The sequence below is a fragment of the Nannobrachium achirus genome, assembly GCF_963921795.1.
Source record: "Nannobrachium achirus genome assembly, chromosome: 3".
NCBI lineage: Eukaryota > Metazoa > Chordata > Actinopteri > Myctophiformes > Myctophidae > Nannobrachium > Nannobrachium achirus.
The window spans coordinates 30,068,129-30,140,217 of NC_137812.1; positions in this window are offsets into that span (position 1 = coordinate 30,068,129).

A 72,089-nucleotide genomic window follows, 5' to 3' on the forward strand; every position below is an offset into this window, starting at 1 on the left:
AGAGAGAGATGAAAGGGATAAAGAAGAAAATACTAAATTGGCTCAGAAGAGTCATGGAAATCCGATAGGGACGTCTGTGAGTCCCTGGGCCAGCCAAGCACAGCTTATCAGCTGCAACATAACAAACACAGGATTATCCCTTCGGTGTGTGTGTGTGTGTGTGTGTGTGTGTGTGTGTGTGTGTGTGTGTGTGTGTGTGTGTGTGTGTGTGTGTGTGTGTGTGTGTGTGTGTGTGTGTGTGTGTGTGTGTGTGTGTGTGTGCGTGCGTGCGTGCGTGCGTCCTATAACTGGACAGGCTCATTGGCTGGCATGGCTGTCACAGGCTTGGCTTGTTCAACACATTGTGTTGCTGCAGAGAGAGAGAGAGAGAGCGGGGGAGAGAGAGAGAGGGAGAGAGGAGGAATCACAAAGACCTGTTGTTGAAGTTCCATCAGCGTGTTCTCTTGGCCTCGCTGTACCTCATCTTCTTGTACTTTCCCAGTGCTTTCTGTCAGGTTTCATCACGAGGCCTGGGCCCTGCTGGGTCTCATTGCTTCCAGATTACACCACTCCCCAAAGACCTCCCCTCTCTCTCTCCCTCTCTCTCTCTCTCTCTCTCTCTCGTCCTCATGGTGTGTTTACGGCCCTCTCTCTCCCTCCACCTCCCCCGTGGCACCAGAAACTTCTCCTCTTATGTCTCTTTCATCAGCATCTCTCCTGCTTCCATGCAGGTCTTCCATGTTCCTCTGAAGACTCTGAGCAGAAACATGGTTACACCGCCGTTCCTACGGCAACTATAAGACATGTACATCTGCCATCCCTCCCTCCCTTCTCTCTCTCACTCGCAGTCCTCCACTTTCTAGATTTGAACGTTCTTTTCGTTTTGGTTTCCATATAGGTGCTTCTCTTCTCTTCTCTTCTCTTCTCTTCTCTTCTCTTCTCTTCTCTTCTCTTCTCTTCTCTTCTAATAAATAGATAAAAAGACAGAGAGAGAGAGAGAGATTCCATTTGGTGTTTAATTTCTTACATTTTATGCTGGCTCAGCCCTCGTTAAGAACGTGTATTACTGTAATGGAGGGCTCCACACGCACGCACGCACGCACACACGCACGCACGCACGCACGCACACACACACACACACACACACACACACACACGCGTTTCACAGAGGAATATAATTATTACCCTCTCCAATTCAATGTCTCGGCCTGCTCCAGTGGTGATAAAATAGAGATTATCAACGATATACTGTAATCTCTCATACTGCTCGTTTACAGACGTATACAGCATGCAGATGACATTATGTGTATGATTGTGTGTGTGTGTGTGCATGTGTGCTTGTGCGTGCGTGGGTGCGTGCGTGCGTGCGTGCGTGCGTGCGTGCGTGTGCATGCGCAAGTGCGTGTCGTGTGTGTTAGGGCTATTTAATGATTAATATGATATAGGCCTATGCATATAACTTTGAATCATACGAGAGTGTGCTGTGCATGCGTTACTGTGTGTGTGTGTGTGTGTGTGTGTGTGTGTGTGTGTGTGTGTGTGTGTGTGTGTGTGTGTGTGTGTGTGTGTGTGTGTGTGTGTGTGTGTGTGTGTGTGTGTGTGTGTGTGTGTGTGTGTGTGTTGGCACGTGCTTACAGTACGTGCACATCCACCCGCTGCTTCTTAGAAGGGAAGGCTTCCTCTGTTCCTCTCCTTTTTAATGGGGACCACAGGGAACCAAGCACAGCGAGAGGGAGAGGGAGGAGGAGGGAACCAGGGGTAGGAAGAAGGGATTCTGGGTGCAGCCTGATGGAAGAGAGAGATGTGAAGAGAGAGAGAGAGAGAGAGAGAGAGAGAGAGAGAGAGAGAGAGAGAGAGAGAGAGGGGGGGGGGGGGTTCAGGAGAGCTAGGAGGGGGAATTAAACGCTTGTGTGTGTGTGTGTGTGGGGGGGGGGGGGGGGGGGGGTCCTGAGAGAAGAAGAAAGGAGATAAACAAGTTGAAAGGGAGAGAAAGGAGAGACTATATAATCAGGTGGAGAGAGAGAAAGAGAGAGAAAAAAGACATTGTCGCCAAGAGGATGAGCGGGAGAAGGAGAGAGAGAGAGAGAGAGAGAGAGAGAGAGAGAGAGAGAGAGAGAGAGAGAGAGAGAGAGAGAGAGAGAGAGAGAGAGAGAGGTGAACTAAACCAGTGAAAGAGGAGTTGGTGAGTCATGAAGTGACATTTTGGTAGCACCGCGGAGCACGGTGCGCACAGCATGGGTGAGAGAGAGAGGAGAGAGAGAGAGAGAGAGAGAGAGTGAGGGGTGGATGGATGGAGGCAAAAAAGTGAGTGAGAGGGCAGGAGTGAGGGAGGGAGATATAGTGAGAGAGAGAAAGAAATGAAAGGGTTAGACACACTGAGACCTTGATAATTAGCCTGGGAGGCACAGGAGCCTTCTCTTAATTCACTGTACTTTGGCTTATTAGCTCAGTATGGTCGCCCTCAGCTCCCGCCCTTTCTCTCTCTCACCCAGGCACGTAGCCTCGCTGTCGGCAGGAAAACCTTGTACTGATATGGCCATAAAATGTAGTTGTCTTCTTGGACTTCCATAGTGGGGTTCCCGCAACTTGTGTTGACTTTGGGCTATTGACCTGGCATCGGTTGCCTTCCTGGGGTGACGGTCGGCAGCATATGTTTGACTGTGCTTCAGTTTATGACAGGACACACACAGAGGGGTCCCGCCTGAGACAACGGCTCTTGTATGCATATGACACCCTCCTTCTCTTCCCCCCCTCCCTCTCTCCCTCTCCCCCCTCTCTGACACACACACACACACACACACACACACACACACACACACACACACACACACACACACACACACACACACACACACACACACACACACACACACACACACACACACACACACACACACACACACACACACCACCTCCCTACCCCCTATTCTCCTCCCATCTCTCTCCCTCTGTCTCTATCCAATCTGTATCTGTCTATATGTAAGGAATGTACTGTATGCCTTATTATGAGTTCCATCATATACCATTCTATAATGTATTGTATTGTTTCTATATGATGATTGACAAATGAATCAATATACTGTATGTATATATACTGTATGACAATTGCCAGCTAATGTATGCCAAAACTGTTTGTATGTTACCTCCCACTATCTGTCCTCCTGGAGGGAGGAGCTCACTTATGCAATATATACGATGTCATGACTGAGATTCTGGGCCCTCCACCTCTGCTGACAGTCACGTGCTGTTGGTAGACGATGAGCCCGGACACATATGCTTTCTCTCCTTGACAGACTTTGTCAGTGAGACAGAGTATCCATTTGACTGTGTTCGTGACTAATAAATATGCCAGAAAGCCAGACCCAGTTGCGTCTTATTCAAACATTCTCAACACCGTTGGCCTCCGAGATATAACATAAGTATGTCCAGAAAACCAGCCCTATCAGATGGTGTCAAGAAGTGGGACCAGCGTCTTCGTATTCCTGGGAGGGGAGGAAACGCGCCGCGCCTTAAGTCGACAAAGGAGCCACGGGGCGTTCTCTCCTCCTGGAACGAAATGCCTGGTTTTCAACGAACTCAAGGGCAACGTATACAAACGGTGAGATTTTTTATTTCCATACCCTAATAGAAAAATCCTGACAATTAAGAACAAATAAGACTGTGAAAGAAATTGATAGAAGCGGAGTAAAAAAAAAAAACCCTATTAAAATAGACCATATTAGCCAATTAGCCGAGCTGTCTTTGTAGTTTTCGCCCATGTATTTCTGGGAGTTGGGAGATTTGAGATTTGAGATTTGGAGATTCGCCTGTGTGGGAGTTGGGAGATTTGAGATTTGATTTGAGATTTGAGATTTGAGATTTGGAGATTCGCCTGTGTGGGAGTTGGGAGATTTGAGATTTGATTTGAGATTTGAGATTTGAGATTTGGAGATTCGCCTGTGTGGGAGTTGGGAGATTTGAGATTTGATTTGAGATTTGAGATTCGCCTGTGTGGGAGTTGGGAGATTTGAGATTTGATTTGAGATTTGAGATTTGAGATTTGGAGATTCGCCTGTGTGGGAGTTGGGAGATTTGAGATTTGATTTGAGATTTGAGATTTGGAGATTCGCCTGTGTGGGAGTTGGGAGATTTGAGATTTGATTTGAGATTTGAGATTTGCCTGTGTGGGAGTTGGGAGATTTGAGATTTGATTTGAGATTTGAGATTTGCCTATGTGGGAGTTGGGAGAGATTTGAGTATTTGAGATTTGCCTATGTGGGAGTTGGGAGAGATTTGAGTAGATTTGAGATTTGATTTGAGATTTGAGATTTGATTTGAGATTTGAGATTTGCCTATGTGGGAGTTGGGAGAGATTTGAGTAGATTTGAGATTTGATTTGAGATTTGAGTAATTTGAGTTACTGTACACCTAAGTACAGGTAAGGAAAGATGGGCGAAAATAAAAGTAATATATAATATATATCAGGTCAAACTAAATATGAATCAAATTTGGGAAAATTTAGGAATAAGATATGAATGAGTATGGAAATAAAACTGGGTTGACTTTCTGGTGTAAAAAAAAAAAAAAAAGATGGATTCTCTCCTATTGTCTCTCTCTCTCTCTCTCTCTTTCTGGGGGGAGAGAGGGGGAGGGCAGGACAGGAGAGGTGACGAAAAGCTATTTTTAGCCTACCTAAAGCCTGACCAGATCTCCTGTGGAGATGGGAGAAACTAGGAAAGATGTTTTTCTTTGAAACCTTTTTATAGCCTATAAATATGAAAAACTACCGGACATTGTTCTGTACTGACTAAAGTTAAGAGTGCCCATATTAAGAAAATTTTCCTTCATTTTCTTCCTTTCTGTGCGAAAGTTGTGAGAAGTTAAGTCACAGTAGGTCTGTATGTAAATGAGTGTGTGGGTGAAGACAATTGGCCCCAATGCAAATGAGTGTGTGTGAGTAGGCCTGCAGGGGACATACTGTGAGTGACTGCTGATCTGAGCGTGTGTGTGTGACTATCTCTCTTTGTTATTTCTCTACTTTTATCACTTTCGTAAACAAGACACAATAATCTGAAACAAACTGGAATTAAAATGACCCCATTAGTTAAACGTATGAAATTATACTTTAAAAAGTAAAAGTGTGTGGAGTGATAGTTCTGTTCAACAACAAGTGTGTGCACTGGAATAATATGTATAGCAGGTATAGCGACACAATGTTTGCTGTTATCTTAACTATTTCGGTAATATACTCTGGGGAACATAGAATAAAATTAAATTTAAATTTAAATGATAGGGGAAGATAATTTCAAAATGTGTTGTGTGTTTCACGAGTGGAGTTTCTGGAGCATTAGGAATGGACAAAACTGCAGATTGTTCATTCATGATGTGTATAGAACCTAGAACATGTGCACATACTTTATAGTTGACTTTGTACGTTTTCAGTAATATTTTAAGTATTGCATGGAACGAATACAATTAAGTACTTGAGTAATATACTTAGTTGTTTTACTCAACTGTCTACATAGTTCCCAAACATTTTAGCCCAAGAGAGAAAAACAAATGTTTTAGAAATGTTTAAACATAAGTGTGGAGAAACTAGAAGAAAAGTTGTGAAAATCTACATTAAAATGGAAAAAATACAATTAGAAAGGAAACCAATGATTTAGATATGTTTAACACAAGTGTGGGGAAATTAGAGGAAAAGTGTGGAGTATTGTTGAATACTGTTTGGAGACTGTGTTAAGCTTAAGCATATGCGCAGTGCTTGCTTGCCATCGGCCTCAGACATGTAGTTAACAGTTTTGTTTTCACAAATATGCATAATGGTTGAGTACACTGCTTGAAGATTTGTGAAGGCCAACTTGTGCACAAAGTTGGCGTATCATTCTCTTCAAGCATGCATTCAAGCAATGTAGTTTTGTTTGAGAGATAATGAATATGATGTACATTTATAAAAAAAAAAAAAAAAAAAAAAAAAGGGGAGATTATAGATGACTTATGAAAATATATGTCAATATGCAGAAATGATGAGAACATATGCAAGTAACCAGGTGTCTATTTTTATTAATTCCTCTGCAGGCACGTCTGTCCTGTGCTGTTCTCGGATACCCCACCTCAACTCACCCCCGCCTGCCGTCCGCACCCGAAGCAAAAAAAAGCTCAGCCCAGCAACCAGAAAATGCTTCAACATCACCATGCCTGTCCCAGATGGCGACTACAACAGACAATGAGCCTTATCTGCATCTCAAGCTACAACATGCAGCAGAAGCCCCGCTGTGCCTTGAGCAAGGGCCCACCAAAGCACTACCTGCATGCGTTGCAGACAAGAAGGGGGGCTGGGAGCAGTGGCCACAAAGAAACTGAAATGGTAACCACAGAGACTTTGACCATTGGTGGTTGCCTATGAAACTGAAAAACACTGACATTTTGAGAAAACTAAGCAACATAAAGAAGAAAAGACATTTTGAGAAGAACACTGACAATGCAACTCTTATGAACATTGTTGGCCCAGCTGTCAATAAGTTATCGCAAAACGATTGAATCATTGCAAGAAGAATAAAGCGCACCGCGTTACGAGGAGAATGAGGATAGCAAGCGAGGACTGGCGCAGGGTGGTGAGGAGAGTTCCGGGACCTGCACAGGCGGCGTCCTCCAGATGAATTCAACAAGCAGGTTGTATAATGCATTCAAACACGCACTATACATCATGAGATATGACATTATGATAAGAAAGAAAACGACAAACGTGTTAGATTTTGTTAGCTACTCTGTCAAAGTTAATCCTAAATGATGGAAAACATTTCAGTCCACCACAGCCAAGGATGATCCTTGGATATGTGTATGTTGACACCTGAAGACGCTATTTTAGCATCCAGTGATAACATACCAAGTAACAGCAGAACAAAGTACTCACTTTTAGATTAAGACCCTCGCTAAAACACATACTGTAGTGTAAACTGATGCGCAAAGCAATTACACTGTTCTGAATAAAGTAAATCAAGGTGTGACAATGCTATGTTTTGTGTTGAATTTAAGAAAATATTAGGGTAGCTACATTATAACCTAGAATTACATTTATTGTCGTAATTTATTGTTTTAATTAAGCAATTTAAATTGTTTTAATTAACAAAAGGAAGGATATGATATGGCCATAAAATGTAGTTGTCTTCTTGGACTTCCATAGTGGGGTTCCCGCAACTTGTGTTGACTTTGGGCTATTGACCTGGCATCGGTTGCCTTCCTGGGGTGACGGTCGGCAGCATATGTTTGACTGTGCTTCAGTTTATGACAGGACACACACAGAGGGGTCCCGCCTGAGACAACGGCTCTTGTATGCATATGACACCCTCCTTCTCTTCCCCCCCTCCCTCTCTCCCTCTCCCCCCTCTCTGACACACACACACACACACACACACACACACACACACACACACACACACACACACACACACACACACACACACACACACACACACACACACACACACACACACACACACACACACACACACCACCTCCCTACCCCCTATTCTCCTCCCATCTCTCTCCCTCTGTCTCTATCCAATCTGTATCTGTCTATATGTAAGGAATGTACTGTATGCCTTATTATGAGTTCCATCATATACCATTCTATAATGTATTGTATTGTTTCTATATGATGATTGACAAATGAATCAATATACTGTATGTATATATACTGTATGACAATTGCCAGCTAATGTATGCCAAAACTGTTTGTATGTTACCTCCCACTATCTGTCCTCCTGGAGGGAGGAGCTCACTTATGCAATATATACGATGTCATGACTGAGATTCTGGGCCCTCCACCTCTGCTGACAGTCACGTGCTGTTGGTAGACGATGAGCCCGGACACATATGCTTTCTCTCCTTGACAGACTTTGTCAGTGAGACAGAGTATCCATTTGACTGTGTTCGTGACTAATAAATATGCCAGAAAGCCAGACCCAGTTGCGTCTTATTCAAACATTCTCAACACCGTTGGCCTCCGAGATATAACATAAGTATGTCCAGAAAACCAGCCCTATCAGTACGTCCAAAAACGGTATACTTTAAAGAAAATGGAGATAAGCAGTGGTGGAAAAAAGTACTCACATTTTTTACTTAATATATCAATACTGCAGTGTAGAAATACTCTCTGTTACAAAATTCGCTTGAGTAAAAGTACAAAAGTATTGGCATCAAAATGCACTTAAGGTACCAAAAGTAGAAAGTGCTCATTATTATTATTTGCTCATTATTTAAGTTTTCAAATGTAGGCCTATGGATTGGAATGTATAAAAAACCTTTGAAAATAGGATCTACAAGCTCACAATGTGACACATCGCGACGCATTGTGAGATTGTACTGAATATAGGCTATTTTCAAATGGCTGAAACGTCTATAGGGCTGATGTAGTTGTGTTTTGTAATGATAATCAAAATCTACAAACTAGTAGCCTAACAAAAATTGTCAAATAACTATTGTGGAATAAAAGTACAATATTTGTCTTTGAATTGGAGTAGTGGAGTAGAAGTAAAAGTACTGACAATTGGAAATACTCCAGTAAAGTATCGCAAATATACCTCAAAATTGTACTTAAAGACCCAATGAAATGACTATTTTGGGTATTTTATTTTGAAGTTTCAGTCTGAAAAGGAAGCCTGTGTGTTTCTGAACCAATGAAAAGGGACCAGCCCTTCAGGCAATGGGATGTAAAATCTGAGTAATGGGAGTAATGGGAGCCAGCAATGGGAAATAAACAGGTGAATGTAATCAAAGGTTCATTTATATTCAAAAACTCTATCTATGTCATCACTTTTTGAATTTCTGTTCACAGGAAGTAATTAAGAATGGCCTATTTAGGGACCTTTGATATAAATATACACAAAGAGTGTTTCTTTTAAATTTTTTTGGCATCTAGTGTTAGGAATGTCCATATGATTACCACGGATAAGCTCTAAAAGTGTGAAAAACGTATTTTTCATTTCACTGGGTCTTTAAGTGCAATACTTGAGTAAATGCACTTAGATACTTTACACCACCGGAAATAAGAATGTTCCAATGTCTCTATCTCTAATGTAGTTATTATTTAGTCACCATCTCTTGTGACCTTTCATAGGTTCAGTATTAAAAAAAAAATATATATATATAGCGTTTTCAAGGCTAGCGAAAGTAGCAGATCTACAAGCGCTGAGCTTATAGTTCGGCCATTTCTTTTGCTATACCTTTGTCTAATACTGTATAGTTATGATTTAATTTATGGAGAACCCCCCCCCCCCCCAAAAAAAAAACATAAAAGGTTGAAATACGGAGATACAAGGTTTCTAAGATATCTTACAGCGTGTGGAATTTAAAATTCCTCTCTTCCTCTCCCACAGTTTCTGTGCAGCCAGGCGAGGAAGGCTATAGAAAAGGAAACGGCATGGAAAATGAACGTGACAATTTCCAACTCTCCAAAAGTTTTGTTATCCGATGCTGTGTGCATGCTTAGTTTCAAAAGGAGAGGAATTTATATCTGTCCCAGCTGCACGTCAGGGATCAATTACTATATGACTAATTGAATGGTGAATGCTTCTAAGCGCTTGTGAATACAAGCACTAAAAAAAAGGGTGCATAAAATGCCATGTTCTTGCGTTTATTATTCCGTTCACTCATGTTTTATTTGAATTAAATATGCGCCGGTGTCGTGCACCGAAACAAGCCTGCAAGATCATAGCAGTTTAAGCATTCAACACTCATCCAAAGCAGAAATAGTTAATCATAATACATTTATGTTCTTATTACGTTCTTATTTCATAATAACCATACATTCTTACAGTATGTTATTGGACTAAAGCTGATTAGGCTGATTTACTGTGATGGTGGAACGTGTGTGATCTAGGGATGCTGAGATGAATCGATACGGATCGTAATTGCGATACAAACATGCACGATACAAGTGAATCGGTTCATTCAGTGTGTATCGGTACAATTGACAGCTGAAATTGTGATGTATCGTATTGTGATGTGTCGTATCGTGATGTATCATTCGCTGCATGTCTGAATCAGTTTTTCGTGTAGTATTTCATTCTATCCAGTGTTTCCGCGGCAGTAATTCTTATTTTGTTTTAATCTTTTTATAGGTTCATTTGATTCCATTTGTACTACTCTGAGTTATGATGGTCCTTAAAATGTAAAAGTTAGAGAATCACTGGTATTATTGTATATCAATAAATCGCAATAAAATCTGGAAAAGGGGTGTATCGCATTGTATCGGGAACAGGGGTGAATCGTTTTGCATCGTATCAGGGTCAGGGATGAATCGCAATGCATCGTATCGGAAGGATTTCAATGTATCGCAAATATATCGTATCGCTGGCAGTGTATTGAGATGCGTATTGAATCGCCACAGTGGTGGAGATCAGCACTAGTGTTATCTAATGTTTTGTCTTTCAAAAAAACAAATGATCACAATTGCCATTATTTCCGTACAATGTAAAATTATGTTAGTTTGTGCCATTACAAAAACGTACCATCAGAGTTTAGAGGAATGATTGATCCAGGATCAACTTGATTGATGCAAAGGAAAACTGGTGGAGGTGATCCTCTCGGGTAATTTCTATGACAATCATTTTACCAATGCATTCATCCATGATGGACATCTTATCCTAACTCTGACCTCCTCCTCGGGCTCACATGCTTGCTTATTTTGTGGGCCTTGATCTTTTTCTTTTGCTCATCACACCTAGTTTCATGTCGAACTATTTTCTTTTAACCTGTTGCATATACCGTCCGTACAGTTTCTTCCCCTGGCCTCTACTCAAAAAGACCTACTGTATAATGTAGGTTGTCCAATCCAAAAGGTTTTTCCCCCTGGCTGGATTCCTTAATCATGCTGGGGCATGATTAAGGAATCCAGCACATAGGCCACGCCCACATAGGCCACGCCCATTTCCATCTGACAAGATTCTCCCCCATTTAGCATTTTCTTCAAAACACACCTTTTGCTACTATTCCTACAAATATTGTCTCAAAGTCTCACAAATTGGTAACACATTCCACCTGGAGCCTTGTGATCAAGATACATCAGTCAGACTTTTCAGATTCCATTCTGATTGTCTATGACTGACTTCCAAACTTTGCGGGCCCCTTTGTAGGCTACCCGGCTTGGCAGAGATCTGTGCTTTCCTAGATTGCCTCTTGTCTGCCATCTCTTAATAGGCAACAAAGGAATTCCAAGCTCCCTATTATTTCAAGGGCATTGCAAATTCTGTGAAACTGCTTCTCATTTATGATTGATTTGTTTTTATCAGCAGTCAACACGCACAGTGATAGGAAAAAATGTGGTGTGGTGTCTAGCATGTTTGATGAATGCAGAATGTGTTAGTTCATCTAAGGTGATGCATACATTTACACAGTTTTGTGAAAATACTGACTGCCCACTGACTGCACACATCAAAGTGACAACTCTTTGTTAATGTAATCAATCTGGTCTCAAATGATTTGGGAAAACTGTTCTAATTGGAAAATGTTTATGGACCCTGGAATCCATGTCTGTTGTTGTCATTAACGCAATTTGTTTTAATCTCCAAAAGTTGGCCACAGTCGTCCTATGCCATCGGAAATAATGATTGGAATTAATTCCCCTGGATATGAAAAATAAGTTATTCAGTCCTACCTTCATGTAAACAGTCATGAACAGCTGCTGAAGCTAATTAAATTGATAGTGGGGTGCATTCGGTGTACCACTAAACGTTGTCACGAGCCGAAAATACGTCACAAGTTGTCACAACTTATCGGTAATGCAATGCACTGCAATCTGCTCTTTTTTTCTTTTCTTATTTTTGCACGACATTGTCATACGCCAGGGGTCTTCAACATTTTCATGCCAACGACCCTTTAGTCGAGAGCGAGATGATGAAGCTGGGACCTTTCATAGATTCCATATAGTTTCATTGCTTGACAGCACAATCATCAGTGTATTTTGGATTCATGTCAATTTGTGTTTTCAGATATTTAACCACTTCAACTTTAACCGTAATAAACTTGACCTTTCACTATGTACTGTTAGTCTGCACTTTTCCCCCTCTACACCAAAACTCTTTGCCAAAAATAGACGATCTGCGAGGCGTTGTGAGCTTGTAGATCTGTTATTTTTGGCTACAGTTCTCAGAATATGGATGCTAGGGTTCAGGTGGAATGTTTCTATCACACAAAGATTTGGAGGACCCCCTGCAGTAACTCTGAGGACCCCCTAGGGGCCCTGGACCCCCTGCTGAAGACCCCTGTCATACGCAATGACAACTACTGACTATAGGGCTGTCACGATTATGACATTTTACATGACGATCTGTAATTGTCACTCAGATAATTGCGATTAGACGATTATGTAATAATTGTGACAGGCCTGCTACTTGACTTTGTCTTTGTCTGTGGCATGCCAACCACACAGACTCATTGTCAACCACTTTCAACCTGGCGTCACCATTATAGGCAAACATTCTAACATTAAAACAAGTAGATTCACAGATTTTCAACTACAAGCTCACTACGTTGTGTGGAAATGGTTCATTACCAAGCTTGTCTTTTTAAGTCCAGGCAGCGATGACCACCACAACAAATTGCAAAGAGGTTTCAGTGTCATTCTGGGCTTATTCTGTGTCAAAACATTCCCTTTACTTTAGTATTCCTCTTTATGTCCTTTTGTTCAAAGCTACGCTTCCAGCGTGACAGGCTCTGAAATAATGTTGTGCAACCGGGCTCTCTGTGTGTGTGTGTGAGTGAGTGAGTGAGTGAGTGAGTGAGTGAGTGAGTGTGTGTGTGTGTGTGTGTGTGTGTGTGTGTGTGTGTGTGTGTGTGTGTGTGTGTGTGTGTGTGTGTGTGTGTGTGTGTGTGTGTGTGTGTGTGTGTGTGTGTGTGTGTGTGTGTGTGTGTGTGTTGTGCGCGCGCACGTACAGTACTGTAGGTGGGTGGGTGGATGTGAGAACTATTCGTAGAACCACGTTGACATGTTTAATCAGGTAGCTGAATCAAACAAAAGGTTATGTGCTGACAAAAAATGTGATTTTTAAACCGTGGCTTTATTCCAGCACAGATGAAGTGTAACTTTGTGCATGAATATTTTATTGACAGATAGATAGATGGTGGCAGTCAAATCTAATTTTGAGGCTCCTCACTGTTGTGCTTGCAATACTGTCGAACAAGTTAAATCGCATTTGCAGAATCCTTCGAAATAGGGCTGCAACTTCCAGACGTTGGCTGTAAATGTCATGCCTTAACAAAGATGCTAAAAGTTTATAAATGTTATTTCTCACGTGATAACATGGGTCTATGTAACTTTCATGCTTTCATGAGTTGGTTTACTCCAACAGCACTCAGTGGAGTGATGCAAAGTCATTCGGGATATAAAGAGCCGACAGTGACGTTGAGTGATGCTAGCGCCGTCTATGATATCAGCTTAAGCCAGACTGCTTCACAGCAGACATCAATACGAGCTTTCACTTTGACTTGACCAGGTTCATTGTCAAAACGATCGTCACGGATGAGCAGCCGATCTCCCGTGTGGAAAATGAGGGCCTTGCAAAAGCACAATGGCTTATTATTGAAAGAGCATTTTTGTATGTTCAGGATTGTGATATATGGCTTAGTTGCATTGAACCATGTTTTCCGGCTTGTGATGCTGCCGAACCGAGAAACAGTATAACCACAGAACTGACCAGCTGTATTGTGGGAATGCAGCGAACCAATGCACTGTGGTTCCGCCTCCACAAGTGTTGTTCAAGTGTCGAGTTGGCATAGTAGTAACAGTGGTGTAAAGTACATTTACTTAAGTACTGCACTGTACTTGAGTTTTTCCAATTTCCAATACTTTACATTTATTTGAACACTTTAGTTACTAGTTACTTTGTTTTATTTTGATTATTATTACAAAACACTTAAGCCCTATATACATTTCGGCCATGTAGCCGATCTACAAGCTCACAATGCGTTGCGTTGTGAGCTTGCAGATCTGTTATTTTCAAAAGATTTTTATATATTTGAAAACTTGAAATGGGACATTCTGCATAATGAGTACTTTTACTTTTGATACTTTAAGTACATTTTCATACCAATACTTTTGTACTTCAAGTAAATGTTTAATTCCGGACTAACAGCATATTTCTACATTGCAGTGTTGATACTTAAACATTTGAGCACTTTTTCCACCACTGGTTGATCAGGTGCCCAGTTGGCATTAGTAGGTAAGCAGACGCTATGCACTGGCCAGCTCCCAGGATATGAATGTTTGTACTTGTATAACTGAGTGTGAAGTGACAACAAGGACAGTGCAACTCGGTTAATCAAGGACGTGTGTGACTTGCTTATCAGGCTCACGGTTCTGAGGTCTGCACTGTGTCAATGGTTCTCAACGTGGGGCCCGGGGACCCCCAGGAGTCTTTGAGCGGGTTTCCAGGGGGTCCCCAGTTAAATTAAATGGATCTTTTAGACTGCGAGAACTGTGCATGCCAATGCCGTGAAATGTATTACAGGAGGTGATACTAACCTTAATTCTGGGAACCCAGAGCTTATACTCAATCTTTTTCCTATACCCAAAGTACATATATGTGCTGTTTCAAGTCAAATTTCCAGAAAATGTCCTGCAAATGCATTTTTCCACAGGTTTCTTTCCCTGTTTTACCTTTCAAATTTGTATGGAGAATGGAGCATATTATAGCAGAAACCTGCAAATGGCAAAAGAATGTGAACCACTCCATTCCCATTGAACAGCAGATTTCACCTTCATAGGTAGATTTAAACTATAAAGTCAGGGAAGGTCATGAAAATGGCAAAATAGCTGATCTACAAGATCAATGTTCTGTCAATCCTTTGGTAATCTACTGCCTTGCCAATGGCAGGACATGTGAAGTTTTTACACATCTGTAGCAGATCGTCTACTTTCACTTTGTGAAACACTGACCAATTGGGTTTGTTTGTGGTTGTGGTTATGATAGAAACACAAACAAAGAAACACCACAGAACTTCACAGGTTGTGGAGGGTTTCGGGTGGTGGGAGGCTGTGGGTCACCCATTGTAGTGGAAAACAGCAACACCACAAACTGGAGGTCTTTGAAATTCAAAACAAAATTAAAAAAAGTTTGTGAACCGCTGCTGTAAGTGAAAGCTGACACTAAAGCAGAACTTACACCAGAGGCACGTCGTCACCACGGTAACTATGTTCCCCTGCTGTAGTTCAAAGACTGTTTGAACTGATGCCCACAACAAGGTGACACACTTGCATGCACACACACGCATGCACACACACGCGCATGCACACACACGCGCATGCACACACACACACACACACACACACACACACACACACACACACACACACACACACACACACACACACACACACACACACACACACACACACAAACACGCATACACAGGAGAGTTGCACCCGTCAATAACTTTGTGCCTGCCAAACTTCAGAGGGTCCTCCTGTATGAGTCATACAGACAGGACCCATATGGGAGGTTGATGACGTGCAGAGGGAGGGAGGGAGAGAGAGAGAGAGAGAGAGAGAGAGAGAGAGAGAGAGAGAGAGAGAGAGAGAGAGAGAGAGAGAGAGAGAGAGAGAGAGAGAGAGAGAGACCATTCTGTTAAGGCAAATTTAAGCTTCAAAATGCAAAGTCTGCAATGTAGGTCTTTGACAATCTAATAATAGTCTTTTTACAATATGATTAAACATGTAATCCCTATTGTACAACAAATAGTGAAAATAGATTGGACAAATGTGTTGTTTTTAAAATGTGCAAATAAACAATAAATCAACTTTTCTTTTTAATAATTCGCCCTATGGACTGTTCATTACTTTAATACTAACATAATAATTAACCTTTTTTGTTGTAAATAGACATGAGCGCCTCACGTCCTCATCTATTAACCCATTTAGAACGGGTACACATTTTGTTTCATTATTTTATGCTTTAACTATTGAAAAATAGCAGATATACAAGCTCACAGCGCGGCACCGAGTGCCGCGCTGCGAGCTTGTAGATCTGCAATTTTTAAAAAATCGTGAAAATTTGAATTTTGACCCGATTCTATAAGTGTCTTTTGAATCCTTCCAAGATTTTTTGAAAAACCCGATGTTTCTATGTCAGCAATCTGGCCAGCCATCGTCAAAGAAAAGCTCCTTTTCACTTAACTGGAGCTCAGTTAGTCTGTTCTTGAGAGACTACTATGTCAGTGGTGCTCAAACCTTTTCATGTGAAGGACCCCCAAAATGATATGTATTTGACCACGGACCCCTATCTCAAAATATTTAGTTCCAAGGACCACCCAGAAGCAAAATTTGAGTTACAAACGTTCGCTTTGAAAATACATATATTCAAAGATTTTCACACATTTTCACAACTTTTTTTCAAAAATAGCAGATCTACAAGCTTGCAGCGTGGCACTCGGTGCCGCGCTGTGAGCTTGTATATCTGCTATTTTTCACTGGTTAAAGCATTCATTAATTTTAGGCCTAAATGGGTTAAACACCATAACAGGTTTGAATTGGAATGTGTGAATAATGTTGAAACTGTTTTCACGCACAGCCACACACTGTGAAATTGACACGTTGAACTGACTCCACAGAGATAGCAGATCATGTTCTCTTCCTCTGTAGTTAAGTTATTCTCTTCCTTCCAGAGAATAAATGGCTTATTTTGTTTGAATAGAAGATAGTATAAAGCATTGAAAAATGGACACATGCTTCAGGTAAAGTGGAAGTATCTCATGATCAGGCCTGGACCTTTTAGTGGCAAGGCCACTTGGCCTTTGGTGTTGTCCATTTATTTGATTGCACAAAAGCCAAATGTCGGGGCACAAAGGCAATAAGATAAAACATTTTAGTCGATTGAAATAGTTAATTGAAGGGTCAATTATGAGCTAAAATGTAACATGTATGTGTCTGCAGTAAATAATGGTATTTACAATTTGATCCATGCTCAGCCCTGCGCCAATCAAAGTCATTGGATTGGTTTACTCCGGGGAGTTGAGAATTCAGAATCTCAAGAAAAGACACTGGTGTCTACATGACAAGAAAGAGACACTGGTGACACTGGTGTCTACATGACAAGAAAGAGACACTGGTGTCTACATGACAAGAAAGTAACACTGGTGTCTACATGACAAGAAAGAGACACTGGTGTCTACATGACAAGAAAGTAACACTGGTGTCTACATGACAAGAAAGAGACACTGGTGTCTACATGACAAGAAAGAGACACTGGTGTCTACATGACAAGAAAGAGACACTAGTGTCTACATGACAAGAAAGAGACTGGTGTCTACATGACAAGAAAGAGACACTGGTGTCTACATGACAAGAAAGAGACACTGGTGTCTAGAGCAGTGGTTCTCAACCTGTGGGTCGGGACCCCCAGGGAGGACCCCAAATTATTTTAGGGGGGTCCCCAGATGATTAACTTAATGTGCAACATTGTTTTCAGTAAACAAGCCAACATACAGTTTAAGTGTATAGAGGGTATCTGCACATTTCTAAAGTGACAATTTAAGGACTTTTTTTATACCTCTAAAATTACAAATTAAACATTGGCTAAATTGTCAAATATTAGAGGCAGCTATACTGAAAAAAGCCGATCTACATGCTCGCATTGCGAGGCGTTGTGAGCATGTAGATCGGATATTTTCACAATAGAACCGTGTTATACGAAATGTAATGCCTCAACTCTTAGTGCTCGTCAGGGTGGCTGGGTCCCCAGTTGATATATGATTATTTATTTTGGGGGTCGCGGCCTGAAAAGGTTGAGAACCACTGGTCTACATGACAAGAAAGAGACGAGGAGGAGATAGTGGTACAGTCAGCATTAACTTACAGTAAGGCCTCTGTGGCCTCTAGCTGGGCATCTAATTCTTTGAGGGGCACAAGGCCAAACTGAGGGGCAACGACGGCCATGGCCTTCGTGGCCCCCCTGAAATCCTTGCCCTGCTCATGATGTTACTTACAGTACAGTGCTTGAGTAAATGTACTTAGTTCCACCACTGTCTACAAGAGGCCCAAGAGCATCGGAAACGGACATGTTGTTGTCACCCCACTGGAATCTGTGAGTCACACACACACACACACACACACACACACACACACACACACACACACACACACACACACACACACACACACACACACACACACACACACACACACACACACACACACACACAGTGTCAGACAGCGTCTGGAGATGTCAATTTGTCCGTCTGATAGAGATGGAATGCAGCGTGCAGAGAGACAGATGGTGAAGCCCAGCATGAGGCCAGCAAACATGACACAGCGATTCTAATGAATGGAGGCAAGGTTTATCTTTTACACATTAGTTGCTGTTGCGTTGCGTTTGTGCATGTGTACTTTACCATAGTGTGTGTGCACGCGCGTGTGTGTGTGTGTGTGTGTGTGTGTGTGTGTGTGTGTGTGTGTGTGTGTGTGTGTGTGTGTGTGTGTGTGTGTGTGTGTGTGTGTGTGTGTGTGTGTGTGTGTGTGTGTGTGCGCGTGCGTGTTTGGGTGTGCGTGCGTGCGCGTGTGTGTGTGCGCTCGCCTTAAGGCCTTAGTTTGAATTTAACTGCGAATGGAACCGAATGCCCTTAACAGGGTCCATTCGGCTCCATTTCTCCATACACTCTGGAGTTGAATTCGCACAGAGGATTTGACTGTGTACCAGTCCTCTGGTGCTGTGCTTGTGCTACGCCTGATTATGTTTCCATCTCCTTGTACAGCAGCGTGACGCACACAAAATTTCCGAAATGAACCAGGCATTCGCGCACACACACACCGCGCGCACACACACAGGCATACCCATTTACATCGTTCCCCTTCACTGCTCTCGCAGTGTATTGCTCTCTCCACCTCCTACTTGACACCTTGAGCCTCCCTCCCTCTCTCTCTCTCTCTCTCTCCTCTCTCTCTCCCTCTCTCTCTCCCTCTCTCTCTCTCTCTCTCTCTCTCTCTCTCTCCCCATTTTCCTCTCATCTGTTGCATTCGACGAGTGAATGAATCATGATGTATACTATGTAATTTATCCTCTTAAAGAGGATTTCTTTAAGAGGATTGGGGCATGACATGTACAAAATTAATCTTTCGGTGTGGTGCATGCGTTCCAGTGTGTGTCTGTGTCTTCCTGTCCCAGTAGTCTTGCCAGCTTCTCACCCAACCGTTCACTTTAATCTATCCCAATCTCGCCGCGGCTCTCTGTCAGACAGTCGTTGGCGTTGTGACTGGCGCAGCGAGGCCTTTTTTCACCCTGCAGCATGTTTTAATGAAGCCCACCCCGTCAGGGCGGTGCCGTCTCTCCCTGTGTCAGGTGTGAATTGAAAGTGCATCCCTTCCAGAAACCTCTAGCACCAACAGTCTCACACCTGCAGTTTAAATCTGCCTGCTGTGTATTGCTTTGTCAATTATATGTGAAGAACACTATACAGAGAAAACAGTTTGACACTTTTCTGGCCAGAACACTTTCTATTCAGATTGAAATGAAGGGGATATTTTACCTTTAATTCCATGTTGCGGTATGAGCTTTTTCCTAAATTAATTAGCGTGTTTGATGTGAATTTATGCCCCTTAATGTAATTTTGTGCAATCAAGAAATGTAGTAAGTGACTGAATAAGTGAGAGCCATTCTCAATAATCATAGCAGCACGACTACTTAGACATGGAAATCTCGAAAACATAATTGTGTGTGCCCATAATTTTGTCGTCCCTGTTGTCCCTGTCTTCAGTCCAATTAGTTTGGCAAGAGAGGGTTTGTGACTGGCAGTCTTAAAAGGTGAAACGAGTTGGCATAGCAGATAGGAATGCATTAGTAACGAACCGCATCACATCAGTGATAAACAACACCATAAAATCTTCAGCGTTAATACATCCATTTGTAACCCTGGGGCTCTACATGACAAATGCCACCATATGGACACGGAAGGGTTTGACAAAATCAAATAAAACATTATGTTTCACCAAACACCTCAATAGCGTTATTGTTGTTGTTTTGATGTTGCTTTTATTTCGGTCCCACCCTAATTTACAGTACAGAATAAGACAGAATAAAGCCATAATAAGAAATAATGTGTTTGTAATTAGAACTAATATGTTTTCATTAAACAGAAATAAACACAGTTATACCTTAATTGGCTACATTATGTTCTAATTAGAAATCGAATAAGGGCTCAAACACACTGCCCTACTTTTTGAGACGATTGTGCTGTCGCCGACCATTTTTGGCGCTCGCCGACAAAAACGGGATCTGCCGCAAGATCGGACTGCTCGCCGAAGTTTTGCTCGTTGTGTGTGAAAAGCACTGCAAGAAGATCTGGCCCCGATTATAGCGCTCAGCGATTTCTTCCCGAGCGTTTCTAGATATCTAGCAATTGATATTTGGCTAGTATAAGTATGAAAGTATTGGCATCTAAATGTACTTAAAGTACCAAAAGTAAAAGTACAAAATGTTTGAAAAATAGGGCTAAAGTGCATTAATGTATGTTTTATAATATAATCATTTATATCTGCAAAGTAACTAGTAACCAAAGTTTTCAAATAATTCTAGTGGAGTAAAAGTACAATATTTGGATCCAAGATGTAGTGGAGTAGAAGTAAAAGTACTGGAAACTGGAAATACTCAAGTGAAGTACAAATACCCCAAAACTGTACTTAAGTACAGTACTTAAGTAAAAGTACTTTGTTACTTTATACCAATGCATCAGAGCCTAGTAGTGGTACGAGTCTTAGCCACTCAGCCATCGACGCCCTTCAATAATGATATTGTGACGATAATATCATATTGTGACAATAAAATATTCCCCCCCCCCCCCCCCAAAAAAAAAGCGACGTGAACGTCGACAAGAGTGCTCTATTCCACTGCTCTCAATAGAGGCCAGTGCCTCTGATGCAACTTATTCTCTCTGCTTAATCAGAGTCCCACGCTGTTCATTATTTTACTGTCCTAGTAGTCTTTTGTTCTTAAGTTATGTCTCTGTTCTTCTCTATTCTCCTCCCTCCCTTTGTCTCCTCACTTCTTTCTGTTTGGTGTGTGAATGGTTAACTCCCAAAGACAACTAATTATCATCCATTCACTTTTATTAATGGTCGGCGGGCGCCAAATAGCCAATTAGTGTGCTCGAGAACCCTGACCCAATCACAGAGCTTTGCCCTGTGGGTGACAGGGTCAAGGAGATAGGTGATTGGAGGGCTTCAGAGAGGGTGTGATCTTCTGGGTATGTGTGGGCAATTAAAGTTATATCAATTACTTTTAGTGTTGCCCGATCCCGATCACGTGATCGGATCGGCCGCCGATATGGCCGTTTTTATAAGATCGGAGATCGGGGGGGAAAAAAAATCGAAAAAAAAAAAAAAAAATTTTTTTTTTTTTTTTTTTTCAGAAAAATATTTTCTGGGAGTACTGAAAGTTACAGGTAAGGTGAATGCGATATGAAATGTAAGCTTACCATAATCACAGTAATCCTTAATCATTTTCAATCATATTCAAGGGCTTTTGGAGAAATGAGACAGACAGAGCACTGCAGAGGGAAGGTGATTGTGTCAGACTCTGTGTACAGCTGGCAGCTGATGCCAATAAGTAGTAATTGGCCCCTTGCTAATGGATCAAAGGAAGGCAATTATGTCTCTCTGCACTGTCAACTAGCTCAGTGGTTCTCAACCTGTGGGTCGGGACCCCCAGGGGGGTCCTCAAATTATCCCCAGATGATTAACTTAATGTGCAACATTGTTTTCTCTCTCAACAGTAAACAAATCAACATAAAGTTTAAGTGTATAGAGGGTATCTGCACATTTCGAAAGTGAAAAATTAAGGACTTTTTAATACCTCTAAAATGACAAATTAAACATTGGCCAAATTGTCAAATATTAAAGCCAGAAATTGTGAAAATAGCCGATCTACATGCTCACAACTCCTCGCGTTGCGAGGCGTTGTGAGCATGTAGATCTGCTATTTTCACAATAGAACCGTGTTATACAAAATATACTTCCTCAACTCTTCAGGGTCGGGGGTCCCCAGTTAAAATATGATTATTTTGGGGGTCACGGCCTGAAAAGGTTGAGAACCAAGTGATAGAATGAATAGAATTTTTTTTTCTTCTTAATGCCTTGCCAAAAGATCGGATCGGGAAAGATCGGGATCGAATCGGAAGCAATAATATTTGATCGGTATCGGATCGGGAGCAAAAAAACCCTGATCGGGGCATCCCTAATTACTTTATAGTCTCACAGTAGACAGACAACGGATAGATATCTAATGTCTTGGACGCAGCTATTGAAAAGGGGTTAAAGGGGGAAACCAGCCATTTTCAACATTGAACCATGTCATAATAGACTGTAGAGCTGTTGTGTGGAAATAAGAAAAAAAGTCCATATAGGGATTTGTAGATTTATCTTTTTATGTTCTTTGTACATGCACATCACTCCTTTGGGTCCTCTGCAATACGCATGCCAAGTTAGAAGTCAATTGGTCGCGTAGTCTCCATACTGTACATGCCCATATATGGGCATATTCATTGAATTGGCGGTTCTGGAACAGAATCCCATATGCCCATATATTGTAATCCCATATGTGGGCATATCGGACCGGTATGCTCTGTGGTGTGATGTATACAGTAAGTGAGGGTGATGTGACCCGCCTTCTAATCCTACTAATAAACGTCTGAATGTCTGTCTGTCTGTCTGTCTGTCTGTCTGTCTGTCTGTCTGTCTGTCTGTCTATACTCTGACGTCATAGTACTGACATCACAGACTGGCCTGGACACAGAACACCATATGGGTTTAAAAGAGAGCCAAACAGACAGAGATAAGAGATCTCCATTTAATGTATGGGCATGAAAGGGACACAGACAGACAGACAAACAGATACAACGGGTATTGCACAACTGGACGTCAACGGGCACCGGTCTAGTTCTAAATGATTTATCCATTTCGTTGTGGATTCTACCCTGTTTTTACACAGTATTTAATTATTCACTTCAGTTCATATTCTGATCTTAATACAGCAGTTTTATTATTTAATGTGCCCTCTCGCCCCCTCTCTCTCTATAATTCACTATTCCTTTTTTGCATAGTGTAAAGAAATTATGATTTTGCCAAGCTAGTCAGCTCAGCTACTATTGTTACCAGGCAACAAGGGCTCTCTCTGTGTGTGTGTGTGTGTGTGTGTGTGTGTGTGTGTGTGTGTGTGTGTGTGTGTGTGTGTGTGTGTGTGTGTGTGTGTGTGTGTGTGTGTGTGTGTGTGTGTGTGTGTTTGCTTTGAAGAAATGCCGTGCCTTTGTGTCAAAGTGTGCGTGCGTGTGTGGTGTGTGTGTGTGTGTGTGTGTGTGTGTGTGTGTGTGTGTGTGTGTGTGTGTGTGTGTGTGTGTGTGTGTGTGTGTGTGTGTGTGTGTGTGTGTGTGTGTGTGTGTGTGTGTGTGCGTGCACGTGCGCGTATGTGTGTGGCTGTGTGTGCGCACGCGTGAGTGCTGCTTGCATGAGCAACCTTTATTTCTTACGGTATGTTCTCAGTAGAATTGTGTTGTCGACTTACAATCCATGTGTGTGTGTGTGTGTGTGTGTGTGTGTGTGTGTGTGTGTGTGTGTGTGTGTGTGTGTGTGTGTGTGTGTGAGCGTGTGCGTGTGCGTATGCGTGTGTGTGTGTGTGTGTGTGTGTGTGTGTGTGTGTGTGTGTGTGTGTGTGTGTGTGACAATGTGTGACGTGTATGTCACAGCATGCATGCACATGTGCGTTTTGATAGTGTATGACGGTAGTGGTTTTGTCCAGAAGCTGTGCAGAGTTAATGAATAGCCAGGGACATGAAAGAGCTAGATGGCAGTGATTAGAACCTCTCAGTGAACTAATGGATCCCTGTGGCCACGATGCACTTGGACTCAGTACACCTCTGCGTGCGTGCGTGCGTGCGTGCGTGCGTGCAGGAAGACAAAGAGAGTGAGAGTGGGGACTACAGTTGTGTGCTCTGTTTTCTCCACGGGAGCTGAACTTATGGCTTTTACATTGGGAGGTTAGTGTACACGCCTGTTGTTGGTGTGAGTACACTTCATTATGCCACCCACAAGGCTAAGCACACACACACACACACACACACACACACACACACACACACACACACACACACACACACACACACACATACCGGTACACACACACGCTCACACCTTAATTGCTATTTCCCGTGTTGTGTGAGAGGCCAAAGGATGGAAGATAAATTGCTGACCCCCAACTGGCTAAATGAAGTGTCTGTGTGAAGAGAGCAGCCCCCTCTCTCTCTCTTTTCTCTCTGTTTCTCTCTCTCTCTTTCTCCGTCTCTATCTTTCTCTCCCCTCTCTCATTCTCTCTCTCATCTCGTCTGTCTGTCTGTCTGCCTGTCTCTCTCTCTCTTTCGTTCTCTCACGTTTTCCCCACACTTTTCCATCTCAGCCTCTGTCAAAGTTCCCTTAGTCTTTTTTTGATTGTTTTGTTTTGACCCCACCTCTCTGCGATGGATGTCTTTTCAGCTACCTGTCACACCTCCTTCTTTCCATCTTTTCATAGTGGCCCTCAAGCCTAATTTATGCTCCTGAGCTTGTATAGGTCTGCTGCATGTGCACGCGACACAGGCGAGGAACCAAGCACGAGTCAGGCTTTATTCCTCTCTCTCTCTCTCTCTCTCTCTCTCTCTCTCTCTCTTCTTTTCTCTCCTCCCTCGCCTCTAACTGGTGAACATATGGCCCCGGGTCCTGCAGGATGGAGAGACATGCCAGCCAGCCAGACAGCTTTTTGGACGAAGGGCAAAGGAGTGGAACGAGTTAGATGATGGGGAGAAGGAGGAGAGAAGAGGAGGAGGAGGAGGAGGAGGGGGAGGGTTTCAAGTCACGACTACAGATGGGAGGGGGAGCGGCGTGGGGATAGAGGAGAGGAGCATGAGAGAGAAGGCAGGGGCGTGACAAGGTGGGGAAGTTATTAGGGCCCTGAGTTATTAGGGCCCAAGGTGGAGGGGCCTAAATTATTTTATACTTTAGCTATTGAAAAATAGAGATTGTAGATCTGCTAGTTTTTTAAAGTCGTGAAAATGTGTGCAAATCTCTGAATATGTGATTTTTCAAGCGAACATTTGTAACTCAAATTTTGCTTCTGGGGGGTCCCTGGAACTAAATATTTTGAGATGGGGGTCTGTGGCCAAATACATATCATTTTGGGGGTCCTTCACACTGACAAAAATAGCATGAAGCTCGCAGCTTGAGCTTGTATTATCTGCTATTAGTTAAAGCACAAAATAATGCGTAATAATATGAAGAACATTCGGGGCCCGCAGTGAATCCTTGTACCCAGGCCCCAGAATTTGGTGTGACACCCCTGGGCGTGGGGATAGAGGAGAGGAGTATGAGAGGGGAGGGGAGGGGAGCGGAGGGGAAGGTGGTGGGGGGGCTTCTGGTTTTTCTCTCCCTCGCCGGGTAAAAGGAGGGGAGGCCTATGTGAGCGCGCCCGTGTGTGTGTATGTCGCTGAATTGAGATGGATGGTTTGTGTCAGCGAGGTTGTGTTACGTGCAGGAGATTTATGTGTGTATGGTTATGTGCACCATTCGGCTTCGCTGGTCACATCACACACGTGCACGCACCACGAGTTCGTGTTGATACAGCGGCGAGTGCTCGCGCAAGGTGCCATCCATCGCGCGTGCGTACATGTGCAGACGTAAGCGACACAACGCAACACACACACGCACACACATAAACACACACTCACGCCCACACACACACACACACGCATTCGTGCACGCGTGGCCACACATGCACACACATTCCATTGTGCAGCTGCGTATCAGATAATGTATCAGTGAATGTGGTGCTGGTTCGGTGCTTTCTATCAAATCAAATCATCTCGTCATGTGAACAGACTTAGACCATGTGGATCCTGTATGTGTGCCACTCGCACAATCAGCGGACAATCATTCGCTCAATTTAGGGTTTAAAGTGGAATCGCAAAACCAATCAAACTCTGCATGCAGACTCATTAACCTGATGGAAGTGGACTTGGGGGGCTTGGACAACAATTGCATTAACCAGTTGTCATTTGAAATTGCCAACTGCGTGCACAGCATACATACAGGTGTAAAAAAACTGTGAGCCCTCGATGTAAAGTATTTTCTCCCTTTGTGACATGCTAACAAAATAGATTACAAGATTGTCAGCAGCATACAGTCAGTAGTGTTGGGGAAGTTACTTTGAAAGCGTAACTTGGCAGTAACTTGATCAAGTTAAAGTTATACCCCTGGAGAAATATAACTTATAAAGTTTCAAGTTACATAGAAAAAGTAACTGAGTTACTTCAAGTTACTTTTTTTTGCGTTAAATTGAGAAACAAAATATAATATCCTACAAAAAAAGTCACATGCCAGCAGAAATATGCTTCTCAACTGAGTTTTATGTTTTATTTCAAAAAGGTTGACATTTTCTTTAGTAAACATCTGTGTTCCTAAAATAAAGACATTTGATCGTCAATCTTAACAAAACTTAAATGTAAAATTATAACTTTGTGTAACTTGTAACTTGAGCCAAAAACTACCCAAAAAGTAGCTTAGTAACTTGACAAGTTACAGAAATATGAAAGTAACTCAGTTACCAGCAAGTTACAGCAAAATTTAACTTAGTTACGTAACTCAGTTATATGTAACTTTAACTTCCCCAACACTGCATACTGTAGTATATTCTATTCTATTCTATTCTATTCCATCCCAATAGAACACTGGTTCCCAAGCGGTGGGTCGGGAACCATTTGTGGGTCGTGGACAAACTTTTATGGGTAGGCCTACCTTAAGTTTTGGTTTCCTACTCTTGGTTTTTAATTATTATTTCAAAACGTTTTCAAAAAACATTCCCCAAAAAGCTACTATTTTCGTTCTCATAAATAATGAAAAATCGAAGAAATTCCACAAATTAGAACAACAAATGTTTTGCACCGTGTTGTGAGCTTGTAGATGTGTTATTTTCACTAGTTTTGGGTCCCAGGGAAAACGTCTAATCCCTCTTTTTGGTCTCGAGCTAAAAGGTTTGGGAACCACTGCAATAGAATGTCTAGTGAATTAGATTGTGCGACTGGCTTCGGTGAAGCTTCCACTGCAGTGTTGCTACTGTTAATTACGGAGCACATTACCAGAGTGTTGATGTGGCCATGGTGTTGGGTTTGCCACCGATGCGCGCCGCACGGTGACAGATGGTGTCAGGTTACGCATTAAGGCTTTGCGCTGCACGGCAGCAGCCACTCGTCCTTTATGGGCCCTCCACTCCTGAATAGCTAGAGCTAGCGTTAACGGTGGGCCAATTCGTCCAAAGCACCCAGACATCTGTTCCTAGAAAGCACTCCAAAGGAATGCTGCTGTGGCAAAGGAAGAGAGAGAAAAAAAGTGTACTGTAGTGTATTATATGTGTAGTCTTTAGTGTATAGAAAATCTTGCATATTTATATATTCATCCACTCAGCAGGTTTCAAGTCCACTGAGGCCAGTGGGTGGTATAGCGACTGCACTCGAATAGCTTGAGCGGCAAAATAGAAGTTCTTATATCTCCCTTTGTGAAAATAGGTGTTTGTTGTACATACACACACTCACACGCACACGCACACGCACACGCACACTAGGGATGGGATGATACGTGATATTATCGTTTATCGTGATAAAAAACACTCATGATAATCGTATCGTGGAGATTTAAATTATCGTGATATCGTCCTCCGTCATGCACTGGGATCAATTCACCTTTTATTTGCAGAGCTGCTTATCCGGTACCACTTAATCCCTCTATAAGTAAAATGTACTTATAATATTATGTACTTGATACAGTCTTTTTTTCACTCTATGATGTTTTGGCAAATGTTCCGCCTCAGGATAACAGATTTTGATTATCGCGATAATATCGTAAATCGCGATTTCTTTGGTCACAATAACCGTGATATGAAATTTTCATATCGTCCCATCCCTAACGCACACGCACACGCACGCACACACACACACACACACACACACACACACACACACACACACACACACACACACACACACACACACACACACACACACACACACACACACACACACACACACACACCTTCGAGCCCAAGTATGTGTAGTTAGATCAATTATTGCTGTGTAAGGTCAGTGAGAACATATACAGTATAGATCTTCCATTCACTGATCTTTGGATCTTAGCTAACAATGTGTCATCCTGCCAGAGACAAATATTATCGGAGTTCAATTGGAAGACAATGTGTATTAGCATTGAATGCTATTGTCAGCCGATTGTTTTTGCTTTATGTCTCCATTTGTCAGCTTGATGCTAGCACCATTATCAGAGACCTCTGACCTGAAAGTGAACGGCTTTCCGATGGATCGATATATGCAAACTCAGATGCTTTACCAAGGGTTGGAGTTCATAAGTCTTTACTATGAATGCAATTACTTGCCTCGAGTGATATACTGTACTATACAGTATGTATTATCTAGGGGTGCGTTCGCGCGAAAAAGAAACCCTGCCTGCCCTGAGTGTGTGAAAAGTATAGTAAAGTATATATAGGATAATGTATAATGTTTTATAAATATATATTTGAGGCTGTATGATTACTGCCTAATATTAGTGTTGCCTCTACTGTAGCTGACAATTCAAACAAACAAACTACGACAACTACAAATTGCACTGGTATTGTACCAGCACTTAGGTCACTGCATTAGATTTTCTTAGCTGTTGTAGTGGGTTCGTCCTGTGTCATTTGGTAACAATACGAGGCAAGTTCTAAGTTACATGAAGTATGTCATTAATAATTTTGTTGAAGCACACACCTTAAGCAACTCCATTTCACACATCAACAACGTTAATTAATTCTGTGCCTTCGTCTCTTACTGGTGAAGGAGAGAGAGAGAGAGAGAGAGAGAGATAGAGAGAGAGAGAGAGAGAGAGAGAGAGATGAATTGACCACTGAGGTATTTGGTTTGGTGAAAGGTCAAAGTTCAGGGGAATGTATGGTATACAGCAACAAAATACTAAATTAGATGGTGAGAGAGAGACATAGAGCGAGAACTGTGAAGATGATGAGAGAGAAGAAGCAGGGAGACCTCAGACACAGACTGAGTGAGAGAGAGGCACATGATGATGAAGAAGAGGATATATAGCAAGTGGTGGAGAGATGCGGCCAAGAGAGGATGAGAGAGGGAGAGGGGAATAGTGGGAGAGAGAGAGAGAGAGAGAGAGAGAGAGAGAGAGAGAGAGAGAGAGGAGGTAGATATGTTCCATCCTGTCAGACATGATCCATGGGAGTGTTTATGTGGGGTTACTGATGGAGGTGAGAGCAGGACACCACACTCGCGCGTGCGTGCACACAAACACTTTTGCATATGCGCACACACACACACACACACGCAAATTGAAAAGGGAAAACAAAACCAGCATGTAATTCATCCATGATGAACTGCAAACAATGCAAACTAGCTTTCTGTTTGCCGAGAGGAGGCACGTACAGTAACAGTACATACTTAATGAAGATGTTACTGTTGAATACAAATGATAGGTAACAGTTACCGGACACGCCCTGTTTTTACTCTCTCTCGCTCTCTGTCTGTTCTTCTTTTGTCTCATCCTGCCATCTGTCCCTGCGTTTGGAAATCTTGTTTTGTATCGTAAAATCACCGGTGTGTTTGTTTTGTTGTTGTTTTTCATCAAATCAGAGCCATCCACCAGGTTTGCTGAGGAGGGGGGAATATATTCCATCCCCTCCCCCTTGGCCCTTTTAGAAAAAACAAGCTGTGGATGGTAATCAAGATAAATGGAAGCCGTCATGTTGCTATCAGCACAAATCTTGATAGTTCACTGAGCACAGCGGCGCAGTGGAGTGTTTGAAAATAGAGAGGAGTCACTCACAAACTTCTTATCTTGTTCCCTGGGAACACTTGGAACGAAGCATGCACCTGTGACGCTAATCAACTAATTAGAGGGTCAGAATCCCCAGCGACAAAAAGAGACTAACAATGAATGCATGAATGCATGAATGAATGATTCATTCATTCATTCATACATGATTACAAGACACTGATACAATAAAACTACCATATTACTATAACACTTATCTGGGAAGTGGGAACCCATTTGGTAAAAAAAAAAAAGATGAAATAAGAAGAAAAAAGTTTCCCCCTTCTGTTTTTGGGGGCACCACCTCCCTTTTTGTGTAAAACAGGAACTTGGTTTGACATTCTTAGTCCACTTCCTCCCGGGTGCCTCTGTGTTTATTCCTACTAACACAATATGTCCATATATGGGCATTCCCAGATATGGGCTTAATGTTGATGACATCAGGGATCTCCATATATGGGCATAAAAGGGACAAGGACGGAATAATTTGCAAGTGTGGTTGCTGTGACGTGAGGTACACTTGCAAATGAATTCTGTCTTGGTCATATGGAGTGTGACATGAGGTGTGACTGACTGACACACATGAGCTGCAGGTTTTCATACTAAATGCGACCTACGGTCGCAACAACTATCTGTATCCTGCATTAGGTGGACTTTTTGGAGCCGTGGGCGGAGCCCATGGTCTCCCTCTGAGTGGCAATGTGTGTCCTGTCTCACCAGTGAGAACTGTCCCGTTGAGTTCGAACAGTACCTTTTATGACCACACATGTTAAGGGAGGGGCGCTGTTTTCAGGCCAGGCACACACACGCACACACACACACAGGGGGGAACACATAGAATCAAAAACATAGATCTGGAAGTGCTCAATTTCACGGCTCCACTTCGAACCAAGGTTTGATTTTTTCTTCATCTTTAATAGTCTTAATGGTAAATCATTACATATAGCTGGCAGTACAAACCAAAATGGATTTCACTTAAAATTTCACTTTGAAATCACATACTGTAAGTAACAAAGTCTGCCCACCTCATTGGTGCCAATGGCCAGTTCCAATATGGAGAGGTAGTATGCCAGCATTACAAAGACTTTTTTTTATATTGCATTTTATTGCACTAAAATCATGTTTAATTTCACCGAACGTAGACGGATGGGGTTTACTCGTCAATCTGGAAACCCATCGAATCCAAGTGACCTAATTCTTTACACACAGGAAGGCCAAATGTGACCATATTATTACACAACCTTACAAGCTCCTCTCACAGACATAATGTGCTGCTTTCCCCTTCACCATATTGTTGGGATGTCCCTGTCGAACACTCTTTTAATGCATCTGTTATCAGACATCCACAGCAGCCTATTCCACAACCTCATCATACACATACACACTTGTGTGCCTCACAGGATTGCCATCCCATATCTCCAGTAATAGCTAGATTTGGTGCAAAACATAATATTGAAAGGCCCTATTATGATTTGTGTCACTTACGGAATCGTTTTTATACTGAACCCCAAACGCCTGCTACAGAATCCAAAACAGAGCGAACACAAGCCTGATAAAGTTTCGTATGATGGAGTAAACCGATGGGTCCCAGCATCTTGGTTTTGCCTAAAGAGTCCTCCAAAGCTCTACTGACTCAGAGACAACTGTGGTACATCTTGTACAGGTGAAATCACAAACAAGAGTCATGCAGGCAGACTTGCGCTCGTCTAAAAGGGGCATCTGGTAGCCCAAAGGCGAGAGACGCAAGCCTGTGATGCAAGGATCTGTAAGCTGCCCTTGAGCAAGGCATTATCAATCTCTAGTTGCTCAACAGCTCTGCACTGCTTCACCCATATGTCTGTTTACGAACTCATGCTTATACTGCCATTCCTCTGTTAGCCACTAATATACATAATTATACTCGCACAATCCTCTTTGATGTGCGACACGTTTATGACAGATATGTGCATGTCAGCTTGAAAAGGATTTAATTTACAACATTTCAATTAGCCTAAATGTGTATTTTCACTCGTTTAATGTGACTGCGTGTGTGTCGGTCCGTGTGTAGCCGTAGGGCCCCATTTTATATTGAAGAAGAAGAAGAGGAAGATGAAGAAGATGAAGTCAACTAAGTTAAATAGAGCCAGGAATGATTGTTAGAGGAAGAGAGGGGAGAGATACAAGTTTGTATGTATGTGTGTGTACAACAAAAACGACATCAAAGAGAAACTCTAGGGAGAGAGGCCTCATACTAGAGTCAAACACATTCCACACCCTGTTGAGCCATGTTGGGAATAATGAGGGTTCCATGGTCCATGCGGCAACTCATCTCCACTGATCAATAACACATCAAGGTAGCACAGCAAGACCCTCCTCCCCCGGGAAGAGACGGCCAGTTGGAATGATGGGTCAGGCGTCAGGGTGGGTACTAAGTACCCTCTCTGAATAAGGGCCCACTTGAACAACGCACTCCCAAGACGGCAAACGGGTGACTGGGGACGGACATCAAACGGGCCATTATTGACACATCCTTTGACTCAGTCAGTCTACACATTAATCCATACATCAAATGCCTCGACACGGCATGAAAGGTGGGTCACGAACATTTCACTTGTACTAGTCCATCTTGGGAGTTTCAGCAACATTCGCAAAGCATCATTATTATGCCACCTGATCTTTTTTACAGGCACCACAAGTGGCCGGTATACCGTATAATGAATACATTAAAATTTACATAGGGGAGCACCGGCGGGCAGACTCATGTCACTGTGACTCAGCCATAAGTAGCCCCAACTAATTAAATTAGTAACAAATAAACTCAGGTGTTAGTAGCCTACTTATTAAGTAAGCATTAATTAAGGACTTATAGAGTAACGAAGTTTGACGTCATTTACACTGTCTACCTGGTTCACGTCAAATATGAGTGACTGACTATCATAAACGATATAGAGACACCTCCCCAACAATACCGCGGAGACAGTTTGTTTATTTTTGGACCACAATGCTTATATGAGACGATTTTAAGATGACCCAGTGTTACTTCTGTGAACCGAGTGACGTCATGACTTTGTTACTCTATAGAGAACCAGCCTGCCTACCTCACAGTTTCTATCATATCGAGTAATGCATGCTAAGTGTAATACTCTTAATACTCACTAATACATACATACATTTTTACCTTAAAAAAATCCTTCAAAGAAACACAACAAAACAAAAGGTAGGTTTACCATCCATTACATCACCGAGTAGAAATGAGCTGGAGGGGAACCGCATATAATAAAGAAAGGTAGATAAATTGACATACATAAAGACAGACAGACAGACAGACAGACAGACAGACAGACAGACAAAGAGGGAAGCAGTATGTCTCCTGTGTTCCACCCCAACTAGATAAATAGGCTTTATACAGCCCCATGCTGCTTTATAGCCCGCTGCGTGGAGGAGTTGAGAGGGAGGCGGTATACAGACAAGAGAAACGAGAGCTGTGTAGGATGCCTGGGGAGACGAGAGTGAAAGGAGATGAAGGAGACCCGACGGCAAGGAGTGTGAAAGAAAAGACAGTCGCGAAAAAGGAACTCACACTGTGAAAAGGCTCGAGACGCCAGCGAGGCATGAAGGAGGTGTGGAGGAAAACAAGGGAGAGAGAGAGAGAGAGAGAGATATGAAAGAGAGAGAGATGAAAGAGAGAAATTAGGTAATGGTGAGAGATTGAAAGTATGGAGGAGAGACGTTGGAGAGAATAAAAAGAAGATGGTCTAGACGTGGACAAAAACGATGGACAGAGATAGGTATTGATCGAGGTGGAAAGTTCTCTTGCAGTGTGTCTGTGTGTGGGGGGGGGGGGGGGGGGGGAGGGGGGGGGGAGAGTGAGCAGGGTAGAGGAAAACACCTGCTCAGTGCTGGCCAGCAGTATCAATAGCATGTCACGTTATTTTTTTTTTACCCAACATCCCCGCATAATTATCCTCATTGACTAGTGCTGCATTTAGTGAGGCTCTGATTGGTATTTGGTGTGTGACATCACACTTAGTCTGAGTTCTGTGCCGTGGAGTCTTGCGTAGCTAGATGATCATAGATCTCTGCCTACCGATACATCTGGAAACATTTAATTTCAATGTAGAGGCTAAAACACAGCAACAGCATGCTGCTTTGAAAGGGGACTAAGCATTGGTTAGACCTCCCGTTGGTTAGACCAGGTTAACATTCACCAGGTTAGCATTCACCAGTGTAGGCAAGTTAGCTACTCACCAGGTTAGCATTCACCAGTCTAACCAAAGGGAGGTCTAACCAATGCCATGTCACCCAATGTGAAAGTTTTTTAATTGGTTTTGCAATGAAGTTTGTTTTAAAATTGGTTTCGACACAGTTCTAGCCCCTACACGTATACATACATTAGATCTCAGATGAAATCTGTTTGCAGTGAGTGGTAGTCTGAGATCAGATTTTAGTTGTAAAATTCTAATGCTTCGGAGATATGGAGAGTGGAAGAAGAAGAAACAATAAAAAATAGGTAGAGCAGCTGGTCATGTTTTAAAGTTTTAGACTGATGAAGGAACATGGCCCATATCAGAGCTCAAATGTTAAGTATTATGTAATAAATGTTGTTGGATTACATGCATCATTATTCATTTATTGGATAGAGTAACTAAATAAATTCAAAGCATTTTCTTTCCACTTATTACATCATTATTCTCTTGTGCTTAGAAAGTGTGAAAATCCTTGGAAGTTGGATTTCTCAGTTTACAGAACAAAACTATTTCAACGAGCTGCCATTCAATGAACTCTTTGGTCGGTCTATGCAAGACGTGATACCTCATGTTGTATCTACTGTATGATCCTCTCGTCCTTTCATGTGAAATGATAAAAGGAAAACATACTTGATGTATTGACTATTGAGTCATTGTGACAGAGTGACATACACAGACAGAGATTTACTCAAGTAGCCTACTGTATATACATTTCGGCCATTTCAAAATAGCTGTACAAGCTCATAATGAAAACTTGAAATGCAACATTCTACACATGAGTACTTTTACTTTTGGTACTTTAAGAACATTTTGACTCCAATACTTTTGTACTTTTACTGAAGTAAATTTCAAATACAGGACTTTTACTTGTAATAGAGTTATTTTACATTGCAGTATTGATACTTTTACTTAAGCAAAGAGTACTTTTCTCACCACTGCACTGGGTAGTAGTCACATCATGGTCCAGTAACGAGTCCTTTTCTTCCAGCTGTCCCTATATCCTAGCCTCGTAAACCAGCCTCCTCATGAAATTCTGTTTCGATTTCTCGAGAGCAAATGGAATGTACATTTGCTTTCTGGAGGAGGAGGCTGGTTTACGAGGCTACCTATATCCATCTTGCAACAATGCAGCTCCTTTGTGGTTGTGAGGCCGGTGTCCCTCTTGAGCTGCTCCGCTATGGTCAGCCTTCTTCTCCCCCTCGAGGCAATGCCATGTTTGGACTTCCACAGTGTCAGGGACGTGCAGAGAATGTTAGAGAGGCAGGGGCTGAAATATCTAAAAGGGCCTTTTGGTGAAAATATTGAAAATAGCAGACCTCCAAGCTCACAACGTGTCACACTGCGATGCGTTGTGAGCTTGGAGGTCGGCTATTTTCAGTGCTTGATACCACACTAAACTAAGCAAAAAGGCAATGTGGCGTCCAGCATGGATTTCTACCCAGAGAGGGCATTTCTTTCAGCATAAGATGCTGCATTCAAGTTCATGAGAGTTTGGACAAGGCAATTCTCTTGAATGCTGCCTTCTGGTATGGCATGGAAAGGGGGGGCATTTGCATTTCTTTCACCTTAGTGAAAACCGCATTCATGGTCTGGAGAGGAGAGGGCACTTTTTTACAGACGGGTAAAAGGGCCGGGGCTCAAGCCCCCTTTGATGTCTATGTGTACATGTGCCTGCACAGTGTATTCAAGCGGGTGGCAAGCTCCGGCTCGAGCTTCTGACGATATTCCTTGATCTCGTCTGTCACTCTCAGCATGCATGCTATCGCAGAGGTCAATGTTCCACACGTGGCCCTGTCACAGTGCACCAAGGGTCCGTGCACAGCATGCTGATATAGCAGCTGTCTTGTACATTCTCAGCCTCGGTTGTTAGTAGGGCTGTCACAATTATTACATAATCGTCTAATCGTGATTATTTGACATTATCGCAATTATTTTGTCATAATCGTCATAATCGTGAATGTTGAAAAATGTCCGAAATAGTGGAAATAGCAGATCTACAAGCTCACAACGCGTCGCATCACAACGCGTTGTGAGCTTGTAGATCGGCTATTTCCACTATCAAAGTTATTTTATAAGTAGTAAGTTGTCAAATATGTCAGTAATTTCTTTGTATATTTGGGTTATGTGTCATATCTAACAACTTCAAAGCCTAAAAGCCAAACAGAAATGTAATTATCAACTACAAAAACACAATTAAATCGTTAATCGCCAATTATTTGAGTGACAATTAATCGTCATGTAAAATGTCATATCGTGACAGCCCTAGTTGTTAGGGTCCAGCTGTAGTGTAGAACTGACTCAATCGCGGAAAGAAACATTGACCTTTTGAGTGTTTTGGTGCAACTTGCAGTAGACTAATTACGGCAAGCAAAACAAGAGACATTGTGGAACCACTGAACTGCTAGTTTCTGTTTATTGTATTAACTAATAAACTCACGTTTTACTCTTTAGTGTGTTTGATATAGGCAACACACTATTGTTCTCGGTCCGAGAATCTTTTGCCAGCTAAGTGTACCTGCCTTTTGTAAACCTTTGCACAAACGTAAAAGTGTAGCTTTTGGTCATGCTTCACACACTGTTCCCAGTGAGTTCCTCGCGGCTTGCGTCAGTGCAACCACAGGCAATTTACCAGAATTTCACCTTTCTAGTTAAAATAAGTCCCGTAGTGTGCTATTGCAGAGTTGTTAGCCTGCAACAGTTGTAGCCATGTCAACTTCTAGGCTATATACTTTTTATTTGTTTGTTTGTTTATTTGATAGGAACAGAGCACAGTAATGGACACCAATATTAAAAAAAGATATGATGTAAACATGCCGTAGTAGCAAGAATGCAAATTTACATCTGTAAATATATATTTTATAGGCAGCTAACAAAACAAATGAATACAATTAAATAAGAAGAACATTACCATTGCCAATAAAACAAATAACACAATTCGAGAGAAAACTAAAACAGGTATTGCCTAAAGCCGTCGTTTGAGATCTTAAAACCAGGATAAGTTGTCTCTCCCTTGTGACTTGTGCTGCTCTCAGTCGACTGTAAAACTGAGTAGGGAGAGTCAAAACGGCGGGGAGGCAGTGAGTAGCTTGCATACTGCAAGTACCCAGATAAGCCTGGATGTGTGTATCTACAATATCAGTTGTGAAGCGCCGTTCTCCGATCAGAGTGAGGGGCGTACATTTTATTTTATCTTCCCACTCCCACTACCATCCCCCATGCACCGCTATGCAACCATGCATGACATGTGTGCACACCCATATCTTTCGGATGTATGCATAAACCTGAACACGCACATACAGTAGACACGCGCACACACGCACGTGCACCCACACATACTTTCCTACAGATGCCACTCTTCGGTTTGTGAATGTATACTGTTTATCTCCACCCCCAGATGTATTCATATCCACTAGCTATTCAGAGGCTTTTGCCACTGTTATTGTTTTTACGGTTGGCACTGGTTCCCCCCACCATTATCTATCTATTCAGTGATTTGTTTGTGAGGATGGGCTTAAGGCAGGGCTGCACGCTCCTGCGCCCCCGCCCTCCTGTGTTCCCCCTCCACTCTCTCTATCTGCGTTTCCCTGCCTGTAGCCTGTTTTTATGACCACTCCAATGGCTGTTTACATGCTGCACCATGAAGAGTGGGAGCTAGTTCATGCCCTGTCAAGTGCAAACATACATTACATGTCAACAACAGTGAAGCTTTTGGCCACGTTGATGGGCTGACTCACCTGTCATTACTGCGCGAGCTTGTTATTCGTATGCGGTGGAATTCGGGGAGACAGGAGGCATTGTGCACATGATAAAAGGGTAATACGGTCAGCAAAAATAACAAATAGGCTCATTATAGACAGGAAGAGAGGAAAGGAGAAGACTAGTGGATGGAGAGAAGAGACAGAGAGAGAGAGAGAAGAGAAAGAGAGCAAGAAAGAGAAGGAGAGGCAGAGAGAGAGAGAGAGAGAGATAGAGAAAGAGAGAGAGAAGAGAGAGAGAGAGAGGGAAACTTGGCAGGTATTCCACAGCCTACGCATCAGTAGCTGGAGGGGAATGCAGTGCTATCGATCCGTGGAGAACAATATCAATCAACCATACTGCTAATTTACTAATGACGCTTGCCATTGGATAACGGCACACGGGCGGGGGCCGTCGGTGCCTCACTGTTATTGGATGACTGCATGTCAATCAGACAGACATACTTACTGGTGACACATATTGGACACAAGTCTTCAGAGGTGCATGCTGGGTGCAGGTTTTTTTTCTATATCTACAATATGTCAGGCCAACATTCAAGGGAACAAACAGAACATGTTGATATTGTTCTAAACATGAAATTACACCACTCATCTTCTCCTTTCACTCTTCCGCCAATTACGTCCAGGAATGTGATAGGAATTACAGCGGTGCGGCATCAAGGCCCCGCTATTACGTCCAGGGACGTGTTACCTGGTTACCATGGTTACCAGGTAAACAGGCGCTGCGGCATCATAGATGGCTGACATCATAGACCACATGAGACTGACACAGTATGTCCATATATGGGCATGCCAAGATATGGGCTTAATATTGATGGCATCAGGGATCTCCATATATGGGCATAAAAGGGACAAGGTCTGACACAGAGATCTTGATATATGGCCATTAACTTATGAGTAAATTCATTTTCCCTTTTGACTTGAATGGGGAAAGTTCAAATGCTAAGACGGAATTAATTTACAAGGGTGACTCGCATCACAGCAACCACCACAGCTTTCTAGTCTCACATAATACATTGTCATATTTCTTGTGCATGCTGGCACCAGGCCAAGGAGCTCAATTCTGAAATATTTTTCAAATCGGTCTTTTTGGGGAATTTATAATCGCAGAGCAATCATCCCTTCAGGCTATGGTTATGCCAGTATACTCTACCGGAATACTAACTAGCCAATTACAGTGCTCCTGTCCCTCCGGCTTATGGGATGTACCGGAACTATAGCTAATTGCAGACATTTAAGCTCTCCGGTGAGAGCTGAAATTGACGCCAACATATAAATGCATGGGACAATGCATGTGTCCCTAGGCCGCCAAATTACGGGAGTCTCGATGTCTGTGCACATTCTACTCAGCCTGACCTGTCTTAAGTCAGTCTTTAGCCTCCTTTATAGACTTCAGAGTTCAGACGATCGGCAAAGCGGAAAGAAAGACGGAGAGAGGTAGACAATGAATGTGTAAAATAGGGAGGAATATTAGGGCATGCCACATTTGTGCTCTACAGTGCACTTTTTGGTTTCTTATGAGTTGGCATATGTGTTGTGTAACAATACTTTGATGATTTTAAGCTTCATAGATAGAATTACTCTTGTTTTAACATAGTAATCAAGTCAGGTCTCATTCTTTAGAAGAGGAATCTCCCCCCAAAAATGTACAGTATTACTCACAAAATTCCATTACCTCACGGTTATACTATCATACAGCTTGTCAGTAAGTTTCACCGTATTGCTGTAAGTAACTGTTACTCTTTTCCAAGCTCCATTACAGCTCACAGTCATGCACAAATCAAAAATCTGCACAGATCTTTTTGCCTTTGGGGTGGGGACTGGGGAGAGCCTCCGGTACTGCACATAATCTCTTAAAATGGTTAAATGTGCCTAATCCCTTTCATGGTAAGGCCTTTAAGTGGCCATTTAACTTGCTGTTTGCTGAGGCAAGCCACCTCAGCTGTGTCACGCTTAACCGGATTACACAGCCCGGCTTGTGTGGAGCCACACAATACTGCTACTAGGTAATAGAGATGTTACATACACAGCTCCCATAGGCACCTCTAGACATGCTGTGTGTGTGTGTGTGTGTGTGTGTGTGTGTGTGTGTGTGTGTGTGTGTGTGTGTGTGTGTGTGTGTGTGTGTGTGTGTGTGTGTGTGTGTGTGTGTGTGTACACGCGCACGTGTTTGACTGTGTCTGTGTCATTATGCTGCAGGAGAGTAATAGAGATCTCAAGGGCTCCCATAGGCATCTCTTGACAGGCACTGTACAGTATGTGTGCGTGGCTCTGTTTGTGCATGCATTTGTGCATGTGTCTGGGCGCGCACGTGTGCGTTCCCGGCAGTCCTGCTGCTGACTGATACGTTTTAAAAGCGTATTTTTATATTCAGCTACGGCGCCGCGTCGTACTGTGTGTTTATGTCTTGCGCATGTGTCTTGTAAAAAAGGCTATGTGTGTGTGTGTGAGAGCGTGTGTGCGTGTGTGCGTGTGTGCGTGTGTGCGTGTGTGTGTGTGTGTGTGTGTGTGTGTGTGTGTGTGTGTGTGTGTGTGTGTGTGTAAACTAAGAAGCAGTAAACATGTTCCCTCCATCTTTATAGTGGAAGAACAGCGGGTTAAAACATAAGGCATCAAACGTTACCAGAGAGAGCGTCTATAACTATAACTATATTCATCACAGGTTATGATCTTCCTTTAAAGAGCAACCAATTTAAATGCTGGAATTAAAATAACGTGAAAGAAAACTCCCTTTGGTATAATAGGTTCTCATAGATAAAAGGTACTATATGCCCACAACACAACGCCACCTCCCCATTCCCCCCCCCCCCCCCCCCCCCCCATTTTTTTCTGTGCCGCTTGACAAAAGCAACCGTCAACATGATTAAGCAACTGTACTTCAAATAGAGGGTATGCGCATGCATAAAGTGAATGGCAAATCAAGTGGCAAAGTGAGTTTTACGGTGTTTAACGTCGTTTAATGCAATCAGATACGACTTTTCTGTTTGGATGTATGGGCTGTCAAAGTCAGAAAGTAGTTTTTGCCACTCAGTAGGCGATCCCGCATAACTTCCGGGTATGATATCACATGCATACCCTCTATTGTGAAAATAGCTGATCTACAAGCGCATAACGCATTGTGACACATTGTGAACTTTTGGATTGGCTATAGACCCCTTATCAGACAACGTCACACTGATAAGAACCAGTATGCGCGCGCAGATGGGGAACCCCTCCGCTCATTTAATGGAAAAGTGGTCAATGCACTCACATGTAAAAATGCATCCCAGATGCTGTTTAAATAAATGTCACCTCCCAAGTGGTCACATTCCTTTCCAATGATTCAGTGTTCAGTGGTTGCTTATAATTTTTACTGTAATGCTTGACATTAACGGGTAATGTTTGCCACGTCAGCAGGCTACATCTGTGCAGTTCACCCCAGCAAACTCAAGCCCCATAAACAAATTAATTACAGGGACACCTTTATCATAAATGTTAAAAGGTAATTTCACATTTAACGGTTGGAGCGGTTCCAGAGTATTGCATAATAACTAGAGCGCTAATTACAGTGTACATTTATATGGAAATATTGTACAGTAAGTATAGCCTACAGTATCTAGCTACAACCAGCAACTTCCTCCTTGTACAGCATCATGATTCTTAAATCTTAAAAAGCTGGTATTTTGTAGGTATGGACTCGTTTGTAAATTATATCATGGTGTCCATTGTAAATTGTGATTTAAAAAATAGGTGATGTCATGTACTCCTCTGCCTAAACAGGCTTTATGAATTGGCTCGGTAGAAACTAGAAAGATTACAGTTTAAATGTATATTTTTGAGGGGTGCCTGCCGCTCCAACATTTGACAGATAGTGTGTATGTCTGTCTGTCCATATGTCCATTAAGGGTTTACAAGATTCACGGTTCGGTTCGATATTTTGGTTCACGGTTCGATACTTTTTCGATACAAAAAATAAACAGAAATGTCCTTGATTTATAAATGTATTTTTATAACTACGTTTTTCTTTTTTTTTTTCTTTTCCTCAAGGGTAGTGGTTCTCTAGGTGGGCTCTGCAAACCCCTAGGGGTCTTTGAGGGGGTTCCAGGGGAATGTGAATGTGGAGTGGTATTGTATTGTATTGTTCTGTACAGGGTCATTCGGTTCGGTACACCCTCGTATTGAACGGTTCAATACGAATACATTTACAGTATTGTTGCACCCTTAATGTCCATATGTAGGTGCATATGAGTACGGAACACCAGCTGCAGCCACCCAAGAGAGGATATGTTGGTTTAAATTCTATAAAGTAGGTATATTTGGAACCCTATTGATGTTTTGTGGAGAGCATTTTATTGAAATGGTTTTCCTTATGGGGAATAAATGAGAAAAAGGGTTAACTGCTGAATTTCCTCTTTGGTTAAGCAAAGTTTGATAATTAATTTCAGTAGGAAAGAAAAAAAGATGGAGGGCAGAGGTGTGATGCCCTCCATCACACCTAGAGTCTAGTTATAGCATGAACATTGTCAGAATGTAAATGAGGTGGATCTGGATGTGTTTCAAAACGTGCGGGTTTAACATACTGCTGAACTTTTAAAACTGTCAATAAAATATTCTTTCAATGCTTTTTTTCTAGGGGCTCTGAAATCACTTTGATAGATGTGTTGTTGCTCAACATGTTGCTTAATTCATTATAATTCTTGTGGTGTTTTCTCAGTCAGTGGTTGTCTTCATCATAAACTTTGTGTTGGATCTTGGATAACTTTGGGAAATGATTGTTTAAAAAAGGAATATCTGTCCGTCTGTCTGTCTATCTGTCTTTCTCTCTCTCTCATTTCCGTCTGTCTGTCTGACTGTCTCTGATTGACTGCAGAGGAACTCTTTCAGTGTACGGCCCGTTTACACAACAAACTGCCGTCCGTTGAGATGGCAACGGCGTTATCCGGGGGTTAAACGTAACAGTGAAAACTGAAAGTACATTTTTGAAAACACCATGCCTCCCGTCTCTATGTAAACGGGTTATCCGCAAAACGTGCGATGTCATGGCTCACATCGGCTCACATCGAGTTTTCAATCACTGTTGTGCCTCCATCTAAACACAGAATAACAAGTCTGGAGATCACTGTCATCTAAATGTGTCCAAAATGTGGGACCATTTTCTACACTTCTACAAAGTGTAGTAATCGTGCCTGGGCCTTCCACTACCACCAGTGCAGGAATTAGTGTACTATTCAGTTAATTAAAAAACATAATCATGATTAAAAACCCAAATCAACCCATCTAAACCTCAGCCCCTGACTCTGATTCCCCCTGGTCTTCCAGATGGCAAACTTAACTTTAACAGTCCAATCCACAAACTTCACCATCTGTTATTACCACAGGTTTTCTCCCATTGCGGGACTTTGGATCAAAGATTTGAGAGAGTTAGACTGTGAGTTTTAGATAGTTTGAGAGAGAGAGAGAGAGAGAGAGAGAGAGCATTGGCAACATAGTTAGATGAAATGAGTGCTGTCTCTCACCACAAGCCAAGCCTATCTGGTATAATGGGTATTCCACATCGTGTCGGGGGGACGCGCCCAGTTTTAATGACTGGTGCTACATCAACATCACCAGCCGTCAAAAATCAAAAACATTTACCACTCCAAAAAAGAGAATAAACACAGACTTTTCATTTCATCTCCCTGTCTTGCCATATCTCTCTCTTTCTCTCTCTCTCTCTCTCTCTCTCTCTCTCTCTCTCCAAACCCCCAATCTGTCTCCACTCTCTCACGTTCCCTCCTCCTCCTCTTCTTCCTCCACCTTGGTAGATGAGTAAAAGGGGCCAAAGGAGGGGGGGGGAAGACGGTGAGTGCTACTGTGTTAATATTTGATTCACGCATGACATATTTTTGGACGCGTCGTAGTCCGGCCTGACTCAAGACACTAAATGTGACCCGCGGGAACTGGCTCGTCATTGCGTCGCCTCATTATTTGATAATTTTTGCTTTCAAGGTGCGCTCCTCAATCCCTCTGCTGGCATTTACACAAGCTCTCTCTCTCTCTCTCTCTCTCTCTCTCTCTCTCTCTGTCTCTCTCTCTCTCTCTCTCTCTCCCTCTCTCTCTCTCTCTCTCTCTCTCTCTCTGTCTCTGTCTCTCTCTCTGTCTCTCTCTCTGTCTCTGTCTCTGTCTCTGTTTCTCCCCATCTCCATTGCGCTCTCTTGTTCTCTCTGTTTCTCTCGTCACTCTCCATCTCTCTTCTGGATGTTGTTCTTTCTCTCACTCCATCCTGGCTGCCTGCATGTTGCTTTTGTCCTGCATGATAGCACGCTCCATCTCAATTTACTGTGCTTCCCAATCCCCTGTAACCCCCCCTCCCTGCATATGTTAGCACCAATCCACCTTATGTCTCCATGCTGCCCAGCCAGGATTTATCCCCGCTGTCCATCCACCAGGATGTTTCTTTATAATCTGCTTGTGCACTTCTCGTTCATGTAAATTTACTGCATAGCGTTGCTGTCATTCGGAAACTATGTCCATGTCATTATGTTATATCTCCATAGTTTTTCATAAATCTTCTTTTTTTTTAAGTTTTTGATTGAAAAGTGGTTAAATCTATCTAGGATTTTATGAATATTTAACCAATTAAAAGTATTAACAAAAACTCATGAGTAAAGAATAACTACCGTACATTGGATCCATTGGAACACAGGTTCCTTTTCCCATTTCTTGAAAAGTCAGCTATAAAATATCAAACAATGTATAAACCATGCTGTGTGAACTGTTCCTCTGTCTAACCACTTGAACCCCAACGTCCTTATTCTGGGATGAATCTTCTGTGAAAATGGCAGATCTACAAGATCAAGATCATCGAGATTTAGTGTAGTGGCTAGTGGGAAATACTAGCGTACCTATAATATAGAGCTGTGGGGACCGCGCTCAACTAAGTATATACTGTATGGTTTAAGTGGTTGACCTCTTTCTCACTGGTTTTCAACCAGTGGTCCCGGGACCACCAGTGGTCCTGGATGGGGTTTCCAGTTGGTCCCCAGCTAGCCCGTGCCCTATAGACTAGATAATACAATGCACATACAGTACACAACTAACAACTTCTAATCATTGCTGGCCAGCTTGGAAGTGACGGGGAGTGTTGTGGGTTTCTTATCTGTAGTCATAGTTCCTAAATATAGACATGGCAATGCTTTTAAACATTATCTGTTTATTGAATCATTGGGTGGTTAATTATGGGTGTGGTCACCTCACCTGCTTCTCTCTGCAGTACTGGTGATCCTCTTGATATAGTGGGGAAATGTACCCGTAGAGCAGAGGGGTGCTTTTCCTGTGTTAAGAGCTCTTATCTTGTCTTATGTTTTGTTCTCTTATTTTGATGTGACGCCTGAAATATTTATTGTATTTGAATTTGCTTTAGTAAAACCTGGTAATTGTGTAGTAGACCAACTCATGGGCCATCGTTGAGTTAAAGGGGTTACCAATTACATAGTCTCGTGTGGCCAGACTGTTGACTCCGCGATTTGGAAATGCTCCCGTCATACAGTCTGGGGCATTGCGAGAAGAACGATGAGTAGACTACCCGGTTAAAGCGGAAGTGAAGCCTCCTCGTCACTTCCGTTTGCGTCTCACATCGCGCACATTTATCATTATATAAATAAAAATCATCTAAACATGTTTAGCTTGCTGCTTAGCAGAAATTACATTTTAAAATATATTTTCTTGAACGGTAATGCCCGTTTCCATTACTCGTCGTTCGGGAGCTGTAGTTCCAGACTCTATATAGCATTCTGAGATTGTGGAATGCTATATAGAACTGTTCTTGCCTAGTATAAAAGGGAGGCTGGGGAGACATTATCCGGTTGGACTTGAAGCATTGACTAGTAAGCATCTAGGCCTGGGGATCTGCCAGGGCCATTGAGTAATGGTGTCGCCCGTTTAAAACAGTTCTTAAGTTCCTAGTTTGTTTATTTTAGTTTCTTTAGCCGTCAAGTATTTTTCCATTTTCCGTGTCTTTGTAAAGTCGTCTTTTTGTTATTTAAAGGCCTACACTATTTATATTGCACTGAACCTGTTGGTGGAGGATGTTTGGGTAAAATAAAAATAAAAAACTTTGCATCTTTGGACTTTGTCAACTTTTTGGAGCCTTGGCCCTCGGTCAACCTTTACATAGAGAATGTAGATTATTTTTTCTTTTTTTTTTTGGGTCAAGGTTTGCCTGTTATCTCCCTGTTATCTTATCCAACGATAACAAAATATTCTATGTTTTGGGTCTGAGAGGCTACATCTCATCAAGTGGTGGTCCGTGGCTCAAATGCCAAATAAATAATGGACCTTGACATGAAAACCTTGACATGAAAAAGGTTGAAACCCTCCGCTCTATCTGACGGGAGGGTGGGGTTGTTACTTTACGCTGATCAGGCATGGTGCTCTTGTTTTTGTTGTTGAAGTGGACATACCACTTCAAATATTCATAAAACGGCGAGCGGCCCCGTGCAATCACAGTCCTTGTTGTGCAGCAGCGGCTTCACCGTGATTAGAGGTGAAGTGTCCTGTTGAAGAGCGATGTCCATAGAGGTGTTGAGCAGGAGAAAAGCTGTCCTAGGAACTCCCTTATCTCTTTATCTGTGGACAAGTCTCCTTGTCAACCTTAAACGGTCAAAGATGACTTTGAAGCAGTTAAGCTATAGCATTTTTTTTGCAGTTTTCAGGCCAAGGACCCCTTAGTTGAGAGAGAGATGAAGCAGGGACCCCCACAACCTTTTCATAGATTTGACAGTCACAGCACAATCATCAGTGTATTTTGGATTCATAATTAACCACTTGAGCGGTCATTACCTAATAAACTTGACTTTTTACTCTGTTCTTAGTCTGCTCTTTTTCCCCTCTAAACCAAACCACTTTGCCGAAAATAGCCGATCTACAAGCTCACAACGCCTCGCACTGCTTGTAGATCTGCTATTTTTGGCTACAGTTCTCAGAATATGGACACTAGGGTTCAAGTTGTGAATATAAAAAGGATCGGAAGATTTGTAGTAACTCTGAGGACCCCCTAGGGGTCTCGGACCCCCTGTTGAAGACCCTGATCTAAATTATTCATGTCCCTCAAGCATCACTTTTCTTTTGTTAATTACCCCAATATAGCATTTGAAAGGGAGGGAGAATAAAATAAAGAGACGAGGAGAAGCACGGTTCAGAAACAAAAAAAAGTGTACAAGTTCATTGTTTAACATAGAATAACCAAAGAAATATAAACTGTGAGATGTGTCAATCACTACTATCAGTGTGTCAGCACATGGATGAGCGGCTGTGTGAAGAACGCAAGGTGTTGTATAATGTAGTAATAACATTGCCGGAGCCAACCAAACAGACAAAAGGTGCTGGAAAAATGGAGAGAGAAATCATACTGCAACAGACAGGTCTTAAATGCCCCATCCTTCAACCGCTTATCAGAAATCTGAAATTCATAATGCTCCACTATTTTGAATCCCGGTAGCTGCTCTTTTGTGCACCTTTCCGAAAATGTCTACGACGGAGCCTGCATGTCCAAGACAAATTTCCCTCGGGACCCAATAAAATAATCTTGAAATCTTGAAATCTTTACAAAACCCATTGTTTCCGGAAAACTTTAACAATCTCAAATAACACAGGAGAAAGCAAGTGCCAAGGGCCATGATGTGTATCAAGGGTCTGTACTCTCTGTATGCATAGAAATAATGTACGTAGTGTAATCTACACAAAGATTGTGATATACTGTATGGCAACAAAACTTGGTGTGAGAAGTTCTTCACCTCTCCTCTCTGCAGCTGGCTTACACAGTTTAACAAGGGGAAGTTAGGCATTTAATCCAGAGCGACTAAGCAAGGGGAACAAAAGACACAGACATCAAATGCATAGAAATAGTAATCTAGGATCCTGGGCAAACCAATAGCCTATAATCTGTCTAACAGTAGAATAACCACAAAAAGAAAATATGAATCTGTACATTGAAAACACATTATAGGATGCAGGTCAACAATGACCTGGCATCAGTCTACATAACACGCCATCTAAATTACATTTTAGCCTTTGCATAAGCCTGCAAGGCCGTCGAGGCTAGGACAAGTGCTACAGCAAGTGTATGAGTATGAATGTGGTTTCTTTTCTTTTTTTCTTCTTTTTTTTAAATAAATGTCCAATAAATGTATGTATTCTGCTCAAGATGAAATGTGAATTTGCAACTGCACTGCAATGAATGGAATGACACATTTCTCAGAAAAACTCTCTGGATGCTGATACCAGTCATTCACTGGTCCAGTGGAGACATCAATAGAGTAGCTAGGGTACCATGGTATTCTTATTATGATACAAATTTTGTTTTTTATCAGTTCTCCTCTCCTCCTCCAGTAGTTGTGAAACATGCTTTGTGGGCACTGATTCACTTTTTGACCTCCCTTTAAAAATCCCACCACTTTTGTATTTATTTCTTCCTCAAAGCGTTGCACTGAACCAGCACTATGGCACTATATTAAATATATTTACAACAGGAGCCAATTTCGCCCACTCCATCTCTCTTTTTCCTTTCATATTCCACTACCACTCTGCCAAACAATATTGTTTATCCTTTGCTACATCCTAAACTAATGTTTCGATTTCACAGTCGGATTAAGTCCATTGTTCTACACCCTCTACACCCACGACTGTGTGGCGTCACACCCTTCCACCATCATTGGGAAATTCGCGGATGACACAGTGGTGGTGGGGTTGATCTCCAAAAATGATGAGACAGCTTACCGTGAGGAGGTAGAGAACCTGACATCCTGGTGCAAAGACAACAATCTCCTGTTGAACGTGACCAAGACAAAGGAGATGGTCATGGACTTCCGACGGAGTAATAGGACACCCCACCTACCGATCTCTATCAGTGGGACCCCAGTGGAAATAGTAGACAGCTACAAGTACCTGGGAGTACACATCAGCTCGGACCTGACTTGGAGCGCTCATGTCTCTGCTCTGGTGAAGAAGACGGCAGGAAAACTGTACCATCTGAGGAGGCTGAGGAAGCACATTAAATCCCCAGCCCTACTGAAAGCCTTCTACTCTGCCACAGTGGAGTCAGTGCTGACGGGCAGTATAACGGCCTGGTATGGCAACTGCAGCATCACAGACAGAAAGAGACTGACGCGGGTCATAAAGGCCGCGGAGCGGACCTCCCGCACCACCCTGCCCCGCCTGGAGGACATCTACCCCAGACGCTGCAGAGCGAAGGCAACAAAAATAATGAAGGACAGCTCTCACCCAGGCCACCACTTGATCAAGTGGCTGCCGTCTGGGAGGAGATTGAGACACTTAGCCGCAAAAACAGAGAGGATGAAGAATAGTTTCTTTCCTCAGGCCATCAGGGCACTTGGAAATGCCAATTAGATGGTGTATGTACAGTGTACAATTAATTGCTGCTATTTATTATGATCTTAAAACTTTTAACTAGTATTAGGGTATGAATTTTACTGGATCGCACTTTTAACTTTAACTTATGGACTGCTATGCTTCTACTGTCACTGTTATTGTTGTTTTTATGTTGTTGGTTTTATGTTTTTATGTGCAAAGTCTTGGAGTGGCTGCGGCCCTAATTTCACTGCTCATTTCGATGCTGTATGTGACAATAAAAACCCTTGAACCTTGAACCACTCTGCCAAACAATATTGTTTATCCTTTGCTACATCCTAAACTAATGTTTCGATTTCACAGTCTGTTAAGTTACAACATGCTTCTATTCCTTTATCATCTCTGTGCACTTTCTTGGAACTTAGGGAAGTGGTTCGCAAAGTGAAGTCTGTACCTCCAGTCGGTTCCGCGGGGTCCCCTCCAAAATGAGGAACAGTTTGAACACTTAAAGCCCTATTTTATTTGGGGGTTCTTGACATGTTTGAGAGCCACTGGGTATTAACGGGTTAATTGTGTTAATATTTAGAGAGTACATCCATGTTCACATGTACTTGATTCCACACTGATTTCTCGCCTGATCAAAAATAGATGTAGGCCACAGTATCTTCATACAAACATTTCATATGCAAACAACATCAACAACAACAACAACAAAAGAGAAAATACCCCACTACCTAATGTGCCTTTGCCAATCTAACTGGCATCACCCACTCCTCATGCTGTGCCAAATCTGCCAATGGTGGGGATTTATGCACTGATATCAATAGCGTTGCTTTTTTGATTGATTTTTCAATCCATCAAAAAGGCAAAGCCGGGGAGGTTGCCAATTGATTAGTTGCCTTTTTCATGCTAATGGAATTATTATTGTTATTGCGACCGAAGGTCGCAGTTTGAAAGGGCACATGCTGACTCCGTCCATCTGGACGTCTGGACGTGTACACTCTTTTACAGTCTATGGGTTTGCTGCTCTGACATCATGCTCTGACATCACTGTGATGTCAGGGGCACCACTCTAACAGAATGGGTTTGTCGCTCCTCTGACATCACGCTCTGGTTTCACTTTTATGTCACACCAACAGAATCCTTTTTATGCTATATATGTAGTTCGCTGATGACATCAATATTAAGCTCATATCTAACAGGACTTCATATGGGAATGCCCTTATATGGAGGCCACATCGGCCTCATACCACATTAACGGCTGGTTCTACAGACAGGGATCTCCATGTATGGTCATAAAAGGGTATGATGTCAGATGTCATAGACATCATAGGATTTTCACTTAACGAATTACTGAGTAAGCATGTTTGGGCTCTCACAGCATATCTCCATATACAGTACAGTAGGCCTACATTGATCTCCATATATTGGTATCCGGGGCCTCCATACTGTATATGGGTAACTGGTCCGATACATCACTGGCCAGATGGCCAAGACATGTCGCCCTGAGGCGTATTACTAGTTATTATTATTCAAAGAATCGCCAACTAAAAAAGCAACAGAAAAGGTGACTAAACAATTGGCAGCCTTCACAAGGCTATGGCTGAGCAATTGCTATAATCATGTCTTCTGCCGCACTGGAGAACAAGCAACAATTTGAAAACCCAAAAGGGTAGATTACTGAACTGTGCTTCCACATAAACACTTGAGCACCAGTAGACACTTATTACTGTAGCCTACTGAACCCTTCAGCACCGCACTGAAATCACAAAACACAACCAATCATTACGTTATTTTTGAACCACACACTACTGTATATCTCCCCACTGTCCCCAGTAATGTGTAGCCCATTAAAACAAACCATTCAAGACTTCCAATTTATCAGTGCGTAACCTATTAAAACAAACCATTCAAGGCTTCCAATTTACTCACTGAAAACAACACAGCTCTGTATAAACTAATTCACAACTGTCTATGAGCCCATTCAGCAGCCAATCCAATGACAAAATTGACTAAACAAGCCTCCAATTTGTCATGATCTGGTGGTCTGATCGTGTTTTGCAGGACCACAATGGAGTGTTTTATTATATTTCTATGTGTTTATCCTGGGTTTAAGTCATGTGTTTACTCGTAATTATTTTACCAAAATCATATTAAATCAAATCATTAGCCATGACAAAAACATACACGTTATTTTGAAACTTGCACATGCCCTTGGTTCTGGGGACACACCAACATGGCAGACTTTACTAGTCTGCCATGTTGTTAATCTGCTGTAGTTTTTGGAAAACAAACTACAAAATCAACCTTTATGGTGTTGTGCCCCGCATCCCTATTTGGGCATAAGCAACATTCCCTTCTAAAACGGTTAGTTCCAATACTTGATTCTGATTGGCTGGTTTCTGGTTAAACCAGCGTCTAAATCACACGATAATCCACACCTTGAATCAGTTTATATCAAACCCAGGTCTTTCCACAGTGTTGTGAAGCTGAACTAGAGAAGGGAGCGCTTGATTTTCTCTCAAATCCTGCCGTGCGGGGCTTCTAAACACCGGCCATGCACATACTGTAGGACGGTAACTGAGTGACTCTGGGCGGGGCTTGTAAAAACAGCAAGCGCCCCCTATTCCCCATTCTGATTGCAAGTAACAGGTGTGTTGTTTCTGCAGCCTGGCCGGGAACTACTTTCTTGTAGCTGGGAACTACTTTCTTGCAGAAAATGTAGTGAATTAGTGAAATAGAACAGTTTTAATTGGCACAATTCTATGATTTTTCATGGTGCCTTATCTATACATACATTTTAGAACTGCAGCCAGCGGTATTTATTTGTTTGTCAGACACGACCAAATGCAGCACTCCAATTGGCTAGGACTGATCACGTGGCACACGGAGTTCTTAACCGGAAGTGCGTCCGGCGGTCAAATATGTCCGACCGGAAACGTGCTGCGGCACAATAGTTCCGCCACAATAGTTCCCCCCCAAAAAACATTTTTTTTTATTTTTTTTTTACTTAAAAAAAATATATATATATATATATTTTTTTTTTCCTTTTTTTTTTCAAAAAACGTTTTTTTTTTTTTTTTTTTTTTAAGTTTTTTAGTAAAGAAGCGGGCGTGGACTCTAGATGTGAGCGGCCCGAAGGGCCGCGAACCTCTAGTTGTAATACGTTTTAGAAAAGCAATAAGCCACGCAAGGCCTCTGGTTACCTGTATTTTATTTTATAACGGCTGAGAGGCCTCTCAGCCATTATAAATTACCAGGTAACCAGAGACCTCTTGTGGCTTATTGCTTCATTCACCTATGAATTCAGCAATCGCACAGCGCAACACTGGTGTACGGCAAAGTATAAGTGATGCTTAAGTGGTTAGAAAACCCTGGGGGAATGGCCAGGTGCTCCCAGTTGGAGTGATTAACCCCCTACCCACCAGGGACCAGCAAGACAAACAAGGGGGAAACAACACACCGCAGAGGGCCGTCACAGGTTACCAATTCATCCACTTACGTCTGCTTCTGTTAGTTACTTCCTTCTGTTCCCACAACACAGTGGTACTAAAAGGGTTGAAGAAGAAGCTTGATAGTCAAGTAGTATAAATATAAAGCTCTTTCAATGTACTTTATCCACACACATACATGGAGACAACAGGACACACACATCCATAAAGACAAGGTGGAACAACATATTGCGCTGGTTTGTTTTCTGTTCCTGCCACTTCCACTAAGACAGAAGAGTTGCTAGCGTGTTGCATTTCCAATCATTCAACAAGCAATATTCATAACTAGAAAAATATTGTTCCTTCGAAACAATTGTGGGCTCGCTTCAAGCCAGAAAACAATGGCTATAAAAGTACAAAATGTCAAGATCGCAGGCAGTGCTCTCTTTGACGTTACTGACGTCAAAGATTGGTCCATTTTGTTCCAAAAATGTGTTGTGCAAAAGTTGACCCGCTGGTGGCGCTATAACAGGCCAATGTAAGAAGGGTGGTATCTGCTCCTTGACCTATTGGGAATGTGCTTGCAAGATTTCACGCACATTGCAGGCTGTGTTCATGATTTGAGGTGTTTTTGGCTTTGGCCACTTTATCGCTCCTTGCAGCTATATTCATTATTATTATTTTTTTTGTGTGTGTGCACTTCATAGGCATATTAGATAAAGGTCCTTAGATTGTGTGTAGAATGTTTCATGCAAATTGCAAAAATAAATCCTAACGGGTTTAAGCGTTTCACAAACTGCTCAAAATGATATAGCGCCCCCCTTTGGCCAATTGGGGTAAGATTGGTTTTAGTGATATTTGGACTAACACTCTACATCTTTGCCAAATGCCATGAACATGTTACTTTGCATGTATGATTTAGAGGCAGAAGAATAATTTGCATAAAACTGCAATATTCATTGAATTTATTTTAAAAAGCATGTTTCAATTTTAAAGAAATCCGATCTGACAGATCTTTAGATATCGGTCCAAAGTTCACGTAAAAAAAGTTTTGTGCACGTGGAGTGAAAATTCCAGAATAAAAGCGGGTTTACGCGTTTTACAAACTGCTCAATATGGCGGAAAATCGGGGGGCGGAGCTTACTTAACAACGACACAGATGTCTTCCGCTCGAGTCAAAGCACGCGTGTAACAAGTTGCATGTCTTCAAACGAAACGAGTCATGACTTATGCCCGTTTGAAGTTTGAATTTTCAAACGCTTCGTATAGCGCCCCCCTTTGGCCGATTGGAATAAAATTGGTTTCAGTGATACTTTGACTAACCCTCCACATCTTTGCCAAATGCCATGAACGTGTAACTTTGCATGTATGATTTAGAGGCCGAAGAATAATTTGCATAAAACCGCAACATTGATTGAATTATTAATAAAATATATTTCACTTTAAAAGAAATCCGCCGAGACTAGTTTGACCGTATTGGTCCAAAGTTCATGTGAAAAAAGTTTCATGCGCGTATCGCAAAGATCCCAGGAGGAGATAGATTTTTACTGTTTTTCATATAATTCCGAATTGTGGGAGACCTAAAGGTCAGAGGTCAAAAGTTAGAGGGTAAAAGTTGTTCGGCATGAGGAGACGCATAAGTGTATACAGGTTTCATGGCTGTATGTATAACACAGCATGAGCTATACCTGTTCAAAGATCGCACTTTCGAAGGCTTCCTGCAGCGCCACCATTTGGCCGATTGCTGTAAAAAGTAATAGCACGCGTCGCCACAGTAAGCTGAACACATTGATGTTTTTATTTTCATTTTCTCACTAAGTATGTAGGAGTAGAAAGGAACCGAAAATCCCGTCTACTTACTAGATAAATAAATAAATAAATAATGACAATATCTAAAGTGTGCTCGCCAGGTACTGGCGAGCCCACAACTAGACACTTTTACAGCTCTGGTTGTGCTGAGCATTATGCACAGTGAACGGGCTACGTTGGCAAATTCCCTGCGCGACTATGCGCAAGGGTGTGTACTGTAGTCTTACGCTAGAGTGTGTGTGTGTGTGTGTGTGTGCATGCTTGCGTGTGTGTGTGTGTGTGTGTGTGGGTGCACGCGTACGTGCGTGCATGCATATGCAGCCTTAGAGAACAGAGAAGTTGCTGCTGGATGCAGGATGCATCCATAAACCAAACCTGAGTCTCATTAGTGAGACGACAAGGAGACAGCATTATTCACACCTCCACCTCTGTCAACTATAGCTTCCAACTTTCTCTCACTCTCTCAACACCATTGTTTCCTCTCTCTCTCATATTCTCTCTCTCATTCCCTCCCTCTCCCCACCTTTGTTCATTTCCCCCATACGCAATATGCAACTCCCCCCCCCCTTTCTCTCTCTCTCTCTCTCTCTCTCTCTCTCTCTCTCTCTCTCTCTCTCTCTCCTTCCATCACATTATGCTCCTTTGTTAACTTTCCCTCACACATAATGTCTGCCATGTCTCTCTCTGTCTCTGTGCTGGTATCATTATAGTTATTTACGCCTCTTGTCAGACATTCCTTTATTCCCTCTCTCTCTCTCTCTCTCTCTCTCTCTCTCTCTCTCTCTCTCTCTCTCTCTCTGGGTGTCTCTCTCCCCCTCTGGCTACCTTTCTCCACCACCATTTATCTTCCTCTGCCTCTGTCTCAGTCTATGTACACGACATCATCTCCCGACAACGCCTGAGCCACACACTGTGCCCGTACTGGATTATAGAACATTGGACTGAAAGCGCTATGGTATATCCAGGGCTGTTATTTGATCTCATGCACCTGTGAAAAGGGCAATGTCTTTGTAGTGTACATTGCAATCTCATTCATTCATGTAATATCTCAAATGTGAGTAAGGTGTAGGATATGCACATCCCCAGACCCCACAGTTTCTTTCAACACGGTGCTGGGCCCACAAAAAATTATTACGTGAAGAAAAAGGAAACGTACGTACACGATAGGTTGCTCTCCCGTCATTTCGTAAGAACAACATTTCTCCCATGCAACTTGATGAAGCCCTGCATGGAAATAATAAAGAAAAGATGGGATATCTCAAATGTACCATAACCTGTGCAATATTATTGCTCTATTTCAAAAGGCTCTGTGTACTATTATAGGGGTCTTCAATGTTTTTAGGCCAAGGACGCCTTAGTTGAGAGAGAGATTAAGCAGGGACCCGCACAACCTTTTCATAGATTCCATATAGTTTCATCGTTTGAAAGCACAATCATCGTGTATTTTGGATTCATGTCAATTTGTGTTTTCATATATTTAACCACTTGAACCGTCAATACTTAATACACTTGACCTTTCACGCTGTACTTAGTCTGCTCTTTTTCCCCTCTACATCAAACCTCTTGCCGAAAATAGCCGATCTACCAGCTCACAAGGCCTCACAGCGCGAGGCTGTGAGCTTGTAGATCTGCTATGTTTGGTTAAGGTTCTCAGAATGTGGATGCTAGGGTTCAAGTGGTTAATATAAAAAAGGGAGAAAATAGGTTTCTATCACACAAAGATTTGGAGGACCCCCTATAGTAACTCTGAAGACCCCCTAGGGGTCACCGAACCCCCTGTTGAAGACCCCTGTACTAAATGACTGGTGATTTCCCTCAGGGCTCTATAGACGGGTTTCTGGTCCACGTTACACTGATAAAACTAGATGCGTGCGCAGGGTCCGTACCAAAATTAGCCAATGAAACCAGCGCTCCCCAAAACAACAGGTTTGGGGATTGGACGGAATTGATTACATGATACAGTCAGCTGTGCACTTAGTCTCAATGTTTGTAAACAAGAAACCCGTCTATACTTGTTCCCCTCCTGTCTACACAGAATATTAACACAAAAAAGCAGATCTGCAAGGTCTCACAATTCCGCGCTGCGACGTTTTGTGCAGCTTGTACATCTACAGTAGGCCTACTTCCGCCAAATGTGAACCCCAGAATAGGGACCTATAGAGATGATGTGGTTAATCATCATGACATAATATTGTACGCTGCTCATACTGCTCGAACCTGGTCTCAATGTTATCTTCCTCTGTACATCAACTCTGATGCTATGCCATGCCACGTACGCTGCACCTCTATCACTCTAGTCTAGACTCACTCTAGCCATTTATCCTGTCTTTTTCTTCTTTTATCTTGTTCTTGGGCTCTCCCATGCACCTATCTGAAAATCCACTCCCTGTGTGAAACACATGTAAAGGACTCTTATCACATGCCTGGCAAATCTCCCAGTCACTTCTCCTGTCATTACCCTCCAACCTGTCCTTTCTTACATCCATCCTTCCATCCCTCCCTCTGTACTTCTTTTGCCACCCTTGCCACCTGTGAAATGACAGCAGTGATAACTACTGAGCTACTCAGCCGTCAGTACTCAGTACGCGTTATTTCAAAAGTTTTCCTTTTTTCCAATTAATGAATGATTATTTAAAACAAATGAAGTGTACATGGCTTAAACACACACGCACACACACGCACACACACGCGCGCACACACACACACACACACACACACGCACACGCACACGCACACGCACACGCACACACACACACACACACACACACACACACACACACACACACACACACACACACACTGTATATACTGTATGTCCTGCTTCTTGATTATTAGATCAACCTAGATGAGCACGATTTAGTCAGTTATCTAAATATTGTTTTGATATATTTTCATTTAATTGCCCAGCAGCTGATACTGGAACTGGTCCCCTTGCTCTGGTCCAGGGTGAGTATCCACAGTGCTTTGGCCCTGGAAGAACCCAGAAAAAAGACGATGTCCTAATAAGGTTATACGCAAGCTGTCAGCTGCCGGCAAATCTCTTGGACAACCCATCCATGGTCGTCTTGAGGATTTCAGCTGGCATAGCAGTTTGTTCAGATACCAGATAGAGCCCAGGGCTTTCGAAACATGCAAGTATAGGCTACTGTGTTCTCCCTCTTTGCTTTGATTGAGGATTCATAGGGAAGAGCTTTCTCTTTTGAAAAGTCCAGGCTTGAAATGTTCAGTTCAGTACAGGCACACAGGTATAAGGGCGCCTACTACATCGTCTAAAGATAACATGCTATTCTTATCAGACGCACAAACACATTTCTGTGCCTGAGGTTAGTTCATTAATGTGAAGCGCTCCCTTTAGGCTTGGGATATTGCCGCTAATAAGGCACGTTTTAATCCTCGCCACAGCCTGATCTCTGAGAGCTTGACAGCTCTGGCAATCTGCATCCATCGACATACTTTGCCCTCCGTTATGCTCGCCTCTATTTTTCTTTCGGTTGCTCTCTTTTGGTCTCTTCCCACTCCCCACAGTCCCCAGCTATCATTCGGCTTTGATCATGGTGGGGAATAAATTGCTGCTCTCTTCGTGCCGAAACAATGCTTAATGGCCTTGAAACGGCGGCGTTCGCATGTAAACACTGCGGCACTGGCCGGGTCATTTTTGTTAACGCCGCATGATTGCATTTAGCAGCACTCAAACAGCCAGTGACGAGGCAGAAATACAATAGGGATCGTTTAACAAGCTTCAACAAATAACAAATGCTCTTCGTTGGGTTGTTCCACCCTTCTGCCCCGCTCCTGTGGAAGTACCAGAAATCTGTGCCAACCAAGAAAGCCGCGACGCGGACGCAGCGAGAAGAACTCGGAGGCAAAACGGCCTCCAAGGTGCTGCCTCATGGCCATGGACGCTGCCTATTGAAATCCCAATATGAACCATGTGGCCAATGAGGTTCTGCTGGGCACTATTATGTTCAGGCAATAATAGATTATGCACCTGTGCATGAGTGTTTGCATGTGAGAGCGAGGAAGATGCCTCATACCGTGTCTGATTTGTGTGTGTGTGTGTGTGTGTGCGTGCATGCGTGTGTGTGCGTGTGTGAGTGGGACATACAGTACGACATCAAAGCGTTCCCCGCTCAGTTGGCCAGTTGCCTCTGGCAATCCCAGCAGTGTCACGACCATCTCCCATTACCATCTGCTCGTCCTGCCTTTCTCAAACGCTGGTCCAGACTCAGTTTGTAAACTGTTGCGGGTTAAGAGCCGGTCCAGGTGCGCAGATCTCCGATCTGTGCGTGGGAGCCGCACATGGTGTCGCGCTTGACGTGCAGGGTCAAGCGTGACGCCGCGCGAGTTACGAAGCCGTGGTGAATGCAATCGTTATATTTATGCCCAGGCCGTAAGGCCTGGGCAAGCGCACGTTAAACGCCCTGTCCAAGTGACTACAATGGAGCTAATGGCTAGGCTAGGCTAGGCTAGGCTAGTAAATAAAGAGTAAACACTTCCGGTCTGCGGCGAGTTCAAAGCGTGACGTAACTCTCTTATATACACTCTGGTGAATGGCAGAGCAGTGGCTGACGTCGCCATCTGGTGGTGATTAGTGTGTGGTGAACGTCAAAACGAGTGCTCCTTGACAACTTTTACTGGTTTCTTGAACATACTGTAACATATACACACATACAGTATATTAACTAATTTCTCCACCACCTCTCTTTGAGTCGAGTCTCTCATAAAGATGCAAGTCCGTTATCCGCTCTTCCAATAATATCACACATTGCATGCCATTGTCAAAGAGAAACAAAAGCGCACTCTCGCGCATGTCGTCACACATGGAGCTCATCTGCAACTCGACTGGCATCGACAGCACGCAGAGGCCATCCTTCCTTTTACCAGCTTTCGGGGGTTGATTATGTATTTTCCGCGTTGCACAACAGCTGCTTACGGATGGCCCCGGTTCACAGCCAAGTGATGCTACGAGACAGAGAGGAGATGTGTGGCGGCGGAGGGTTGGGGGGAGCGAGGAAATATGGATATGGAGTGCAGCGGCTGATAGATGCGTCCACCCCAACCTCATCACCGTACATTGATTGCAGGGGGGAAAACGCATTGACTAGGGTAGATGGGGGTTGGTACACGCAGAGACATACACGTGCACATGCCCACGTGCTCACATATTGTCCACGAACGTGCGCACGCGTGCACACACACACACACACACACACACACACACACACACACACACACACACACACACACACACACACACACACACACACTACGCATCCATCCATATACATTCCAGGTGTCTGGTAAATTTGATCTGCCTGTGATTATAGGTTAGTCAGTGGGTTATATCGATGTTCATGTGGTATTCAGAGTCCTTTGGGCAACAGCAATCACTGAGCAAGACACACACACACAAAAAAAACACTAACCACACTATTATCTATAATTTCCTCGGAGGCCACGGATGAAAATGCCTGCCCAAAGCCGTTTGAGGCAGGTGTTGCGGAAATTCAAAACAAGATTGATATACTGGGCTAGTTCTTTAATGGGAGGCCATTAGATCACTTGAGGCAGTTTCCTTAGTGGTTGTAGGAACACAGAAATAACCTTTCCGGGGAGTATTTGATTACTTTTGGGGCTATACAATCTAACTTCACATTCATCAGTCTCTCTTTCCCCTAGTACTGGAACCAAATTGTCGGAAAGGCTCCAGGATGGAGCGATTGCTGCAGACATTGACTGCGAGTGGCAAATGTTGTCTCTGCGAGATGTGGCTGAGTTTCCCTTGCATTCTGTTGTACGTGTGCCTTGCCAAGTGTCATTACCCCAGCTAGGGGCATATTCCCCCTGTTACATATTCATGCAATGTACCCCCTAGCCCTCTGCCCGGCTCTTATACGTGACCGGCTTAAAGGAAGCAATGCAGCCAGGCAATAAAATATGCACAGCAGTTCACCACGGTGCACCATAGCCTCTGTTATCTAGAGGGACTTGATGGAGGTTACGAAAATCAGCTTTTGAGGAAGGAGTCTTTGCATGAGCGGCACCTCTCAGCTCACACTTGGTCCTTTGTGCTCTGTAAGACTGGCTGCACTCTGGGCTGGCATGCAGGGGTGATGTGGGCAGTATGAACAGAATGACAGAGAGAGAGAGAGGGGGGCGGGGGAAAGAGAGAGAGAGAGAGAGAGAGAGAGAGAGAGAGAGAGAGAGAGAGAGAGAGAGAGATAGATGGAGAGGGAGAGCAAATAAGACTGGTTTGTGGTTTGATGGAGGACAAATTGAATGGAGAGAAGGACGTGGTGGAAACAAGAGTGGACTCATATGAGTGCATGACTCAAACAAGCAGATGGGGGGGATTCTGTTTTGGTGTGAATAAAATCAATTACTGTGGTTGCAGAAAACACACTGAAGAGCTATCCTGAAGAGAGTGTTCTTCCAAGACTCAAGTACTCATGAGTACCAAGGTGGATAAAAGTGTTATAATGGAGCATTGTGGTATAGATTAGGCAGTCACAGTCACATCAGAGTCTGTCATGCTTGCGCAGATTGTTCTGGAGCACCATGGGAGCAGTACAATGAAGTGTAACTGCAATAAATGTAGTTCAGGGTACAATAGCAGTGACAACACAGCACTGTGTTGGGACTGAGGGTTATTGGGCAAAATTGGGAGGAAAAGTAGGTAAAAAATAATTGTGTCATACAGCCATGCCCTCATCTCTGTCTGCGCTATCTACCAGTGTGGTAGATCTTATCCTTCGATGCCATCTCCCAGGTCCAGGATGTAATGGTGAATACTAGGCCTGACCTTGATTAGTCGAATAGTCAACTAATCGATTGAGGGAGTCTTAGTCTTAAGGTGGTTTCAGATTTGGTGGTTTCAAAGTTTTTTCGTTGCTTTTTCGAAACCACAAAAAAAGAAGAAAGGTGTAATTCTGGGAAATTGCAAGTCTGGTTGCACTGATCGAGCCGTGAGGAATCCCCTGGAAAATGAATTCTGTCTTACCATTTGAATAGAAATCCTTAGTCGGGGACAGGCCTGAATACGTGTAGGCCAGGTCAACACCACTCTTGCTTCCAGGATGTCGTCAGCCATGCATTTGTAGACGGTCCTCGGGATAGAACTAAGCATTATTGTAGGGGTGGCGGTACAAGAGTCTTGCTTGGGAGCCCTGCTTTAGTCTTGGTGTCACGCAGGATTATGCCAATCGTGTTTCTGGGCTTTCCTTGCTATAGGGCGAGGACAGCAACCTCCCGTCTGAGACCAGCCGGGGCAATTCCCGCTAGGACTGGCAGGTAGGACACAGGGGTGGGCTTCGGCGAGCCAGTTATGAACCAGAGGGCATTGTTAATGGCAGCATAAACCTTCTTGACATGTGGGCTTCCACTCCAGGCTGGCACAGTATGCGGCTGCACAGAAGACCAGACACTCTCATCTTGATGAGAGACTCGACTCAAATAAAAAGGACCTGAATTTCTCAAAAGTATACTATGTCTTACTCTGTTCTAATGGTATGAGAGTGTCCTATTGTACTATTTAATATGCACCACAAGCCTGGTCGTGGCCATTAGATATTAATAAGCAATACCGTTATTCTTCTCGGTTCAGACATTTCCCTTGTACTGTAGATGGGAGATTCATTAGCAGGACTCGTGCACACATAATTTTAAATGCACTGTATTTACCTTAGCCCACAAAGCAGTTCATGAGGGTTTAAGTTTATGAAACTGATTATTTTGGATGAGCTCAAACTCTTTTAAGCTAGTGTCAATCTCTAACAGGCAGAGTAAAATGTGTATGGAAGTTATTTGTCTGGGTCCGCTGACTAAAGCCATGAGTAATTGCTTGAATGAGTAAATTGCCCGGCTTAGACACTGCCATATTTCTGGAACTAATTAAGTACCCAAGTTTCTGGTCATGGTGTCCAGGAATATTATTACATGGAATTTAGAAGATTAAAAGAAAAATAATATTCATGCTTTGCGAGCCCAGTGCTCCGCCGAGAGCGACAAGAAAGATGAGAGTGAGCGAGGTTGATGGCACAGACGTCTATTGGTTGTTCCTGCTGGAGAGGAAACAGCAGGGTGGACGGTTATAGGCCTGTTGATTAAAGCGACCGTCCTTGAAACGGGGGCCATCGAGCTGTGACTGCGCAGAAGTCACAGACAAACCAGTTCGATTCAACTGTGGCCACCTCTGCTGCTACGCGGATTAGACCCATGTCCCTCCGCTGGGCCCTGAACCACGGCTCAACTCCACTGAAGCAACAGCAGCCAGTAGTTAAGTTTGCTAAACCCCCAGAACACGTACAGCGTTCAGCCATGAGTGCGAGTCCACACTCAGGTCACGCTGCATGGGGATTGGTGTCCTGAGGTGCCTGTCTGTCTGATGCAGTGATGTAGGCACTATTTCAGCTGTCTGCTGAGGCCTCTTTGTCGCCAATTTGTAGGTCCGGAGCCAGGTGGAAGAGACTGTTAGCTCTCAGCATGTCTGTCTGGCTGTCTCTAACTCCCCCGGCTTTGTGCTGAGATCTGAGAGATGCTGAGGCACATTTAGGGATGGGACGATATGAAAATGTCATATCACGGTTATTGTGACAAAAGCAATCGCGATTTACGATATTATCACGATAATCAAAATCCATTATCCTGGGGCGGAACATGTGCCAAAAAATAGCAGATCTACAAGCTCACAACGCGTCACGTTGTGTCGCGTTGTGAGCTTGTAGATCGGCTATTTTTTGGCAAAGACATTTGATAGAGAGTGAAAAAAAGACTGTATCAAGTACGTATATTGTAAGTACCTTTTACCAATTATAAAAGGTTTAAGTGGTACCGGATATATGCTGCTCGGCAAATAAAAGGTGGAATTGATCCCAGTGCATGACGGAGGATGATATCACGATAAATGAAATCTCCACGATACGATTATTGTGAGTGTTTTGTTATCACAATAAATGATAATATTGCGTATCGTCCCATCCCTAGACACATTCTTATGCAAAAAGAAAAAAAAAAGAAAACATTCACAGACACCAGACAGATACATGAATTGCACACTGAACAGGGACGATGCGGGCTGACATCTTGCGCTGGCACGCGTCGGAAATGTCACCAAGCCACCAATCCAAGTGCTGGTCAAGCACTGCCTCAAGACGTGCATACGGGTTGAAGCGGGCCAGAAATGAAAGTGGACAAAGTGAAACTGTAATGAGGCAGCAGCGGGGGAAGCCGTAACAAACTGAGGTGTCAGTTCATTAGTTGGGAGGTTAGAAGGATGGTCCCACGAAAAATTTCATCAGCGGCAGCAGCTGATGAATGTCAACGATAGTTGGAGTCGGAGCGAGGCCGCTCCGTGGCCGCGGCCCGGGGTAAAAGTGGAAGCGGCAGCGGGGTAATGACTCCTCCAGGGTCGTCCCCAAACCGGTCGGTGCTGTGTGTGTGTCAGAGAGTATAGCCAAAGACGGATGGGAAGAGATGTACTGCAATATGCTAATGCCCCCGCCTTGGCGTTTGATAAATGTCACACCTCACGAAAAGGTCACTGACAAAAATGTTCTTCTTTTTTTTCTAAATGAACATGAGGAACTTTCTAATTAAATACTTCCGGATTACAGGTTTCCTTTTGGGGTAATTGTGGTTGTAGCAACTGCGTTTCAGAACTTTTGGTTAGTACAGTATATTAAGGGGTCGTACCGTTGCCATTGGCCTGATTGAATGATCACTGTTGGCTTTATTTAGAGGGGAAAATAACTGTTGCAGACCGCAAGAGAATCTGTGCTGAGTCAGGCTTTTTCTTTGGCAGTGATACTGTACAGTACAGTATATCCAAGCAGAATCAGCTTGACAACGATCAGTGTGTTCAGGTTTAGGCACCCAGCATTGGCCGGTGCTTGGAGATCTGCTATTTTCACTATTTGTGGGAAGTGGTTACGTGTGTCTATGGTATGAAAAGTATAAGAGCTTGTGTTAAATATTACAGTAACTACATTGGATCCATTGGAACACAGGTGCTCTTTTCTTCATTTTCTGAAAAGTAACCGTTTTGGACATACAAGATACAAGGTTTCCACCAGACAGCAACGCATGCACGCACGCACAGGCACGCACGCACACACGGACGTGTGGGCGTCCGTGTGTGCGTGCAATCTTGAAACAGATTGTTGGTGAATTAATGAATTCTAATTAAGAAATCCAGATTGTTGTTTCATTTAATGTCTGAGCACTTTGACTGTTAAAGTCCATATATTTTTCATTGTTAATCACACAATTACCGTCAGTGTGTTAACAATACAACCATAATTAGAAGTGTCACCTGTTCTTCTTTTTCCTCCCCTCTAATATGAATGCAATTATAATTTTTGGCAGGCAGTGATTTAGTTTGACTTATTTCTGTTCCTCCCTGGAGGTATAGAAATAAAATGCTTCATGGGCGACAGCGGCAACCCCATGGAGCTCTTGATAGACTCAACTATGAATTTGGGTTGAATTTGGGTTGTGTACTTTGTACAAAGTACATTTGCACTAGTAAGACGCCTCATGGCGACATGCAACCTAAAGGGCGAGGTCGCGCCAATTCTTGGCCATCTGGCCAGTGATGTATATCGGACCAGTTACCCATATGGAGACCACTGGTACACATATGGAGATCCCTGTACTGTATATGGAGATATGCTGTAAGAGCCCAAACATGCTTACTCAGTTATTCGTTATATGAAAGTCCTATGATGTCTATGACATCTGACATCATACCCTTTTATGCCCATAAATGGAGATCCCTGTCTGTTAGATATGGGCTTAATATTGATGACAACAGGGAACTCCATATATGGGCATAAAAGGGATTCTGTTAGTGTGACATACTGTAACAGTGAAGCCAGAGCGTGATGTCAGAGCAGAAATCCCATTATTTTAAGAGTGGTTCCCCTGACATCATAGTGATGTCAGAGGAAGATGTTGCAGTGATTTGTCATGGGAACCACAGTTTCAGGCATGACTGACAGAGATACAGAAAGATGTGCCGGTTTTCATAGTTAACTGCAACCTAAGGTCGCAATTAAGTACTGTTGAGTAATTCATTCCAACTTTGAGCTAGGCATACTTGTACTTTACTTGACTATTTTTTTTAATACTTCATACTTGTACTCCAATTCAGATTCAGATATAGCACTTGTTACTACTTACTTATTACACTTATTACAAAACATACAGTTAACTGCACAAGTACTATTTTACACCTGAGGAAGGTCTACATGACTGAAACGTGTGCAGGTTTTTATTATCATGTTTTTTTATTACTATTGTTGATTTTGTCTGCTGATTGTATGTTAGTTGCCTAACCACCTGCTTTTAAACTTATCTGGGTGTGCAGAACTTCTTTTTGACATGTCAAAAACATGTCAAACCCCAGCGATTTAAATTTTTTATATGCATATGAAGTATCTGACAGTGAAAAAGTACTAATTTGCCCAAAAATTAAGAACATGTTTTGTTAATTTTTTTTCGAAACATAGACGTTACCAAATGTAACTCGGTCAATATCATAAACAACACAGAGTGACATACCTGACAAAATCGCCAGGTGGTTTGTTTATATTTGGAACACTGTTCTGATATGAGGCGATCTAAGATTTGCCTATGGGGATTCCAATACAAAAATGCGGTTGAAGCCAGCTCAACTGGATTGTACCTTTGTAGATGTAGTAGCAGCTACGAACGCTGTGCATCACTGTATATCTTCATGTCTCTGGCTTCCACTGAAAATGAATGACAGACTGTAGCTTTGTAGTTGCCATGTGTGAATGCAGGATTCTAATATTTTGACCCCAATACTGGACTTTTACAAACATTTTGAAATACAGGCCTTTCACTTGTAAGAGTATTTTTATGTTGTGGTGTTACCCACTTGTTCTAAAGTAAGAAATCCGAGCACTTCTTCCTCCACTTCTGCAAACAAATAACAAAAGCTACACCACAGGTACAGGTACAGCCATACTGCCAGAGGATGATTTATTGCCCGGGTTTGTTCTCCATAAAATGACTAGCAAACAGCACTGGAAGCATCTGGCATGAGATCAGGGGCGAGGGAAGTGTGGTGTTTGGCTGATAAGGAGGAAACTGAGGCTGCCCTCTCCTTTTGGATGAAAAGGCTTGAGAGGAGGAAGGCCAAGTTTGCTTAAAATGCTTGCTGTTTCACATTAGAAAAGTCTTACTCGTTTACTGTGTTTCTTTTGCACATCTTAATGTCTCAGTGTGTTTTGTTATTTGTGCCATACAGATAAACTTGTTGTCCTGTTGCCTAGCCTAACTATCAGTGCTGGAAAAAGTACTCACGTTTTTTACTTAAGTAAAAGTATCAATAGGCCTTCTGCAATATAGAAATACTCTGTTACAAGTAAAAGTCCGGAATTCAAAATGTACTTGAGTAAAAGTATGAAAGTGTTGGCATCAAAATGTACTTAATGTACCAAAAGTAAAAGTACAACATGTTTGAAAATAGCAGATCTACAAGCTCACAACGCGCCGCGATGCGACGCGTTGATCGGCTATTTTCAAATAGCATAGGTATAAAATAGGGCTAAAGTGGTTAATGTATGTTTTATAATATTATAATTTAATATCTGCAAAGTAACTAGTAACTAAAGTTTTCAAAAGAATTTAGTGGAGAAAAAGTACAATATTTGGATCCGAGATGTAATGGAGTATTAGTAAAAGTAGTGGAAATTGGAAATACTCAATTAAAGTACAAATACCTCAAAACTGTACTTAAGTAAATGCACTTAGTTACTTTACAACACTGCCAACTACTGTTTGTGTTCCACTGTTGAAGGAGTAGGCTTATGGTATATCGTTTAGCGTTTGCAGCGTAATCCTAAAATACACCGGGCTGACATCAGCTGAAAGCTTTGGAGTTGGCCTGCCTGGTGTGTGAATATGTTTGGCTGTTGTCGGACCTCACAGGCACTGGCTGTCCCCTGTAAGAGCCAGTCACTGTCCAGTTGAGTAGGACACTGGTTCTCAAACTTTTTTTTAATTTCAAGGACCCCCAGTTTTCTATACTGTATGCATTATTAGACCATGGACCCCCATATAACCATAACTCTATGTACACTCTCACAACTGTATGTATGTCCTTGAGGCTTCACCTCAAGGACCCCTGGGGGTCTTCGGAACTAACTTTGAAACTTGGAAAAGGGGCACCGGTTGTTGTTTTACTTGTCCCCCTGGCCTCCACACACGTAAAGCGACTTTGAGTACTTAGGAAAAAAATCCAGATATTATTATTATTAATAAAAATGATAATAATAAATATGAATGTGCTCCCTGACAAATGTTTTCTTGATCTTATTTTATATTAAAATAATTATGTTTTCGACTCCGTGAATTATTTAATGTGAGCTCCTGACTATTATGGCATCTCATGACTTTTAATTCACAGTTTTACTCATAATATCCTGCATCTTGCATAATAATGATACATCAACATGCTGCCACATTTGTAACTGTAATGGAGGAGGCTGCGCGTCGGGAGATAAGGACGCTGTGATTGAGGGTGAGGAGAGTTGGCGAGGACTGCAGAGAGGGGACAGAAGGAGACAGAAGAGGAGAGTGAAGGAGAGGAGGACAGGAGACAAGATGAGAATAGGAAAAAAATGAGAAAAACAAGGTTAATGGTTGGATCGTTCAGGGGTAAAAAGTACAACGAAGAGGAGGATAAAGCGGGGAGAATGGAGAGACAAAACAGCGAAACACAGCAATGCCGCTGAAGAGGCTCTTAGGCGCTGAGTGTTGCGGAGAAAGACAAGGACAGTAGTAATGGTAAAAGACAAGGACATGGGCGAGAGAGAGTGATGGCATTGAGATTTAGCCCAGATGAGAATAGACACCGGTAAGACTCCCTAATTGGTAAGATAAACGACCGTCAGGTCACGTACACAAACTTTAGAAGGCAATGGTAGCCAATCAGGAGGGAATATGGGAAATGGGACAGATCCATGTTGATGACATGACTTTTAGAGATACTGTGTACCGCTTTGCGTGATTTTAGGCAAAATCTGTAGGAGCAGTAACCAAAAATGTGTTTTGCAAGAATCAGCCTCATGGTGGCGCTAGAAGAGGGCCATGTCAGAAATGAGGTTGTGGTTTGGCAGCCAAGGAGTGTGTGCGTAAAGTTTGGCATGGATAGGGGCAACGGTGGCGGAGATATGAGTAGGGCAAAAGTGTGACGTGACGTGTGACGGACAGACTGACAGACAGACAGACAGAAGACCAGCTGGTGGAGGTTTTGATAGTAACTGCGACCTGACGGTCGCAACAAGACAATGAGAGGAGAGATGAGCTGTTCTATCGAATGCTAAGAACATCCATCTATCTGTCCATCCACCCATCCATCTATCTATCCATCCAGCATTTCATCATCAAAACGTCCTTAAAACCAAATAGATGGTCTGTATATCTCTCTCTCTCCATCTCTGACCTCTAGAGCAGGGGTCTTTAACAGGGGTTCCGGGACGCCTAGGGGGTCCTCAGAGTTACTACAGGGGGTCCTCCAAATCTTTGAGTGATAGAAACATTTTTTTCTCCTTTTTTATATTAATCACTTGAACCCTAGCATCCATATTCTGAGAACTAGCCGAGAAATAGCCAATCTATAAGCTCACAACGCCTCGCAGTGCGAGGCGTTGTGAGCTTGTAGATCAGCTATTTTCGGCAAAGATCTTTGGTGTAGATGGGAAAAAGAGCAGACTAAGTACAGAGTGAAAGGTCAAGTTTATTAAGTATTGATGGTTCAATTGGTTAAATATCTGAAAACACAAATTGACATGAATCCAAAATACAATGGCGATTGTGCTGTCAAACGATTAAACTATAAGGAATCTATGAACAGGTTGTGGGGGTCCCTGCTTCATCTCTCTCTCAACTAAAGGGTCCTTGGCCTGAAAACGTTGAAGACCCCTGCTCTAGAGTGTTTGAGTGGGTTTTGTTTCTGGCATTCATTCATTACATGTTGTGAGGTAATTCACGGGAAACTGTTGCTGTGCCAGTCACATTATGCAGTCTGTCGCCCTTTTGTCGCCCTCTCTCACTTAACTCCATTGCACTTGACTCTTTCTCTATAACTTTTCAGGTCTTTGTTTTTGTCTCCCTCCCTCACTATCATCCATTCTTCTTTGTCCCTGTTGTTTCATGTTGGTCATCTGAATTGTCCTATAACCTCCTCCTCCTCCTCATTGCTCGTCCTCTTCTACCAGAGCTGTACCTGTTACTCACAATGACACATTGCAGGCTCCAGCTTCTCCACTCTCTCTTCTCATCCATTCCATTGATTTATGTTTTAAACCCATTGCCCCTTTCTCTCTCTCTCTCTCTCTCTCTCTCTTAATCTCCATTTCTCTCCCTCACTCCTCCTCACTCAACGCCCCCCCCCCCTCTCTCTCTCTTGCGCGTGCACTGCACACACACACACACACACACACACACACACACACACACACACACACACACACACACACACACACACACACACACACACACACACACACACACACACACACACACACACACACACACACACACCGCTGCACTTACCTGTGAGACGAGGTTGAATTACAGCCATTAAATTGCTGTTATAGTCACTGCATCTCTTGTGTGGATGACACACTCGCTCTCGCCCACTCACTCTCGTTGGCTCATCCTCTCAGGCCTCTCTGCTTCAGCTACTCTCATTCTGCTTGCCTCTGTCTCTTTCCCCCCTCATCTCTCACTCTCTTTAGCCTCTCGTCTTGTCTATTTGAGAGGTCAGGGACACCGTGATGGGCCAGACCAGTATATAATAAAGGACCAAGAGGATGAAATGCTGTGCTGGTTTGTCAGCCGCCGCAGCTAAAATGCCCACTGTGTGCTGCTGAATTGTCTGTCACTGTCACTGCATGCCGCGTCGCTGCTGAAGGAGCTCGGCGTGTCACACTTTCATGAAACCTCGGCCACCAAACAGTGTTATTGTGGACCAGTGGTTCCCAACCTTTTCTGGATCCCCGGCAGCATGGGCGGGCTGCGTGCATTTTCAGAGCATATTTATTTTAATGATCAATCAATCGAATGTGTTCTGACTGGGATAAGTGAAACGAATCCACTTTATTAATTTTTTTTACAGTTTTTTGGTACATTAATGTTATGTTATCAATAAAATCTTAGTGTTTTGTCAATTATTTGGAGGCCCCGCTTACAATATCCTGGTTTGGTCAAATTCATCTCCGAAGAGATCCTGGAAACACATAGAAAACACAGTGGGATAAACAGCAACCTTCTAGGGTTCACACACAGAATGGCGTAAGGCCAAGGCCAGCCACCAGCTTGTGATGCTTTGAGCCAGCCCCCTCCCCACACTGTCGGGAAATCCCAGTAGGACGTACCATTTCCTTAGTCGTGAATTAAATATGATACCGTATAATTTAAACAGGGGCTTTTAGGAAGTGTGAGTTGTATGGCTACCACTGTTTCTGTATTTTTATGTGCTCAGTGATCCTTTCCTACAAAACTGATATATCTTAAACTTAAGCACACACTCTAAGCTAGCTCCCGGCACTGTCAGGAGGGCGCTTGGAACAGCACTTTCTTTCCATTTTAAATCCGGAGAGAAAAAACCCAGTTCTGTGAAGAGCGGCTCCCAGTGGAGAGGCAGTCAATCCCTTTTAACCTTCGAAATGCAACAAAGCATTTTTTTCTAGACACAGAAATCTAAGGCACACATATGTATTGATTGCTTTAAAATGTCAGAAAGCCCAGTTTAATCCAACATGAGGAAAATGTTAACGGTTCTTGCTTGGGCTGGGTGTTACTGTTACACCAACGAATGATGGCAGAAGAAAGACGCCTATAGTTATTCGAAAATAAAATAAAAAATACATGTATTGTATGATCCCATCAGTTTTGGTGTTTTTCCTGAAACCTGGAAATGCTTCGAGGCTTCTCCTTGCTCTGACTCCTCAGGGGAATAGCAAATCATATCCCAATCACACTGTGAGTAATATGGCTGTTGACGTCCATTTCATATTAGATCATGTGCCGCACACTGACATAGTGGCAAGGACAAACCGCTGGATAATCGTGGCTATAATAACCCAGCACCAAGCCATGTGATCTGGATGCGTCAAGACCGGCCAGTTACACCGGGCCGGCGCTTGGCAGGGGGGGCCAAAGAAGCTGTTCAAGGACCAGCTGAAGACTTCACTGGAACAGTGTAAGATCAGGCTTGAGGCTCTTGAGGCTGTCCGTGACTCATAACGGCAGCGCTGCCACAAAGGAATTCACAGGCTGGAGGAGGAAAAGGACTGCCAGAAGACGACATGAAGGAACAAACAGGCTGGAGGAGGAAAAGGACTGCCAGAAGACGGCAACAAAGACACAGGAGGAACACACCCGTGATTGGCAGTATTACTACCACCACTACAGCTTACACATGCACAACATGTGGCTCCAGGATAGGGCTCTCTAGCCACCTAAGTAAGAACCCACCGTTAAGGACATAAGTGGACGTCATCACCGTATTCTATGGACAACCATAAGCAAGTGTGTGTGTGTGTGTGTGTGTGTGTGTGTGTGTGTGTGTGTGTGTGTGTGTGTGTGTGTGTGTGTGTGTGTGTGTGTGTGTGTGTGTGTGTGTGTGTGTGTGTGTGTGTGTGTGTGTGTGTGTGTGTGTGTGTTGCGTGCGTGC